Below are 70,810 nucleotides of genomic sequence, written 5' to 3' on the forward strand. Positions count from 1 at the left end.
TGTACCGTAGGCCTGATCATTTCTACAGTAAGATGTACCGTAGGCCTGATCATTTCTACAGTAAGATGTACCGTAGGCCTGATCATTTCTACAGTAAGATGTACCGTAGGCCTGATCATTTCTACAGTAAGATGTACCGTAGGCCTGATCATTTCTACAGTAAGATGTACCGTAGGCCTGATCATTTTTACAGTAAGATGTACCGTAGGCCTGATCCTTTTTCGTCTTCATCTGTACTGTTACTTAGGGTTGCACGATCAAAAAGTGTGTCTGTTCTGCATCTGTGTGATGTGATCAATCAGTTTGTTCCAGTTCAGTATTTATTGAATTTTAACAGCAACAGTTCCAACCTAGACAGATATGTGTTTTAATGGTGTTTGTCTATATTGCATTTGTTTTAGGTATAATGGCAATGAAATGTACCGATATGTATAGTTGCGTATTTTCCTAAGCTTGGGTCCCAAGAAAACAGAATTTAGTGGGTTATTAATGTCCATTAACTATCTGGCCTGGTTGAGAGCAGAGAGCAACAGGCCCTGCTGTGCCTCATGCACCAGTGTGATGATGACTCAGGGAGTTTTACTCCAGTAGTTGAACATGACCCTGCCTGCCTCACGTCCTCCCTAACACACACACACACACACACTGAAACAAAGAGCAACCACACTATAATACTGTTTCCACAGCAGTAGAGAGAAGACTGTGACTCAACACTGTAATCACAGGTTGACTACAACACACACATCACCAACCTGATTCCAGTTCTTATGTAGGCCTGGATCTTATCACTATTAAATACAAAATAAAGGCAAGGGACAATGTTTCAAATGTCAATGAACCTGTGACCTTTGACCTGTGACCTGGCCCGTGAATAGCAGCACAGCACACAAACTTTCCACAAAACAGTAGAAAGAAAATCCAAACCACAACTACATTAGGCCTATAGTTTATAGTCGGTTGACTTGACAGTGCTGTGACAACACATCTGTGTGTTCGTGTCACTCAGTATGAGCGGCCAGCTAATGGTCGGTCATAGAGGCTCCAGTGTTTCAACACACAAAAGCACCTCTACGGTCACGTGAAGCGTTCCCGGAACAATGGGTTGACAGAGAGACAGATGCGCTGTTGATTTTAGGAAAACAAACTGCCCGTTTGTCTGTTCCCATTTGATTCCCTTGACCTTCTACTGTCTGTCACACAACATGTCCTGGACATCATGACGAAATCAACATGTTGTGTACAAATACGACAGAGAGAGAGAAAAAAAAACACGTTACACCGAAACGTCCATAGATAAAACGTATATCCAAAAACATAATAAAATAATATGCTTTATGTCATAGGCCCCTATATAATTATTTATGTCTAACTTCCTTATGCCGAATTAACAAATCACCATACTACACGATAATATAACACTAGCGGGGATTATGACGTCGTTTCATTTCCCCCTCCGTCTCAGTAACGGTCCTCGATCGACCACCACTATAATAAAACACTTACCAAGAATCGCAAAGCAGGCGATCCCGACAAGGAATGGACATGTTCGAGTCATGTTTCAAGTCCAGAGTTCAGTTTAATGGATAGCACACACCGCTTGTCCAAAGCAGCTGTGAAGGCAGTGCAACAACAACCCCGAAAAGTAAAGATCGACCTTCCTTTTCCTGTTATTCTGTCCCCTTTTATATGGCGGTTATTTAATATTTTTCCATATTCTTGGTCCTGTTTTCGGAGCAGGTTGCAGAAGTCAGACAGTATCGCTCCCTTTCATGTCCTTAATACCAGGAGGGAACGTCCAGTCACGTGAACCAAGCTTTAGAACCACCCAGCACCGTCACGTGAGGCAGCCAGCGACACCCTCTTATTACAGCCCGATGGCGACCGACACCTCCCCTCCCTGACACAACTCAGTACTGTGCTACTACTGGAAAACCCTGCTCAAATCAGAATCTACTGCAAAATACTGTATCATAGAATGTGTTATTTCGTTTTGGATATTTGAAAACGTCAGCTAAAAACAACAGCTATTTATAGGCCAAATGGAGGCCCCTAGCAACCCTAAAAAGGAAAAAAACATATGTACATAGCAGATAAACAAGTACTAATGATCTAGTAGATGTGTTTTATGTTGCGTTAACTATGAATACTGCTGTCTTGGCTCACTTGGAAAATATGTCAATGTGACCTGTCTGGTTAAATAAAGGATGGTGGCCAATGTTTTATAACTGGTCTGTGATCTATGTGGAGAGATATAAAACCCGGTGTCTTATAGTAGAGAGGAAAGGCAGACAGCAGTAGTCAGTCTTATAGTAAAGAGGAAAGGCAGACAGCAGTAGTCAGAGTCTTATAGTAGAGAGGAAAGGCAGACAGCAGTAGTCAGAGTCTTATAGTAAAGAGGAAAGGCAGACAGCAGTAGTCAGAGTCTTATAGTAGAGAGGAAAGGCAGACAGCAGTAGTCAGTGTCTTATAGTAAAGAGGAAAGGCAGACAGTAGTAGTCAGTGTCTTATAGTAAAGAGGAAAGGCAGACAGCAGTAGTCAGTGTCTTATAGTAAAGACGAAAGGCAGACAGCAGTAGTCAGAGTCTTATAGTAAAGAGGAACGGCAGACAGCAGTAGTCAGTGTCTTATAGTAGAGAGGAAAGGCAGACAGCAGTAGTCAGTGTCTTATAGTAGAGAGGAAAGGCAGACAGCAGTAGTCAGAGTCTTATAGTAAAGAGGAACGGCAGTGAGACTGAGCCATGTGAGGAGCCAGGTCAGGGAAGAGTACCGCCCTGGGCAGTCAGCTGACTATTTCGGTGTTTCAGATGGCACCCTATTCCCTATATTGTGCACTACTTTTGACCAGAGCACTATGGATCCTATGGACTCTGTTCAAACGTAGTGCACTATATATGGTGTCATTTGGGGTGTATACCAACTTTCTCTCTCTCTCTAGCAATTGAGGGGGGGGTGCCGGAACCTGGGAAGGAATGAGTGAAGCCATGAATGCCTGGACTTCCAGTCGTACTGTTACTCTGACCTTCATCACTACATAGTTTTATGTTGACCTCCTATCACAGCACCCTATTCCCTATAGGGGCTCTGGTGAAAAGTAGTGCACTAAATAGGGACTAAGGTGCCGTTTGGGATATAAGCAATATCAAGGCGAGATTTGAGACAACTGGTGCCTCGCCTTCAGTTAGTTTGACTTTATCTCGTCTTCATCCGTCTATTCCAGGGATCATCAACTAGATTCAGATGCGGGCTGATAATACAAATATTTGTAGACTGCAATTTGACAGTAAGAATCCCAAACATATATATTTCAAATCAAATCAAATTTTATTTGCCACCTGCGCCGAATACAACTGGTGTAGACTTCCCTGTGAAATGCTTGATTACAAGCCCCTAACCAACAACGCAGTTTAAAAATAATGGTAACAAGAGGAATGAAATACACAATGGAGCTATATACAGGAAGTACCAGATCAATGTGGAGCTCCATACAGGAAGTACCAGATCAACGTGGAGCTATATACAGGAAGTACCAGATCAACGTGGAGCTATATTCAGGAAGTACCAGATCAATGTGGAGCTCCATACAGGAAGTACCAGATAAACGTGGAGCTATATACAGGAAGTACCAGATAAACGTGGAGCTATATACAGGAAGTACCAGATCAACATGGAGCTTTATACAGGAAGTACCAGATCAATGTGGAGCTCCATACAGGAAGTACCAGATCAATGTGGAGCTCCATACAGGAAGTACCAGATCAATGTGGAGCTCCATACAGGAAGTACCAGATCAATGTGGAGCTACATACAGGAAGTACCAGATCAATGTGGAGCTCCATACAGGAAGTACCAGATCAATGTGGAGCTCCATACAGGAAGTACCAGATCAATGTGGAGCTCCATACAGGAAGTACCAGATCAATGTAGAGCTACATAAAGGAAGTACCAGATCAATGTGGAGCTCCATACAGGAAGTACCAGATCAATGTGGAGCTATATACAGGAAGTACCAGATCAACGTGGAGCTATATACAGGAAGTACCAGATCAAAGTGGAGCTATATACAGGAAGTACCAGATCAATGTGGAGCTATATACAGGAAGTACCAGATCAATGTGGAGCAATATACAGGAGTACCAGATCAATGTGGCGCTATATACAGGAAGTACCAGATCAATGTGCAGAGGTACGAGCTATTTGAGGTAGATATGTACATGAAGGCAGGTTAAGTGACAAGGCATCATAGATAATAAGATTGAAATGTGTAAAAGTGTGTTCTGTGTGTGCGGGTTTTATTTGACCAAAACAACATGGTTGATTTCTTCAGGGGTCCTGGCCAGTAAGGTTGATTTCTTCAGGGGTCCTGGCCAGTAAGGTTGATTTCTTTAGGGGTCCTGGCCAGTAAGGTTGATTTCTTCAGGGGTCCTGGCCAGTAAGGTTGATTTCTTCAGGGGTCCTGGCCAGTAAGGTTGATTTCTTCAGGGGTCCTGGCCAGTAAGGTTGATTTCTTCAGGGGTCCTGGCCAGTAAGGTTGATTTCTTCAGGGGTCCTGGCAAGTAAGGTTGATTTCTTCAGGGGTCCTGGCCAGTAAGGTTGATTTCTTCAGGGGTCCTGGCCAGTAAAGTTGATTTCTTCAGGGGTCCTGGCCAGTAAGGTTGATTTCTTCAGGGGTCCTGGCCAGTAAGGTTGATTTCTTCAGGGGTCCTGGCCAGTAAGGTTGATTTCTTGAGGGGTCCTGGCCAGTAAGGTTGATTTCTTTAGGGGTCCTGGCCAGTAAGGTTGATTTCTTCAGGGGTCCTGGCCAGTAAGGTTGATTTCTTCAGGGGTCCTGGCCAGTAAGGTTGATTTCTTTAGGGGTCCTGGCCAGTAAGGTTGATTTCTTCAGGGGTCCTGGCCAGTAAGGTTGATTTCTTCAGGGGTCCTGGCCAGTAAGGTTGATTTCTTTAGGTGTCCTGGCCAGTAAGGTTGATTTCTTCAGGGGTCCTGGCCAGTAAGGTTGATTTCTTCAGGGGTCCTGGCCAGTAAGTTTGTTGAGAATGTAGGGGTGGTGGTGTGATAAGAGGACTACTCTAAACGCAACACTTACAAGCAGCAGCAGCTCCTCTGACTCATCACTAAGCCACATACATCCTGTTCTGTTGGGAGGAGTGGAGGGGCAGCCTCACTGAAGATGAGAACCGCAATAGTTTAAAATACTTAGCTTTTCTGTACTTGTGAAATAATTTAATTATTCAAATAGCAAACTGCTGGTAAACAGACTTAGTTTTAGTTGAGATGGAGAGGAGACAAGAGGAAGCCACTTCAGACACACCCAGGGATGAAGAGAGTTGGGGGGGGGGGGGGGGGGGGGGGGTGATGCCACAACAGCGCACCAAAAGGAGATAAGCTGGGACCAGAACCTCTGACATCACAGGTCAATCACACTCCTCCTACTACAGTAAGGATAATTTGTTTCTGAGGAATGACTTCACAGGCAGAATTACTCAGCTTCAGAGGCATGCCCTGTCATCCTGTAGCCTGGCCTAGAGCCATGCCCTGTCAGCCTGGCCTGGAGCCATGCCCTGTCAGCCTGGCCTGGACCCATGCCCTGTCAGCCTGGCCTGGAGCCATGCCCTGTCAGCCTGGCCTAGAGCCATGCCCTGTCAGCCTGGCCTAGAGCCATGCACTGTCAGCCTGTAGCCTGGCCTAGAGCCATGCACTGTCAGCCTGTAGCCTGGCCTAGAGCCATGCACTGTCAGCCTGTAGCCTGGCCTAGAGCCATGCAGTGTCAGCCTGTAGCCTGGCCTAGAGCCATGCCCCGTCAGCCTGGCCTAGAGCCATGCACTGTCAGCCTGTAGCCTGGCCTAGAGCCGTGCACTGTCAGCCTGTAGCCTGGCCTAGAGCCGTGCACTGTCAGCCTGTAGCCTGGCCTAGAGCCGTGCACTGTCAGCCTATAGCCTGGCCTAGAGCCATGCACTGTCAGCCTGGCCTAGAGCCATGCACTGTCAGCCTGTAGCCTGGCCTAGAGCCGTGCACTGCCAGCCTGTAGCCTGGCCTAGCGCCGTGCACTGCCAGCCTGTAGCCTGGCCTAGCGCCGTGCACTGCCAGCCTGTAGCCTGGCCTAGCGCCGTGCACTGCCAGCCTGTAGCCTGGCCTAGAGCCATGCACTGCCAGCCTGTAGCCTGGCCTAGAGCCATGCACTGCCAGCCTGTAGCCTGGCCTAGAGCCATGCACTGCCAGCCTGTAGCCTGGCCTAGAGCCATGTACTGTCAGCCTGTAGCCTGGCCTAGAGCCATGCACTGTCAGCCTGTAGCCTGGCCTAGAGCCGTGCACTGTCAGCCTGTAGCCTGGCCTAGAGCCGTGCACTGTCAGCCTGTAGCCTGGCCTAGAGCCATGCACTGTCAGCCTGTAGCCTGGCCTAGAGCCATGCACTGTCAGCCTGTAGCTCCCTCCATAGACACACAGAAACATCATGTTGGTGAACACAGTTGAAAGGATTAACAGAGAACACTTGAGATTCAGTCGAGGATTTCTTCTCACAAGGTCAACCAACTACTCAGTCACACCACTATGTTACACACAACTCCTCAATCCATTTGATGTTCACACCATGAATTAACTCTTCATTAAATATCAATTTATTCATGTTTCCTTTCTCTCTCTTACAAAGAATACAATCTGGTCTACAAAATTCAGAGCGTGGAAAGTGTTGGTCAAAATACAGGAGAGTGTCCCCCGACCCAAAAGCATCCCTCCCCTCGTCACTCCTTGTAATCGGTATCCATGTGAACCCCCCCCAACATGTTCCTGTACCCTGTCTGACAACACTGCCACAGTGTTACCCCAGGCCGGTACATGTTATGTTACCTCACAGAAAAAACCTGAATAATCAACAGGAGCTAAACTACAGTGGAACTGAGACTGAGACAGATAGACGTGGACAGACCCCCCCCCCCCCCCCCCCCCACCCGACCCAAAACAACACATTTGAGAAAGTGCTACGTTGTTCTCGTTGTTAGCGTCGTCAGCGGATGATGTGTGCCGGCCGGCCTTCCACCCACCAGACAGACTCCTCCAGCCCCAGGACCCAGCCTGCTCTGAGTCCCCCAATGAGGGTGGTGTTGGCTGGGCTGGTGTTGGACCAGGTTGGGCTCTGGCCTCAGAAGCAGGGGGGGGAGGGGTGGTGAGGGGGTGGGGCAGTTCAAGGAGAGATGGGGCTATATCAGGGCCAGCTGATGCTGACTCGCTGAGCCCACTGGCAGGGCACCGGAGGGGTGGAGGATGGAGGTCGTGCCCCCCTCAGGCCACATAGTGGTACTGGTTGGGACTCTCCTTGTCTCTCTCCATGTAGTCTCTGTCAATCAGCGACTCAATCCGCTTCTTCAGGTCTCCAGGCTGAGGAGAGAGAACACACAGAGGAATGACAGAGGAGAGAGAACACACAGAGGAATGAACACAGAGGAATGACAGAGGAGAGAGAACACACAGAGGAGAGAGAACACAGAGAGGAATGACAGAGAGAGAACACACACAGGAGAGAGAACACAGAGAGGAATGACAGAGAGATAACACACACAGGAGAGAGAACACACAGAGGAATGACAGAGGAGAGAGAACACACAGAAGAGAGAGAGAACACACAGAAGAGAGAGAGAACACAGAGGAGAGAGAAGAGAACACACAGAGGAATGACAGAGGAATGAGAGGAATGAACACACAGAGAGAGGAATGAACACACAGAGGAGAGAGAAGAGAACACACAGAGGAGAGAGAAGAGAACACACAGAGGAGAGAGAAGAGAACACACAGAGGAGAGAGAAGAGAACAAACAGAGGAGAGAGAAGACACAGAGGAGAGAGAAGACACAGAGGAGAGAGAAGACACAGAGGAGAGAGAAGACACAGAGGAGAGAGAAGACACAGAGGAGAGAGAAGACACAGAGGAGAGAGAACACACAGAGGAATGACAGAGGAGAGAGAACACACAGAGGAGAGAGAACACAGAGGAGAGAGAACACAGAGGAGAGAGAACACAGAGGAATGACAGAGGAGAGAGAACACAGAGGAGAGAGAACACAGAGGAGAGAGAACACAGAGGAGAGAGAACACACAGGAATGACACTGAAGGGTATGCAGCTTAGAGCTGAGGGTGTGCAGTGCAGTTTACTTGATGTGAATGACTGTTTGATGTGACTATATTTCAGGGTAGGAAAAAAGAACAAAAGCAATGAGAGAGAGAGAGTGAAAATGAAAGAGTACCTTGACGGGGAACTTGAGCTGGTTGTATAGTTCTGACACCAACAGGTTGTGGCCCAGGGTTTTCCTCATCTTCATGATGCGGACAACGGCCGCGTCGATCTGGTACTGTCTGTCCTGAAACACACGCTCTGTGGTGCTCACCTGCTCCTCTACCTGGACACACACACACAGACACACAGAAACATCAACACACGCTCTGTCTGTGGTGGTCACCTGCTCCCCTACCTGGACACACACACCAACACAACTGTAATTCACCATTTATTTTCTGTGAACGTTTCACTTCCTGAATAAAATGACTCTGACTGTGTGAATGCATGATGGCCACACTTCCTCCAATGATGGGAAAGGGAGGAACTCAAAACTTAGGCAATAAGATTTAACTGATGGGAACCTGGAGTGTCAACCCTCAGTGGAAAGCACCATTATATGGATGAATTAGTCTGATATAACAGACACAATGATTAGAGTCAGCACTCCTTTCTGTTCAACAGGCAGGCACAGACTTGACAATGTACCGTTTCCTTCACAGAGACAGAGAGGTGTTAACCCTACCGTTTCCTTCAGAGAGCGAGACAGGTGTTAACCCTACCGTTTCCTTCACAGAGACATGTGTTAACCCTACCATTTCCTTCACAGAGCTAGAGAGGTGTTAACCCTACCGTTTCCTTCACAGAGACAGAGAGGTGTTAACCCTACCGTTTCCTTCACAGAGAGCGAGACAGGTGTTAACCCTACCGTTTCCTTCACAGAGACATGTGTTAACCCTACCATTTCCTTCACAGAGCTAGAGAGGTGTTAACCCTACCGTTTCCTTCACAGAGACAGAGAGGTGTTAACCCTACCGTTTCCTTCATCTGAATCTGGTTGATCTTGATGCGGAACAGTTTGTGTCTGAAGTCGTTGTTGAAGTTGAAGCGGTCTCCGTCTTCTATGTCCTTCCCCCGGGGACTCTTATTGAGGACGCGCGCCTTCCCACAGGCCAGAGACTGCAGGGTACGCCTCAACTCACCCTCCTCTGGGGACGGAACGGGGACACAGATCACGGTTACACTACTTCCATATACATCAAGTTCAATTGGAGAAATGACGTGCATTTCATGAATGAGCCAAAATGTTATTTACCCCAAATACGCAATGAGATTAATGTAGAAGAGAGATAGAGGTGATTAGAAGGGCACTCAACATGGACGGACGGCACCGACACGAAATCACTGATGACTGCTTAAAAGAAATGGATAAGACTGCAGGAGCTGTACTGTTAGAATTCAGTGCAGCCTTTGATATTATTGACCCTAACCTGTTGTTGAGAAATACCTATGATATGGCAATCTAATAGAACCTTCTCTAATGCCAAACATGTAAAGTGTGGTGTACCGCAGGGCCGCTCTCGAAGTCCTCTACTTTTTTTTCCAATACTGAACAAAGAATAAAACGCAACAAGTGTTGGTTCCATGTTTCATGAGCAGAAATAAGAGCCCAGAAATGTTTCATAACCACAAAAGAGCGTATTGCTCTAGGTCACATGGGGAGGTGCCGTTGATTAATTTGTTGGGTTTGCTGTCCACTTGCTCTCCAAAAGACAGAAGAGTTCCATGCAGTCATGGCTCTGTATAAATTCTGTACTTTTCATTTGTTCTGGACCTGGGGACTCTGAAAATACCCCTGGTGGCATCTCTGGTGTAAGTTGACAAAGCAAACAATTTGGAATTTCCAACACAATGTGTTTTTATAAAAACAAGAAGTGATGCAGTCAGTGTTTCCTCGACTCTCAGCCAAGAGAGACTGGCATGCATAGAATTAATATTAGCCCTCTGGTTACAATGAAGAGCAAGACTACATGTTAATGTTTAAAATGTTGGTACATTGTAAAAATCAGTCTGTAATGTCTTTTTCATTGTGTCGGAGCCCAGTAACACTAGCTGCCGCCATTGGCATCGGCTGAAGGGGATCAGAATCAATCTAAACTAGAGATAAATAAGGAGAGTAGTTAGATTAATCTAAGGAAAGGACCAGAGAAAATTAATGTACACCTTTTTGTACCTATGAAGACAGACAGTCAGATAGAGGGAGAAGCTGTACCTATGAAGACAGTCAGACAGACAGAGGGAGAAGCTGTACCTATGAAGACAGTCAGACAGAGGGAGAAGCTGTACTTATGAAGACAGATAGACAGAGGGAGAAGCTGTACCTATGAAGACAGTCAGACAGAGGGAGAAGCTGTACTTATGAAGACAGTCAGACAGAGGGAGAAGCTGTACTTATGAAGACAGATAGACAGAGGGAGAAGCTGTACCTATGCCAGTGGCTGATTTGATCTCCTCCACACTGAACTCCTCCCCCTCGTTGAACATCAATAGCACCAACGTCTGGAACAGAGACACCTGCAGCTCCTTCTTACCCTGTAGACAGACACAGTTAGAGACACGTCTGGAACAGACACCTGCAGCTCCTTGGTAAAAGACGCATTAGAAATTTGACATTTCAAAGAACGCCGCCCATCTTCTAGGACAGTGTTGCTCTGGTCCTCACCTACCATTTCTATTGTATCCCAGCATATTTAACTTTGCGGGTATTTGAGGACCGGAGAAGCACTGTTCTGGGGAAACCTTTCAGGCTCACCTCTTTAAACTCAGTCTTCAGAACAGCGTGGCCCAGGGTGGGCTGCCACTGGAGCTTCCTGCCACTGTGTTTCCCCAGATAGAACAGCTTGAATACCTCCTGGAGCTTCACCATCTGGGAAGAGCGAGGGGGAAGAGCGAGGGGCGAGGGGGAAGAGCGAGGGGCGAGGGGGAAGAGCGAGGGGCGAGGGGGAAGAGCGAGGGGCGAGGGGGAAGAGCGAGGGGGAAGAGGGAAGGGGAAGAGCGAGGGGGAAGAGCGAGGGGGAAGAGCGAGGAGCGAGGGGGAAGAGGGAAGGGGAAGAGCGAGGAGGAAGAGCGAGGAGGGGGGGGGAAGAGCGAGGAGGGAGGGGGAAGAGCGAGGAGGGAGGGGGAAGAGCGAGGAGGGAGGGGGGTGAGAGAAACTTTATTCAGGCTTCATAAAGCCTAGCATACACACCACCCAACCACACACAGACAGACATACCTCAGGGGGCAGGTGGACCTCCATAGGAGTGTAGGAGGGCCAGTAGCCCATGGTGAGGATGTTGACCGTCAGCTCCAGCTGGCTGGGCTCACTCTGGTTCTGGGTGTACTGGGGGAGACAGACAACCTGATTCAATACATTCATGTACTGGTGGACACAACCTTGTTCAATACTGGAATAGAATACATTAATGTCCTGTTGTGAGACAATCAAATCCTTTATTACTTGGAAAATGGTGTAAATTGAGAATTCCTTAATTCAAGAAATCATTTGAATCCATCTGGGAACAAATGTAAACATCATTGGACTACCCCAATTGGTAGAGATGTTATAAATGATTCTCTGTGGTAAATCGATATATTACAGTAGTAATATTGCTCAGTGTTTGTTGCCTTTATCTTCCCATATTGGTATGAACCCGTTTCAACGATTGATTGCTATCTTTTGTCATCGCATTCTCTTACATCCGATAGAGCGTTGTTTGTGACTGCACAGATCTGTCTCTTATCTCGCAAAAGGCTAATGAGATAGCTCCAAAGCAGTTTAGCTACAATAAGCTAAATGGGATAGCTCCAAAGCAGTTTAGCTACAATAAGCTAAATGGGATAGCTCCAAAGCAGTTTAGCTACAATAAGCTAAATGGGATAGCTCCAAAGCAGTTTAGCTACAATAAGCTAAATGGGATAGCTCCAAAGCAGTTTAGCTACAATAAGCTAAATGGGATAGCTCCAATCCAGTTTAGCTACAATAAGCTAAATGGGATAGCTCCAAAGCAGTTTAGCTACAATAAGCTAAATGGGATAGCTCCAAAGCAGTTTAGCTACAATAAGCTAAATGGGATAGCTCCAAAGCAGTTTAGCTACAATAAGCTAAATGGGATAGCTCCAAAGCAGTTTAGCTACAATAAGCTAAATGGGATAGCTCCAAAGCAGTTTAGCTACAATAAGCTAAATGGGATAGCTCCAAAGCAGTTTAGCTACAATAAGCTAAATGGGATAGCTCCAAAGCAGTTTAGCTACAATAAGCTAAATGGGATAGCTCCAAAGCAGTTTAGCTACAATAAGCTAAATGGGATAGCTACAAAGCAGTTTAGCTACAATAAGCTAAATGGGATAGCTCCAAAGCAGTTTAGCTACAATAAGCTGTCTAACATGAGAAAATATTACCAAGGTGACATCTGCTGAATCCCACTTCTGCCACAAAACTGTCCGAATTAATCTAAACTAACAAAATGACGATTGACGTTGATGTCGATTAAGGCAGCCCCCCCCCCCCCCCTCTCTGATTCAGAGGGGTTGGGTTAAATGTAGAAGACACATTTCAGTTGAATGCATTCAGTTGTACAGCTGACACACACACACAGTTGAATTCATGAACTTCTTTGAGGAAAAGATGATGATTATTAGAAAGCAAATTTCGGACTCCTCCTTAAATCTGCGTATTCCTTCAAAGCTCAGTTGTCCTGAGTCTGCACAACTCTGCCAGGACCTAGGATCAAGAGAGACGCTCAAGTGTTTTAGTACTATATCTCTTGACACAATGATTAAAATAATCATGGCCTCTAAACCTTCAAGCTGCATACTGGACCCTATTCCAACTAAACTACTGAAAGAGCTGCTTCCTGTGCTTGGCCCTCCTATGTTGAACATAATAAACGGCTCTCTATCCACCGGATGTGTACCAAACTCACTAAAAGTGGCAGTAATAAAGCCTCTCTTGAAAAAGCCAAACCATGACCCAGAAAATATAAAAAACTATCGGCCTATATCGAATCTTCCATTCCTCTCAAAAATTTTAGAAAAGGCTGTTGCGCAACAACTCACTGCCTTTCTGAAGACAAACAATGTATACGAAATGCTTCAGTCTGGTTTTAGACCCCATCATAGCACTGAGACGGCACTTGTGAAGGTGGTAAATGACATTTTAAATGGCATCGGACCGAGGCTCTGCATCTGTCCTCGTGCTCCTAGACCTTAGTGCTGCTTTTGATACCATCGATCACCACATTCTTTTGGAGAGATTGGAAACCCAAATTGGTCTACATGGACAAGTTCTGGCCTGGTTTAGATCTTATCTGTTGGAAAGATATCAGTTTGTCTCTGTGAATGGTTTGTCCTCTGACAAATCAACTGTAAATTTCGGTGTTCCTCAAGGTTCCGTTTTAGGACCACTATTGTTTTCACTATATAATTTTACCTCTTGGGGATGTTATTCGAAAACATAATGTTAACTTTCACTGCTATGCGGATGACACACAGCTGTACATTTCAATGAAACATGGTGAAGCCCCAAAACTGCCCTTGCTAGAAGAATGTGTTTCAGACATAAGGAAGTGGATGGCTGCAAACTTTCTACTTTTAAACTCGGACAAAACAGAGATGCTTGTTCCAGGTCCCAAGAAACAGAGATCTTCTGTTGAATCTGACAATTAATCTTAATGGTTGTACAGTCGTCTCAAATAAAACTGTGAAGGACCTCAGCGTTACTCTGGACCCTGATCTCTCTTTTGAAGAACATATCAAGACCATTTCAAGGACAGCTTTTTTCCATCTACGTAACATTGCAAAAATCAGAAACTTTCTGTCCAAAAATTATGCAGAAAAATTAATCCATGCTTTTGTCACTTTTAGGTTAGACTACTGCAATGCTCTACTTTCCGGCTACCCGGATAAAGCACTAAATAAACTTCAGTTAGTGCTAAATACGGCTGCTAGAATCCTGACTAGAACCAAAAAATGTGATCATATTACTCCAGTGCTAGCCTCTCTACACTGGCTTCCTGTCAAAGCAAGGGCTGATTTCAAGGTTTTACTGCTAACCTACAAAGCATTACATGGGCTTGCTCCTACCTATCTCTCTGATTTGGTCCTGCCGTACATACCTACACGTACGCTACGGTCACAAGACGCAGGCCTCCTAATTGTCCCTAGAATTTCTAAGCAAACAGCTGGAGGCAGGGCTTTCTCCTATAGAGCTCCATTTTTATGGAACTGTCTGCCTACCCATGTCAGAGACGCAAACTCGGTCTCAACCTTTAAGTCTCTACTGAAGACTCATCTCTTCAGTGGGTCATATGATTGAGTGTAGTCTGGCCCAGGAGTGGGAGGGTGAACGGAAAGGCTCTGGAGCAACGAACCGCCCTTGCTGTCTCTGCCTGGCCGGTTCCCCTCTTTCCACGGGGATTCTCTGCCTCTAACCCTATTACGGGGGCTGAGTCACTGGCTTACTGGGGCTCTCTCATGCCGTCCCTGGAGGGGGTGCGTCACCTGAGTGGGTTGAGTCACTGATGTGGTCATCCTGTCTGGGTTGGCTCCCCCCCCCCCCCCCCTTGGGTTGTGCCGTGGCGGAGGTCTTTGTGGGCTATACTCAGCCTTGTCTCAGGATGGTAAGTTGGTGGTTGAAGATATCCCTCTAGTGGTGTGGGGGCTGTGCTTTGGCAAAGTGGGTGGGGTTATATCCTTCCTGTTTGGCCCTGTCCGGGGGTGTCCTCGGATGGGGCCACAGTGTCTCCTGACCCCTCCTGTCTCAGCCTCCAGTATTTATGCTGCAGTAGTTTATGTGTCGGGGGGCTAGGGTCAGTTTGTTATATCTGGAGTACTTCTCCTGTCCTATTCGGTGTCCTGTGTGAATCTAAGTGTGCGTTCTCTAATTCTCTCTTTCTCTCTCTCGGAGGACCTGAGCCCTAGGACCATGCCCCAGGAATACCTGACATGATGACTCCTTGCTGTCCCCAGTCCACCTGACTGTGCTGCTGCTCCAGTTTCAACTGTTCTGCCTTATTATTATTCGACCATGCTGGTCATTTATGAACATTTGAACATCTTGACCATGTTTTGTTATAATCTCCACCCGGCACAGCCAGAAGAGGACTGGCCACCCCACATAGCCTGGTTCCTCTCTAGGTTTCTTCCTAGGTTTTGGCCTTTCTAGGGAGTTTTTCCTAGCCACCGTGCTTCTACACCTGCATTGCTTGCTGTTTGGGGTTTTAGGCTGGGTTTCTGTACAGCACTTTGAGATATCAGCTGATGTACGAAGGGCTATATAAATACATTTGATTTGAAGTCGGAAGTTTACACGACACCATAGCCAAATACATTTAAATTTGTTTTTTCACAATTCCTGACATTTAATCCCAGTAAAAATTCCCTGTCTTAGGTCAGTTAGGATCACCACTTTATTTTAAGAATGTGAAATGTCAGAATAATAGTAGAGAGAGTGATTTAGTTCAGCTTTTATTTCTTTCATCACATTCCCAGTGGGTCAGAAGTTTACATACACTCAATTAGTATTTGGTAGCATTGCTTTTAAATTGTTTAACTTGGGTCAAATGTTTTGGGTAGCCTTCCACAAGCTTCCCACAATAAGTTGGGTGAATTTTGGCCCATTCCTCCTGACAGAGCTGGTGTAACTGAGTCAGGTTTGTAGGCCTCCTTGCTCGCACATGCTTTTTCAGTTCTGCCCACAAATGTTCTATAGGATTGAGATCAGGGCTTTGTGACGGCCACTCCAATACCTTGACTTTGTTGTCCTTAAGCCATTTTGCCACAACTTTGGAAGTATGCTTGGGGTCATTGTCCATTTGGAAGACCCATTTGCGACCAAGCTTTAACTTCCTGACTGATGTCTTGATGTTACTTCAATATATCCACATCATTTTCCTCCCTCGTGATGCCATCTATTTTGTGAAGCGAACCAGTCCCTCCTGCAGCAAAACACCCCCACAACATGATGCTGCCACCCCTGTGCTTTACAGTTAGGATGGTGTTCTTCGGCTTGCAAGCATCCCTATTTTTCCTCCAAACATAACGATGGTCATTGTGGCCAAACAGTTCGATTTGTGTTTCATAAGAACAGAGGACATTTTTCCAAAAAGTACAATCTTTGTCCCCATGTGCAGTTGCAAACCGTAGTCTGGCTTTTTTATGGCGGTTTTGGAGCAGTGGCTTCTTCCTTGCTGAGCGGCCTTTCAGGTTGTCGATATAGGACTTGTTTTACTGTGGATATAGATACTTTTGTACCTGTTTCCTCCAGCATTTTCACAAGGTCTTTTGCTGTTGTTGTGGGATTGAGTTGCACTTTTCACACAAAAGTGCGTTCATCTCTAGGAGACAGAATGCATCTCCTTCCTGAGCGGTATGACGGCTGCGTGGTCCCATGGTGTTAATACTTGCTTACTATTGTTTGTACAGATGAACGTGGTACCTTCAGGTGTTTGGAAATTGCTCCCAAGGATAAACCAGACTTGTGGAGGTCTACAATTTTTTTTCCCCCGAGGTCTTGGCTGATTTCTTTTGATTTTCTCATGTCGTCAAGCAAAGAGGCACTGAGTTTGAAGGTAGACCTTGAAATACATCCACAGGTACCCCTACAATTGACTCAAAGGATGTCAATTAGCCTATCAGAAGCTTCTAAAGCCATGACATCATTTTCTGGAATTTTCCAAGCTGTTTAAAGGCAGTCAACTTAGTGTATGTAAACTTCTGAACCACTGGAATTGTGATACATTGAATTACAAGTTAAATAATCTGTCTGTAAACAATTGTTAGAAAAATAACTTGTGTGATGCACAAAGTAGATGTCCTAACCAACTTGCCAAAGCTATAGTTGGTTAACAAGAAATGTGTTAACCAACTATAGTTAACCAACCTCCGTGTATGTAAACTTCTCGACTTCACCTGTAGCCATGCCAGTAAGCTAGCTAGCGACAACAGCTACACAGCTGAAAGTCACGGCACTAGTGACCAACGTCCTGACACACAACTTGTCCAGGAGACGGCGACCCGTTTCCTTTCCTTCTGTTATGTTTTTGAAAAATAACAGACACTAAATATTCAAATACGAGTTCCACAAGACAGATTGGTTGAGGGACGAGCGTCACGGAGGAGGGACGAGCGTCACGGAGGAGGGACGAGTGTTACAGAGGGGTGACGACAACATGGCCTCAAGTCAGATGATTCACTGGTGATAAATGTATACTACAGTAAGTGGTGGTATATTACAATAAGTACTTCAGTGACGTCGAGGAGTCTGTGTTCACCTGCTTGAACTGGATCATAACGTCTTTGGAGAGCTCCATGTCCTTAAACATCCCCTCCAGCTTACTGGTGAAGGCCGCTCCACACTCTGCAGGGACAGGAAGCAGGAAGTCACAAACCATCACACCCACTCTCTGTTAACAAGTTTTTATAGAGTATTATAAGCTGGGTGGTTCGAGCGCTGAATGCTGATTGGCTGACAGACAGGGTATATCAGATCATATAACACGGGTATGATAAAACATGCATTTTTTACTGCTCTAATTACGTTTGTTACCAGTTTATAATAGCATTAAGGAACCTCGGGGGTTTGGGGTATATGGCCAATATACCACGGCTAAGGGCTGTATGCAGGCACTCCGTGTTGCGTCGTGATTAAGAACAGCCCTTAGCCTTGGTGTATTGGCCATATACCACACCTCCTACGGGCCTTACTGCTTAAACACATTGCATGACCTGGTAACTGTGGTGGTGTTTCTACAGTCACACACCAGAGGTAGTGACAAACCACCGATGGGCCAACTTCACTGCTGAGGCAACAATCAGCATCTGCCGGAGGACATTTGACAATATCCCACGAACACAGGGCCTAAAATAACACTCGCCAAATGCGGGTAGATTTTGACATTGGTGGGTAGAGAGGACTATATCACCAGCCATGTTGGTGGGTAGAGAGGACTATTACACCAGCCATGTTGGTGGGTAGAGAGGACTATATCACCAGCCATGTTGGTGGGTAGAGAGGACTATTACACCAGCCATGTTGGTGGGTAGAGAGGTCTATTTCACCAGCCATGTTGGTGGGTAGAGAGGACTATTACACCAGCCATGTTGGTGGGTAGAGAGGACTATTTCACCAGCCATGTTGGTGGGTAGAGAGGACTATATCACCAGCCATGTTGGTGGGTAGAGAGGTCTATATCACCAGCCATGTTGGTGGGTAGAGGACTATATCACCAGCCATGTTGGTGGGTAGAGAGGTCTATTTCACCAGCCATGTTGGTGGGTAGAGAGGTCTATTACACCAGCCATGTTGGTGGGTAGAGAGGTCTATTTCACCAGCCATGTTGGTGGGTAGAGAGGTCTATTTCACCAGCCATGTTGGTGGGTAGAGAGGACTATTTCACCAGCCATGTTGGTGGGTAGAGAGGTCTATTACACCAGCCATGTTGGTGGGTAGAGAGGACTATTACACCAGCCATGTTGGTGGGTAGAGAGGACTATTACACCAGCCATGTTGGTGGGTAGAGAGGACTATTTCACCAGCCATGTTGGTGGGTAGAGAGGTCTATTACACCAGCCATGTTGGTGGGTAGAGAGGACTATTACACCAGCCATGTTGGTGGGTAGAGAGGACTATTTCACCAGCCATGTTGGTGGGTAGAGAGGTCTATTACACCAGCCATGTTGGTGGGTAGAGAGGTCTATTACACCAGCCATGTTGGTGGGTAGAGAGGACTATATCACCAGCCATGTTGGTGGGTGGTCAGGGCAACAGAGCGTTTCACTCACATTGACAAATAAACATGTCGTGAGGAAGTCAAGCAGGAAAACATTTACAACTAAATAATTGCTGTAGTAACTGTTTTCTTCATTTTGTATCATAGATGGTAGATAATCACCAAGAACTAGGTATCCTCTCAAATATATCCTGTGAGGCGCTGCAACAATGCCTGGCTGGGGAGCTGTGAACACTGGGATTTGAAAGTGCTCAAGATGCACAGGCGTAGAAGTCAGTCTAATTTACTGGAACGTCCACTGAAGTGAGACCTTGTGTTTCTTGGCTATTTACAATGTTTTGTTAACAAGCTGTGTTTTGAGTTTCAATGTTTGACTCTGCTTCAACTGCCAATGAAAACGTCAGCTACCAGTCAGACCATCTACTCTAATACCTCACAGGCACACCGTCACTGACCACTCCTCCAGCGGCTGGAGTACCACCGTTGCCACGGTAACCGCCCGCCCTTAAAGGGGCAGCTGAACATGTCTCATCTGTGATGTTTTGGTTTTTAAAAAAAAGTTAGTTAAAAATGATTAGCCCTATACCACATCACTTCTTACTAGTAATACGTTTGTTTCTGAAACATTACAAAGCATGTTCATTCATTTTGTCTGGTAATAAAACTGCTAGACCAAAAAGTCCCTACCCACAGACGAAGCCCGCTACAACACAGATACCATAACATGTGATGGTGACAAAGTTGTGATTTTGGAGATCACTGCATTGTATCTCCTGTCATCATACCGTGTTTGAGTTTGGACAGCTTACCGTGTTTGGACAGCTTACCGTGTTTGGACAGCTTACCGTGTTTGAGTTTGGACAGCATGGACTTCTCAGCGTCCACGGAGGCACTCTTCCCCACCAGCAGCCGTTTGGCCAGGTCCTTCTTATAAAAGGCCTCGAACACATCCTTCCCGTGGATGAAGCGGAAGATGATCATGATCTTGTCTAGAATTCTCTCCATCTCCTCCTCGGTAGCTTCCTTGTTGCCCGCCCTCAATTTACAGTCCACGTACTTCGCTGTGCAGAGATAGGACACCGCCAGTTAGATAAAACAACCAGGAAACACTCATATTAGTTATATTAGTTATATTAGTTAGTTATAGTTATATTAGTTAGTTATAGTTATATTAGTTATGGTTATATTAGTTAGTTATGGTTATATTAGTTATATTAGTTGGTTATATTAGTTATATTAGTTAGTTATAGTTATATTAGTTAGTTTTTTTTATTTATTTTTATTTTACCTTTATTTAACCAGGCAAGTCAGTTAAGAACAAATTCTTATTTTCAATGACGGCCTGGGAACAGTGGGTTAACTGCCTGTTCAGGGGCAGAACGACAGATTTGTACCTTGTCAGCTCGGGGGTTTGAACTCGCAACCTTCCGGTTACTAGTCCAACGCTCTAACCACTAGGCTACCCTGCCGCCCCGAGTTAGAGTTATATTAGTTAGTTATGGTTATATTAGTTATATTAGTTAGTTATGGTTATATTAGTTATATTAGTTGGTTATATTAGTTATATTAGTTAGTTATAGTTATATTAGTTAGTTATAGTTATATTAGTCAGTTATGGTTATATTAGTTATATTAGTTAGTTATAGTTATATTAGTTAGTTATAGTTAGATTAGTTAGTCATAGTTAGATTAGTTAGTCATAGTTAGATTAGTTAGTTATAGTTAGATTAGTTAGTTATAGTTATATTAGTTAGTTATGGTTATATTAGTTATATTAGTTAGTTATAGTTAGTTATAGTTAGATTAGTTAGTTATAGTTAGATTAGTTAGGAAACTCATAACTGCCGTGGAACCTCTGACTGGTATTTTAAGCAATGGCGCATCGTTTTAAGATTCCAGGTGCCTTTAAATATCTCCTGCCCTGACTCTTTGCACACACACACACAGCGGTCTTGTCCTCACCGATGAGTTCAGCAGGTTTGTTGGGTCTGTTGTTGATGAAAGCTTCAAAGGCCTCCTTCATAGCGTTGATGAAGCTCTCGTTTCTGTTGAAACAGCCCTGGGCCACGTTGTCCATCTTATCCTTAAAGTCCAACAGGTCTTGAACCATGTCCTTATCCTTCTCTGGGGTGCCCACAATCTCACCACCAAAACTCTGTTAGGAGACATCTCAGTGAGACTGGAATCAATAGAAGTTTCTGAGTGAGAGAAGAAAAATAGAGAGGCAGAGCGAGAGAGAGGCAGAGCGAGAGAGAGGCAGAGCGAGAGAGAGGCAGAGCGAGAGAGAGGCAGAGCCAGAGAGAGGCAGAGCCAGAGAGAGGCAGAGCCAGAGAGAGGCAGAGCCAGAGAGAGGCAGAGCCAGAGAGAGGCAGAGCCAGAGAGAGGCAGAGCCAGAGAGAGGCAGAGCCAGAGAGAGGCAGAGCCAGAGAGCGAGAGCCAGAGAGCGAGAGCCAGAGAGCGAGAGAGAGAGCCAGAGAGCGAGAGAGCGTACCTTGATGTAGTCTCTCCAGTGTTGCAGCAGAGTGGGGAGTCCTCCCTTCACCTTACTGAAGAGCTGGTAGAGCAGAGCCAGCTCCATCACCCGGTTACCGTCTAACAGAATACTGAGACCTGGAGGAGAGGGTCAATATCACCTGGTTACCGTCTAACAGAATACTGAGACCTGGAGGAGGGGGTCAATATCACCTGGTTACCGTCTAACAGAATACTGAGACCTGGAGGAGGGGGTCAATATCACCTGGTTACCGTCTAACAGAATACTGAGACCTGGAGGAGAGGGTCAGTATCACCTGGTTACCATCTAACAGAATACTGAGACCTGGAGGAGGGGGTCAGTATCACCTGGTTACCGTCTAACAGAATACTGAGACCTGGAGGAGGGGGTCAGTATCACCCGGTTACCGTCTAACAGAATACTGAGACCTGGAGGAGGGTCAGTATCACCTGGTTACCATCTAACATAATACTGAGACCTGGAGGAGAGGGTCAATATCACCTGGTTACCATCTAACAGAATACTGAGACCTGGAGGAGAGGGTCAATATCACCTGGTTACCATCTAACAGAATACTGAGACCTGGAGGAGAGGGTCAATATCACCTGGTTACCATCTAACAGAATACTGAGACCTGGAGGAGAGGGTCAATATCACCTGGTTACCATCTAACAGAATACTGAGGCCTGGAGGAGGGGGTCAGTATCACCTGGTTACCGTCTAAGAGAATACTGAGACCTGGAGGAGGGGGTCAATATCACCTGGTTACCGTCTAACAGAATACTGAGACCTGGAGGAGGGGGTCAGTATCACCTGGTTACCATCTAACAGAATACTGAGACCTGGAGGAGAGGGTCAATATCACCTGGTTACCGTCTAACAGAATACTGAGACCTGGAGGAGAGGGTCAATATCACCTGGTTACCATCTAACAGAATACTGAGACCTGGAGGGGAGGGTCAGTATCACCTGGTTACCATCTAACAGAATACTGAGACCTGGAGGAGGGGGTCAGTATCACCTGGTTACCGTCTAACAGAATACTGAGACCTGGAGGAGGGTCAGTATCTCCCGGTTACCATCTAACAGAATACTGAGACCTGGAGGAGGGGGTCAGTATCACATACTGCTGATAGATACCTTTCTGTAAGATGGCCGTCATGTGTTCTCCAAGCAGCTGCTTCTCTACATTAGAGATAAGTGGCTTCCTGTTGAATACAAACAGAGAGAGAGAGAGATGATCAAGACAGATGGAGGAGGGGGTGAAAGAGAAAGTAAAGTGGTTCAAATCTGTGAGATGATCTAGTGTACTCTGATTGGAGCACAGGCCTGTCAGTCTAAGGTGTGTGGAGGAAGAGGCGGGTCTTACTGAGTGCTCTGGTCGAGGTAGCTGATGACACGATCGTTCTCTTCTTCCAACCGACGAGCCACATGATGCAGGTACTCCGGCACCTGGACACACACACACGTCACTTATGACCATCACTAGGAGAAAGCCAGGTATGCTAGCTATATAGGGGCGTGGTCATAATATTGAATTAAAGCATTTGATTGACGGCTGTCACTCACGTCTCGTTCCTGCATCAGCCTCTGTCCCTCTGCAGCGTACAGTCTGTCAGTCTCCATCAAAAAACGCTCCTCAAACGACTCTTTGTACACCTGAGGAGAGAGACAATAGATGATACCAGATCAGAGAATCTACAGAGACCTGAGGAGAGAGACATTAGATGACACCAGGAGATCAGAGAATCTACAGAGACCTGAGGAGAGAGACAATAGATGACACCAGATCAGAGAATCTACAGAGACCTGAGGAGAGAGACAATAGATGACACCAGATCAGAGAATCTACAGAGACCTGAGGAGAGAGACAATAGATGACACCAGATCAGAGAATCTACAGAGACCTGAGGAGAGAGACAATAGATGACACCAGATCAGAGAATCTACAGAGACCTGAGGAGAGAGACAATAGATGATACCAGATCAGAGAATCTACAGAGACCTGAGGAGAGAGACAATAGATGACATCAGGAGATCAGAGAATCTCCAGAGACCTGAGGAGAGAGACAATAGATGACACCAGGAGATCAGAGAATCTACATACCATCTGCCTATGGAACAATAGTTCTACACTGCTAAGAAAATGCACTCGTATGACTAGCAAATGACTGCCTTGACTTGATTGGTTCATTGGCCAAATGGTAAAGACAAAACTTATGAAGCATTGACCAATCACCTGCAGGTCTGAGAGCATGCCCAGTAGGCTGCGGAGAAGGCTGCGGTCCACCGTCTCTCCGTTGCGTTCGCGTTCGATCTGTTCCAGGATCCCGTCGACCGTGCGCTTCTGGACAGCCCCGTCGCTCACGATGTGGTTCCGGAAGAGTTCCAGCCCGGTATCCCTGTGGAACACACACAGTCACGGTGGACGGTGAACAGTAACGGGCGGCATCCCAAATGACACCCTACTTCCTACATGGGGAACTCTTTTAGCCCAATGAGGACCTAGTCAAAGGTAGTGCACTAAGTAGTGAATAGGGTTCCATTTCTGACACAGTCTCTGTCAGAGGACAGAAAGAAACGATCACCATCTCAGAACAGGAAAAGACCGTTTGCCACAGAGAACGGATGAATGTTTGTGTTGGTCCTAATAGCTACTGGACGGGGCTCTTACCAGATGGAGGGGAGCAGGGAGTTCTGGAGCACGTAGGTACGATCCAGGAACAGAAAGATACTCCGGATCATGATCTGCAGTAACCCAGGTTACACATGACACACTTACGTTAGACTCATTATACAACATACATTTCAGCCAGAATAAATGTCTCATGATAAAGGCTGTCTGACTGACCGTCTGTCTGCAGTGGTCCTGCCAACATCGGTTCATCCTCTTCAGGAAAGACAGGCTGTCCAGGGACTCTGTGAGGCGCTACGGTTAAGGACCGGGCCTCAATTCAATCAAAACACAACAGTCAAACACTCTCTCTTTGGACGGGGCCTCGACTCGCACCAGGTTGTGGTTAATGACAACCTTCTGATGACTACAAACTGTGTAGTTTATAGAGATCCCCATTACAGGGATGTTCATTGTTTTTTTTTTATTTGCCATCAGTCCAAGCAGCGTGTCGCTGTGTGCAGCTAGCTGGCTGAAGAGGTCCAAGGTGCCCCCTGGGTGGCAGGTAGCCTAACGGTTAGGAGAGTGGGGCCAGTAAACATACAAAGAAGACATACAGCTGGTACAGACACACTACTACACAGCTGGTACAGACACACTACTACACAGCTGGTAGAGACACACTACTACACAGCTGGTAGAGACACACTACTACACAGCTGGTACAGAGACACTACTACACAGCTGGTACAGAGACACTACTACACAGCGGTCCGCTGAGAAGACACAGCTGGTACAGAGACACTACTACACAGCTGGTACAGAGACACTACTACACAGCTGGTACAGAGACACTACTACACAGCGGTCCGCTGAGAAGACACAGCTGGTACAGAGACACTACTACACAGCTGGTACAGAGACACTACTACACAGCTGGTACAGAGACACTACTACACAGCGGTCCGCTGAGAAGACACAGCTGGTACAGAGACACTACTACACAGCTGGTACAGAGACACTACTACACAGCTGGTACAGAGACACTACTACACAGCGGCCCGCTGAGAAGACACACAGCAGGTACAGAGACCCTACTACACAGCGGCCCGATGAGAAGACACACAGCTGGTACAGAGACACTACTACACAGCTGGTACAGAGACACTACTACACAGTTGGTACAGAGACACTACTACACAGCTGGTACAGAGACACTACTACACAGCGGCCCGCTGAGAAGACACACAGCTAGTACAGAGACACTACTACACAGCGACCCGCTGAGAACACAGCTGGTACAGAGACCCTACTACACAGCGGCCTGATGAGAAGACACACAGCTGGTACAGAGACTCTACTACACAGCGGGCCAGCTGAGAAGACACACAGCTGGTAGAGACACTACTACACAGCGGCCTGATGAGAAGACACACAGCTGGTACAGAGACACTACTACACAGCGGCCCGCTGAGAAGACACACAGCTGGTACAAAGACACTACTACACAGCTGGTACAGAGACACCACTACACAGCTGGTACAGAGACACCACTACACAACTGGTACAGAGACACCACTACACAGCTGGTACAGAGACACTACTACACAGCGGCCCGCTGAGAAGACACACAGCTAGTACAGAGACCCTACTACACAGCGACCCGCTGAGAAGACACACAGCTGGTACAGAGACCCTACTACACAGCGGCCTGATGAGAAGACACACAGCTGGTACAGAGACACTACTACACAGCGGCCTGATGAGAAGACACACAGCTGGTACAGAGACACTACTACACAGCGGCCTGATGAGAAAAGACACAGCTGGTACAGAGACAACTACTACACAGCTGGTACAGAGACAACTACTACACAGCTGGTACAGAGACACCACTACACAGCTGGTACAGAGACACCACTACACAGCTGGTACAGAGACACTACTACACAGCGGCCCACTGAGAAGACATACAGCTCTTATAACAGGAGGCTGCCAGGTTCCTTTAAACCCCCCAGTCACAACTAACCAGATCAGCTGGTGTTATCAGGGAGACCCAGGCCAAGGTTATTGTGGCAATGATGGTATTCCAGCCACTGGAGTGGTCCGTGACAGTGTGCCTGTGAGGTATTTATGCAATAAGGACTGAGGAGGTGTGGTATATGGCCAATATACCCCGGCTAAGGGCTGTTCTTAAGCAGAACGCAGCGCAGAGTGCCTGGATACAGCCCTTAGCCGTGGTATATTGGCCATATACCCCAAACCCCCCGAGGTGCCTTATTGCTATTATAAACTGGTTACCAACGTAATTAGAGCAGTAAAAAAATGTTTTGAGGTATACGGTCTGATATACCACGGCTGTCAGCCAATCAGCATTCAGGGATGGAACCAGCCAGTTTATAACACAGTAGACTAGTCTGACTAGTAGCGGACGTCTTCACTGGTAGTTGAAGCAAAGTCAAAACATTGAAAAACAACGTAGCTTGTGAACAAAACAATGTAAATAGCCAAGAAACACAAGGTGCAGCAACACAAATCAAATTAATACATTTTTTAACATTGTTATAAAACGAGCTTATCTCCTCAGAGGAGCCACTGTCATGCAGCATCATAAATGACAGATGTTCTCATCAAATCGACTTGAAAACCTGTCAAACAGGCTTTAATAAACATCCACACACATTACGCACTGGCAAACACATAGGAGCACACTTTCACACGCAAAGACACACACAGTGTAAAGGATATTCTCTGAACTGATGTATCTGGGCCTGGACATGGTCCTCACAGACCTGACGGAGCTGCTTGTACAGTGTGGGGGAGACTTTATAGGAACACAGGTTCTCCACCGCCTGAAACAGAGGAGACAGAGGTGAACATACTAAGTATTCCTCAATTCTGTAAGTTATCCCTCCTTGGAAAAGTTACAAGACAGGATTAGCCAAGTCAACAGGCTGGTGAATGGTCAGAGTGATAGGGTTAGCCATGTCAACAGGCTGGTGAATGGTCAGAGTGATAGGGTTAGCCATGTCAACAGGCTGGTGAATGGTCAGAGTGATAGGGTTAGCCATGTCAACAGGCTGGTGAATGGTCAGAGTGATAGGGTTAGCCAAGTCAACAGGCTGGTGAATGGTCAGAGTGATAGGGTTAGCCATGTCAACAGGCTGGTGAATGGTCAGAGTGATAGGGTTAGCCAAGTCAACAGGCCCTATCACTCTGACCATTCACCAGCCTGTCAGAGGCTGTCAGAGACTGGTCAGAGTGATAGGGTTAGCCAAGTCAACAGGCTGGTGACTGGTCAGAGTGATAGGGTTAGCCAAGTCACCGGTGAATGGTCACAGTGATAGGGTTAGCCATGTCAACAGGCTGGTGACAGGTCAGCACAGTGGTTGGGTATACTGACTGCTGATGTGAGCTACAGAACCTGCTGGCTGGCATAGAGCAGCTCTCCTCTCCAATAATTTGAGACTAGAGAGGCATAGTGTCTTAAGACCGATCTCTGCTGCCCGTTGGAATCGGGTAGCGTCCCAAATGGCACCCTATACCCTAAATAGTACACCACATAGGGAATAGGGTGTCAGTTGGCACCACCAACCCAGACTGGCTAGGGCAACCAGCAGGTCACATGACAAGACAGCTGGAGTAATGGTACACAGATAGACAGTAAAGGGCAACCAGCAGGTCACATGACAAGACAGCTGGAGTAATGGTACACAGATACAGACAGTAAAGGACAACCAGCAGGTCACATGATAAGACAGCTGGAGTAATGGTACACAGATACAGACAGTAAAGGACAACCAGCAGGTCACATGATAAGACAGCTGGAGTAATGGTACACAGATACAGACAGTAAAGGGCGAACAGCAGGTCACATGATAAGACAGCTGGAGTAATGGTACACAGATACAGAGAGTAAAGGGCGAACAGCAGGTCACATGATAAGACAGCTGGAGTAATGGTACACAAATACAGAGAGTAAAGGGCAACCAGCAGGTCACATGACAAGACAGCTGGAGTAATGGTGTCATACAGATGAAGACAATAAAAGTGCCCATATCGGTACATATTATTCACATGGAAACACTGGGACTTGGATATAGGCATGTCATCAAGGCCCGTTGAACACATGAACTAGGCCCATGTTTTAGAAAGGTCAATAAGGGCTGTAGCTCTCCACAAACTACGTGTTTCATGTCCTGAAAGTGCAACTGTGTGTTTGATGCTTTAGGCCTGACCTGGTAGAGTTCCTCTAGGTTGTACTTGATGGAGGTGCTGTTCTGGATGGCTCCTACTGCATCCCTCAGCTTCAGCCAGGTGTCCTCAGTGTAGTTGTCCGCTAGCTTTGGCCTGTCTGGGAACACACAACAGAGTCACGCCACACCAAGGCACAGCAAAATGGTTAGACAGACCCAGCCTCTAGCTGGGTACCTCATTTAAATGAGAAATTTAAAGTTAATTTGTAAACAAGGAGAATATTGTTTGTAAACAGTTCACTATTGTTTGCATGTTCAACCATATGTAAACATCTGGCAGGGACAGAGTCAACAAATGTCAAAATTGTAATAGAATGCAAAAAAACATTTATTTATTCTGCCAGAATGTCATTAGCTTGGTAAAGTTAGCTAGATGACGTAACCAGAGTTGAGCAATATTTCCAGGGTCAGGTTGCAACGGGATATTCTGTTGTTTACATGCCATGGCTATCAATTGCTTCAAATATGTCACAAGCTAACTTGGTCTAAAAACTTCCTAGGCTACCCAGCTGGCCATCATGGACAACTTTCAAATATGAACTTTAGCTACGCTGCCAATTATGGGGAGTTACACGTTACATAAGTAGAGTTAACTAGTTAGCGAATTACTAACAGATAGTTGATACTCAGGAAAAACGGCTAAATAACGTGTAGCAAGCTAGCTAACGTTAACTAGCTATTCAGCACGCGTTACCTTTGAAATTTTTAATGACTAATTTCTTGGAGGCGCCAGTTTTGTTGGAGGCCAGGCCAGAAATCTTTGTCACTCCGTTGTTGTTGTGCTCCGTCAGAGCAGAGAAGTTGGCTTTCTTGTCCTGTCGTATGTCTTCTGCCATTATTAGATTAATGCAGAGGGCCGTTGTTGTGAAGAGTTGTTAGCTAACGTTAGCGGCACTTCTACTCGTCCTCTCAAACGAGCCTAAAGTTGGATTATACAACTCTGACCCTGTTTCTTAATTCATTTACGATGCACCACTTAGTCCGATCCCTCACTTGAACAAAAGTAGATACCTAGACCAAAGCCATAAAACTCAGGGAAACTTTTGGATGAACCGAACAACTGAAAAATAGATTTCGTTGAAGTAAGCTAACGCGTTAGCCAGCCTAGTTTAGTTAGCGAAACAAACAATTTAGTATATCCACTGCGTCCCTCCCTGGCCCTTATTAAAATGAGGCAAATATTAAATGTTATATATTTCAGACTTCCATGTGTGAAACAAATTAAAAGCTATATTCAATCTCAAATTATCCATCATTATGCTACCGCTGGAGATGTGGCGCTAGCCACATAGCAAACATAACAAAATGGCTTCCTACACCCCCCTTGACAAGTGCATCTTGGGAGATTCACATTCTACCGGTGTGATGTTTGAAACTTCAACATTATTTGGACTTTTTTTAGCTTTTTACAAGAGTTCATCTTTAAAGGGTCCCAATTACATTTCCTATTCAATTACTTCAGTGAAATTCATCGACTTTTGTCGATTTTGCATGATGTAAAAGGATTTTAGGTACAAGCAATAACACATAAAACTCTTATTCAAATGATGTAGACTCATCGTGGAATATGATCATGGAATAAATTGGTGTATACATTGGTATAATATAAATTGGTGCAGTATTTGTGCATCGTGATTTTATCAAGTTTACCCTGTTCTAAAAGTTACCTAGATTAAAATGTATTCTAAATTTAGTTTCTAATTTTAAACATGTTTAAACTGTTTCATTTTCTTGGACAGACGAGAAAGGTGTAATTGCAGCCCGCAATTCGGGGCATTCCTGCATCTTTATGAACCCCTCTCTATACTTCTATTGGTCAATGTTTAATCGCATAGACAATCAGAGGAAATCTAGAATATCAAAAGTGTCATGCAAACATGAAGATGGCGTGCTTGAGGGGGGGAAGTTCATGCAGTAACCAACGGGATGCTCGAGGGGTGGGGGGCGGAGACCTCCATGCAGTAACCAATGGGATGCTCGAGGGGTGGGGGGGTGTTCATGCAGGTATTAATGGGATGCTCGACCGGGGAAGTTCATGCAGTAACCAATGGGATGCTCGAGGGGTGGGGGGTGTTCATGCAGGTATTAATGGGACGCTCGACAGTTTGGATAACCTGTGAAAACTAGGTCTGTGGTAAAACACAGGCTTATGAGATCTTGTACATTTTGTTCAATTTGATCATTTTCATCAGCTAATGTCACTTTTTGTGAATTTTGAAGCATTTGTGTAATCAAAAGCACGTCAAGGCTTCATAATTCATAAAGGTCATGTTAACTGACTGATATTATCTCACAAAACGAATAAGATCTCCTAAGCCTGTGTTAACCTCAGACCTTATTTTCAACATAGGAATGACTGAAGGAACCACAGGTAACTCATTTCCGTTTGTTAGGACAACAAGCTGGCAGGCTCTTTAGCCCCCAATCTGGTTTTAATGTCTGGGAGAATCTCAATTGCATACTCACGAGGAGGATGGTGGGAGGAGCTATAGGAGGAGGGGCTCATTGTAATGTCTGGAATGGAGCCATAGAACGGGACAAAATACATAGAAACTCCATGTTTGACCCCGTTCCATGAACTCCATTCCAGCCATTACAATGAGCCCATCCTTCTATTGCTCCTCCCACCAACCAGGAAGAAAATCTGTCTCCCTCCAGCAGGTGCCGTTTTTTCGCCCACCAAGCAAGGAGTTTTTGTATGGAGGTCAAGGAGTGTTAGTCAACAAATTGGTCAAAATAAAATGAATGTCTTATTTGCAACGTGAGGTTTATTTGATCGAATATAAGTTCCACTAATCCAAAGAAAGGACAGTTGAAAGCTAAACAGCCCGCACTGCCGCTTTGTGGACAACAACTCCAATTTTTAGGGCGGAAAGACATGTATTTTGTCAATATATGCATATATTGCCCCAATGCATTGTAAACAGGAAGCACAACCTCATCATGACCTTCTTCGATCTGAAAACGTAGCGGCAGCTCTCCCTAGCGGTTAGCAAGCAGTTAGCAGCGAAGGGAGTGGAGAGATTGAGAAGTGAAAAGACAGGAAGGCCGTGGTACATCGGCGTCTCCTATACTAGATCTGCAGTGGCTACGGCTGGTGGTATGACAGCTTCTAGCTATCGGCTTTGTATGGACATGTAAATCGCTGTTTTTGAAAGGTTTGTACAGTAAACAGCAGCACCGATTTGCCAATAATGACAGCCTGAGTCATTGCTTAGTAGCTTGTTACATACAGCCAGTCAGCTAGCTAGCTAGCTGCTAAAACTGGTTAACATTAGCTGGAGAGCTTACTTTACTTCAGTCATTGCTCTACTTCCACAACGGATAGTCAATATTTGCATGATGTTGCTAGGTCATTTAGGTAACCCTAACCCATTTTTGGCTCTGGGTTTGCTAATCAAAGTGCCCCAGAATTTCTCTAGAAATGATGGTATAGAGAAGGTTTGTTGCCAGCTAGGCTAGCTAGCATGATGGCTAACTGTCAAGTGATAATTGCTAGAAGTCTCTAGTTGTACCATTATTGCGGTATCCTCCTAGCTAACTAGTTAGGCCCTATAGTTTTTCCACGTCCGTTCACGTGATCAGGAAACGTTCCTGGTCCTACTGATTCCACACTAGCCTTGGAGTTGGGACTCTCAGTGAGAGTTTGTAAAATATTATTGGAAAGACTGTTTCTTTGCACTTACAGGATCCCAATTATCCACCCTTCTCCCAAAGTGTGCATGGATTTAAAAGCATTGGCTGAAGGGAATTTCCACCATTGTTACAGAAATAACCTGTAAGTGTGCAAGTGCACACTTTGGGAAAAGGGTGGAGAATCGGGACCCATCCACAGTGTGTTGACCTGATCCCCTCTGCTCTTACAGGAGATGTCTGTGTTGACCTGATCTCACCCTCCTGACTCTTGCAGGAGATGTCTGTGTTGACCTGATCCCCTTTTCTCTTGGAGGAGATGTTTGTGTTGACCTGATCTCACCCTCCTGACTCTTGCAGTAGATGTCTGTGTTGACCTGATCTCCTCCTGACTCTTGCAGGAGATGTCTGTGTTGACCTGATCTCCTCCTCTCTTGCAGGAGATGTCTGTGTTGACCTGATCTCCTCCTCTCTTGCAGGAGATGTCTGTGTTGACCTGATCTCCTCCTCTCTTGCAGGAGATGTCTGTGTTGACCTGATCCCCTTTTCTCTTGGAGGAGATGTTTGTGTTGACCTGATCTCACCCTCCTGACTCTTGCAGGAGATGTCTGTGTTGACCTGATCTCACCGTCCTGACTCTTGCAGGAGATGTCTGTGTTGACCTGATCTCCTCCTCTCTTGCAGGAGATGTCTGTGTTGACCTGATCTCCTCCTCTCTTGCAGGAGATGTCTGTGTTGACCTGATCTCCTCCTCTCTTGCAGGAGATGTCTGTGTTGACCTGATCTCCTCCTCTCTTGCAGTAGATGTGTGCTGTGCCTTCAAGATGAGTGTGAAGGCATTTGAGCTGGTCCCTGCCGTGGAGCGGGAGCTCCTGATGGGAGACAAGGCCCGCATCAACATTGAGTGCATCGAGTGCTGCGGCAAGCACCTGTACGTGGGCACCAACGACTGCTTCATACATCACTTCCTGCTAGAGGAGCATGCCACGACCAAGGGGATGCTATCCTACACCGTCCAGAAGCTGCTGTTCAAGTACCTGGGCCTGAAAAAGCCAGTGGAGGCCCTGAAGGCCGCGTCAGCGTTAGAACGCATCATTGTGCTCTGTGATGCTACAGTTAGTGTTATTGACATGATCACCTTAGAACCCGTGCCTTCGGGCGGGGCCAAGATTAAGGGCGTGGCTGCGTTCTGCGTCAACGAGAACCCGGTGAACGGGGACCCGTTCTGCGTGGAGATCGGGGTGCTTTCGGCCCGGCGGCGCACCGTACAGATATACATGGTTTACGAGGACAGGGTGCAGCTGGTGAAAGAGGTCAACACGCCGGAGCAGCCGTGTGCGGTCAGTCTGGACGGTTACTTCCTGTGCCTGGCCCTCTCCACGCAGTACATGATCCTTAACTACAGCACAGGGGCCGCGCAGGACCTGTTCCCCTATGACAGCGAGGAGAGGAAGCCCATAGTCAAGAGGATCGGCAGGGAGGAGTTCCTCTTGGCTGCCCCTGGTGGCCTGGGTGAGTCATTACAACAGCAGCTGTATTGTTTATCAGTAGATCTTATTACTAACATATCACTAGTGACGTATTCTCTCTCTCTCTCTCTCTGTTTCTGTCTCTGTCTCTCTGTCGCTGTCTCTCTCCCTGCCTCTCTCTCTCCCTCTCTCTCTCTCTCTCTCTCCCTGTCTCTCTCTCCGTCTCTCTCTCTCTCTCTCTCTCTCTCTCTCTCCGTCTCTCTCTCTCTCTCTCTCTCCGTCTCTCTCTCTCTCTCTCCGTCTCTCTCTCTCTCTCTCTCCTCTCTCTCTCTCTCTCTCTCTCTCTCTCTCCGTCTCTCTCTCTCTCTCTCTCTCCGTCTCTCTCTCTCTCTCTCTCTCCGTCTCTCTCTCTCTCTCTCTCTCCGTCTCTCTCTCTCTCTCTCTCCCTGTCTCTCTCTCTCTCTCTCTCCCTGTCTCTCTCTCTCTCTCTCTCCCTGTCTCTCTCTCTCTCTCTCTCTCTCTCTCTCTCAGGTATGTTTGCCAATGCAGAGGGTATATCCCAGCGTGCCCCAGTGAACTGGTCAGAGAGTGTGATGGGAGCGGCTGTGTGTTTTCCCTATGTGGTGGCGCTAGACGAGGGCTTCGTCACCATCCACAGTATGCTGGACCAGCAGCTCAAACAGACCCTCTCCTTCAGAGACGGACACATCCTACAGGACTTTGAAGGTGCCAACATGGCTCCCCTACACTAGTCTAAATGTCTTGCCTTGTTGGCTTACCTCAGTAGACCTATGTCTACAGTATCTATGGCTGAAGAGATGGTGACCCTGACCTGTCTGTGTCCCTGACCTGTCTGTGTCCGTCCCTGACCTGTCTGTGTCCGTCCCTGACCTGTCTGTGTCCGTCCCTGACCTGTCTGTGTCCGTCCCTGACCTGTCTGTGTCCGTCCCTGACCTGTCTGTGTCCGTCCCTGACCTGTCTGTGTCCGTCCCTGACCTGTCTGTGTCCCTAACCCTGACCTGTCTGTGTCCCTAACCTGTCTGTGTCCCTGACCTGTCTGTGTCCCTGACCCTGACCTCTCTGTGTCCCTAACCCTGACTTGTCTGTGTCCCTAACCCTGACTTGTCTGTGTCCCCAACTGTGTCCCTGTCCCATGTCTCTGTTCCCAGCTGTGTCCCTGTCCCATGTCTCTGTTCCTAACTGTGTCCCTGTCACCTGTCTCTGTCCCTAACTGTCTCTGTCCCTATAGGTAAGGTGGTTCTGGCCTCCACTAAGGCTGTGTACGTGCTGGTGCCCCTACCCCTGGAGAGACAGATTCAGGAGCTGCTAGCTGGACACAGAGTGGAGGAGGCCCTGTCTCTGACTGAGGGAGCCAGGAGGAACATTCCCAAAGACAAGTTCCAGGTACAGACTGTCTGCCACAAATAGTGTTTCTGCTAGAGAGCTTGTCAATACTCTCCACTAGCTGAGAACAGATGATCAAAAGGCTGATTTCTAGGCCTCCGTAGTGGAGCAGGGGTCTAAGCCAGCGCTAGCTGTGCCACTAGAGGAGCAGGGGTCTAAGCCAGCGCTAGCTGTGCCACTAGAGATCCTGGTTCGAGTCCAGACTGTGTCGCAGCCGACTGCAACCGGGAGACCCATGGGGCGGCGCACAATTGGCCCAGCGTCGTCCGGGTTAGGGGAGGGTTTGGCCGGGCAGGGATGTTCTTGTCCCGTTGTGATTCCTGTGGCAGGCCGGACGCAATGCAAGCTGACAAGGTCGCAAGGTCTACGGCGTTTCCTCCGACACATTGGTGCGGCTGGCTTCCAGGTTAAGTGGGCATTGTGTCAAGAAGCAGTGCGGCTTGGTTGGGTTGTGTTTCGGAGGACGCATGTCTCTCAACCTTCACCTCTCCCGAGTCCGTACGGGAGATGCAGCAATGGGACAAGACTGTAACTACCAATTGGATACCACGAAATTGGGAGAGAAAAAAATGTAATAACAAAAACAAGTTTATTTCTATAGTTTATTTTGGTCTTTTGTGAGTACAGCCCAGGGGGTTATTGTGACAGTGATGCATCATGTGTTCCCAGGTGGCTCATTTAACTGGGGTGATTGTGTCCTAATGAAATGTAAAATATAGAATAAGAGGGATGAGATGTGATGCATCTTTAACTTTCTCTTTCATGACACCCTCACCCCCCACCTACCCCTCCTCAGATATTGCACAAAAGAATCCTCCAGCAAGCAGGATTCATACAGTTTGGACAGCTTCAGTTTCTCGACGCGAAAGAACATTTCAGGACAGGTCAGTTGGACGTCCGGGAGTTGATCTCCCTCTACCCTCTCCTCCTCCCGGCCTCCTCCTCCTTCGCCCGCTGCCACCCGCCGCTCCACGGGTTCGCCGACCTCAACCACCTGGCGCAGGGGGACCAGGACAAGGTCCAGAGGTGCAAGAGGTAAGAGATGTGGTCCTCTGTAGCTCAGTTGGCAGAGTATGATGTTTGCAACCCCCATAATAGTTGGTTTGATTCCCAGGACCATCTGTATGTAAAATACAGAATAAAGTGGCTGCTAAATGGCTATTATTATTATAATAATTATTATTATTATTATAATTTATTATTATTATTATTATAATTTATTATTATTATAAATTATTATTATTATAATAATTATTATTTATTATTATTATTATTATTTATTATAATTTATTATTATTATTTATTATTATTATTATTATTTATTATAATTTATTATTATTATTTATTATTATAATTATTATTATAATTATAATTATTATTATTATTATTATTATTCTAGGTTCCTCATCACGTACCTGGGTGAGGTGCGAAGCACGGAGGGGGCTAACGGCTGCCGGGAGGACGTGGACACGGCTCTGTTGAAGCTGTACGCTGAGCAGGACCACGAGAGTCTTCTGGACCTGCTGGCCTCCCCCAACGCCTGTTTACTGGCAGACAGCGCCCCCTGGCTAGAGAAACACCACAAGTGGGTACTGCAGCTAGCCTAGTGGGTACTGCAGCTAGCCTAGTGGGTACTGCAGCTAGCCTAGTGGGTACTGCAGCTAGCCTAGCGGGTACGGCAGCTAGCCTAGCCTAGCGGGTACGGCAGCTAGCCTAGCGGGTACGGCAGCTAGCCTAGCCTAGCGGGTACGGCAGCTAGCCTAGCCTAGCGGGTACGGCAGCTAGCCTTGCCTAGCGGGTACGGCAGCGAGCCTAGCGGGTACGGCAGCTAGCCTTGCCCAGCCGGTACGACAGCTAGCCCAGTCTAGTGGGCACTACTATAGTTAGCCTAGTGGGCACTAAGATATTGCGTTCAAAGTAGCCTGCTATGCTATTGCCTTTAAAGTGTGTAATGAGTGTGTTTTTTTATGTTGGGTTATCTTTCTCCTGAACATCAGGTATTTTGCACTAGGCCTCCTCTACCATTATAACGGCCAGGATTCAGCTGCTCTACAGGTAAACATGCTACTACTGTACACTACTTTATTTTGAGCACCTAGGATGAAAAGCCCTATAAATCCAATCCATTATCTTGATTATTAATTTAATATGAATTGTAATGAAATGTCTATGGGGTTGTAAGATGCATCTCTTCTCTCCTCCTGTAGTTGTGGGTGCGGATAGTGAATGGGGACCTTCAGGACTCGACCAGGTCTGACCTGTATGAGTACATTGTGGACTTCCTGGGTTTCTGTTCCAACCCGGACCTGGTGTGGAAATATGCGGACTGGGCCCTGCAGAGAGACCAGACGGTACGTTTCTGTCTGCGTTTCCAAATGGCACCTTAATCCCTATATTGTATACTACTTTTGACCAGGCTCTATATTATATACTACCTTTGACCAGGCCCTATATTATATACTACCTTTGACCAGGCCCTATATTATATACTACCTTTGACCAGGCCCTATATTATATACTACTTTTGACCAGGCCCTATATTGTATACTACCTTTGACCAGGGCCCTATATTGTATACTACCTTTGACCAGGCCCTATATTATATACTACCTTTGACCAGGGCCCTATATTGTATACTACCTTTGACCAGGCCCTATATTATATACTACCTTTGACCAGGGCCCTATATTGTATACTACCTTTGACCAGGCCCTATATTATATACTACTTTTGACCAGGCCCTATATTATATACTACCTTTGACCAGGGCCCTATATTGTATACTACCTTTGACCAGGCCCTATATTATATACTACTTTTGACCAGGCCCTATATTATATACTACCTTTGACCAGGGCCCTATATTGTATACTACCTTTGACCAGGCCCTATATTATATACTACCTTTGACCAGGGCCCTATATTGTATACTACCTTTGACCAGGCCCTATATTATATACTACCTTTGACCAGGGCCCTATATTGTATACTACTTTTGACCAGGGCCCTATATTGTATACTACCTTTGACCAGGCCCTATATTCTATACTACCTTTGACCAGGCCCTATATTATATACTACTTTTGACCAGGGCCCTATATTGTATACTACTTCTGACCAGGGCCCTAAGTTCTAGCAGAAACTAAGTAATGATGTCGACTGCCGGCCATTTTGGAAATACCCGCAGGAGTAAAGAAGACTCTCCTCATTGTAATTCTACGGGTGTTTATCTGTGGTCTCTGTAGATAGGGGTGCAGATCTTCACCAGGAGGCCGGTGGGTCAGGACCAGGTTAAGGAGCAGAAGGACCAGGTGAACCCAGACGACGTCATCACGTACCTGGGGAAACACAGCCAGGCTCTGCTGCTCTACCTGGAACACCTGGTGCTGGGCCGACGGATACAGGTCAGAACATACACAGGACTTCAGAACATATTCCATACTCCACGATTTACCTCCTTCAACTATCCCTGGCGCTTGGTCTTTTACTGCTCTCTCTCTCTCGCTCTCTGTCTGTTTGTCTCTGTCTGTTTGTCCCTGTCTGTTTGTCTCTGTCTGTTTGTCTGTCTGTCTCTGTCTCTGTGTCTGTCTGTCTGTCTCTCGCCGTCTCTCTCTCTCGCCGTCTCTCCCTCTCGCTGTCTGTCACTCTCTCTCTCTCGCCGTCTCTCTCTCTCTCTCGCTCTCTGTCTGTTTGTCTCTGTCTGTTTGTCCCTGTCTGTTTGTCTCTGTCTGTTTGTCTGTCTGTCTGTCTCTGTCTCTGTGTCTGTCTGTCTGTCTCTCGCCGTCTCTCTCTCTCGCCGTCTCTCCCTCTCGCTGTCTGTCACTCTCTCTCTCTCGCCGTCTCTCTCTCTCTCTCGCTCTCTGTCTGTTTGTCTCTGTCTGTTTGTCTCTGTCTGTTTGTCTCTGTCTGTTTGTCTCTGTCTGTTTGTCTCTGTCTGTTTGTCTCTGTCTGTTTGTCTCTGTCTGTTTGTCTCTGTCTGTTTGTCTGTCTCTGTCTGTCTGTCTGTCTCTGTCTGTCTGTCTCTGTGTCTGTCTGTCTCTGTGTCTGTCTGTCTCTCGCCGTCTCTCTCTCTCGCCGTCTCTCTCTCTCGCCGTCTCTCTCTCTCGCCGTCTCTCTCTCTCGCCGTCTCTCTCTCTCGCCGTCTCTCTCTCTCGCCGTCTCTCTCTCTCGCCGTCTCTCTCTCTCGCCGTCTCTCTCTCTCGCCGTCTCTCTCTCTCGCCGTCTCTCTCTCTCGCCGTCTCTCCCTCTCGCTGTCTGTCACTCTCTCTCTCTCGCTGTCTCTCTCTCTCTCTCTCGCTGTCTGTCTCTCTCTCTCTCTCTCGCTGTCTGTCTCTCTCTCTCTCTCTCGCTGTCTGTCACTCTCTCTCTCGCTGTCTGTCACTCTCTCTCTCGCTGTCTGTCTCTCTCTCTCTCTCTCTCTCTCTCTCTCTCGCTGTCTGTCACTCTCTCTCTCTCTCGCTGTCTGTCACTCTCTCTCTCTCTCGCTGTCTCACTCTCTCTCTCTCTCTCGCTGTCTGTCACTCTCTCTCTCGCGCTGTCTGTCACTCTCTCTCTCTCGCTGTCTGTCACTCTCTCTCTCTCGCTGTCTGTCACTCTCTCTCTCTCTCTCGCTGTCTGTCACTCTCTCTCTCTCTCTCGCTGTCTGTCACTCTCTCTCTCTCTCTCGCTGTCTGTCACTCTCTCTCTCTCTCTCGCTGTCTGTCACTCTCTCTCTCTCTCTCGCTGTCTGTCACTCTCTCTCTCTCTCTCGCTGTCTGTCACTCTCTCTCTCTCTCTCGCTGTCTGTCACTCTCTCTCTCTCTCTCGCTGTCTGTCACTCTCTCTCTCTCTCTCTCTCTCTCTCTCTCTCTCGCTGTCTGTCACTCTCTCTCTCTCTCTCTCTCGCTGTATGTCACTCTGTCTGTCTACTGTATGTAACTCTGTCTACTGTATGTAACTCTGTCTCTCTGTCTGTCTCTGTCTACTGTATGTAACTCTGTCTCTCTACTGTATGTAACTCTGTCTCTCTGTCTGTCTCTGTCTACTGTATGTAACTCTCTCTCTCTGTCTGTCTCTGTCTACTGTATGTAACTCTGTCTCTCTACTGTATGTAACTCTGTCTCTCTGTAGAAAGAGAAGCTCCACACCCACCTGGCAGTGCAGTACACAGACAGAGTCCTGTCTCTCCTGTCTCAGTCCCCCCCAGTGGACCAACAGGTGTCAGTAGCCCGGGACAAACTCCAGCTCCTCCTCAGGGAGTCCAGCCTGTACCGCGTCCAACTACTACTGGGTGAGCTGTCCATTGTCAATGTGTCCCAAATTACACCCTATTACACCCTATTCCGTATCCAGTGCACAGGGCTCAGGTCAAAAGTAGTGCACTACATCAGGAATGGGGTGTAATTTTGGATGTGGCCAATGTTGTTGATTTCCACGTTTTAAACTATATTTTAGTTTGATCTCGTCCAGTTGAGGTATTGTTCCTGTTTAAACATGAGATAATACCAATACACTACATTTAGTTTCCTGGCAGAATAATGGGGTCCTCTAAAAAGGACAGAATGTCTATAACCTGCTATAACCCTGGTTTTATCCACGATGACATGGTTATAACCTACTATAACCCTGGTTTTATCCACGATGACGTGGTTATAACCTGCTATAACCCTGGTTTTATCCACGATGACGTGATTATAACCTGCTATAACCCTGGTTTTATCCACGATGACGTGGTTATAACCTGCTATAACCCTGGTTTTATCCACGATGACGTGATTATAACCTGCTATAACCCTGGTTTTATCCATGATGACATGGTTATAACCCTGGTTTTATCCATGATGACATGGTTATAACCTACTATAACCCTGGTTTTATCCACGATGACATGGTTATAACCTGCTATAACCCTGGTTTTATCCATGATGACATGGTTATAACCCGCTATAACCCTGGTTTTTCCATGACATGGTTATAACCTGCTATAACCCTGGTTTTATCCACGATGACATGGTTATAACCTACTATAACCCTGGTTTTATCCACGATGACGTGGTTATAACCTGCTATAACCCTGGTTTTATCCACGATGACATGGTTATAACCTGCTATGACCCTGGTTTTATCCATGACATGGTTATAATCTGCTATAACCCTGGTTTTATCCACGATGACATGGTTATAACCTGCTATGACCCTGGTTTTATCCATGACATGGTTATAATCTGCTATAACCCTGGTTTTATCCACGATGACATGGTTATAACCTACTATAACCCTGGTTTTATCCACGATGACATGGTTATAACCTACTATAACCTTGGTTTTATCCACGATGACATGGTTATAACCTGCTATGACCCTGGTTTTATCCATGACATGGTTATAACCTGCTATAACCCTGGTTTTATCCACGATGACATGGTTATAACCTACTATAACCCTGGGTTTATCCATGATGACGTGGTTATAACCTGCTATGACCCTGGTTTTTCCATGACATGGTTATAACCCTGGTTTTATCCACGATGACATGGTTATAACCTACTATAACCCTGGTTTTATCCACGATGACATGGTTATAACCTACTATAACCCTGGTTTTATCCACGATGACGTGATTATAACCTGCTATAACCCTGGTTTTATCCACGATGATGTGGTTATAACCTGCTATAACCCTGGTTTTATCCACGATGACATGGTTATAACCTACTATAACCCTGGTTTTATCCACGATGACATGGTTATAACCTACCATAACCTATGGCTCTGTCTCCCCCTCCCTCAGGTAAGATCCAGGAATGTGACCAGTTGTTTCTGGAGAGAGCCACGCTCCACGGGAAACTAGAGGAGCACGATAAGGCGTTACACATCCTGGTGCACCAGCTCAAAGACTTCCCCGCTGCTGAGGCCTACTGCGTGTGGGGTTCCGCCTCCCGGGACCCGGCCTACCAGCAGAGCCTCTTCCACCTCCTCCTGGGGGTCTATCTGGACCGGGACCTTCCCAGTAGTACGGTCACCGGGGATCTGGAGATGGCAGCGGTGGACCTGTTAAACCGGCACGGGGAGGTGTTCGACGCTGTGCGCGTGCTGGACCTGCTTCCTGAAGGCTGGTCCCTGCAGCTGCTTCGCCCGTTCCTCGGACGCGCCCTGCGGGGGAGTATGCACGCCTGCCGCACCTCCCAGGTTGCATTGGGGCTGGCGAGGTCAGAGAACCTACAGCTGCAGCACGACAGGGTGAGATTGGAACGACGCGACACACACACTGCGCGCGCACACACACACACACACACAAAAAATCAAATCACATTTTTTTTGGTCACATACCACATGTTCAGCAGATGTTATTGCGGGTGTAGCGAAATGCTTGTGTTCCTAGCTCCAACAGTGCAGTAATATCTACCCATTCACAACAACACACACACACACAAACACACAACTCTGCATTATGTGTTTACGCCAAAAGCTCTCCTGATTTTAAATCTTTGTAATTGCTCCTACGTTCTGCTGAGTCGTGATGAAGGTGAGATGTAACTGTGGCCTTGTTGTCGTGTCATCAGTTGAAGCAGAGGAGGAGCCCAGTCCTGGTATCACAGAAGAAGGGGTGTGTTCTGTGTCACAACACCTTCAGCGAGCCGGACTGTGTGTGTCTTCCAGGAGGCGTGCCCGTACACACACACTGTGCCGCCCAGAGGGTGGTACGAGACTCGCCCACCAGGAGACAACTAGCCAATAGCAACAACCACACATGAAGCCCCTTGACCACCATCACCACCCAAGCCTCGCCCAGAGCCAGTGTGACGGGATGAGCCTAGCAGCAGCCCGGGCTGTGATTGGTTGCATCTGGGTGGGGGGGGGGGGTGTCACATCAGATGATGACTATGGGGAATAAAAGCACAGAGGTTACCATGGCTACCGTGGTCCAGCGTAGTGGGAGCAGCCCTGGAGCATACTCAGAAACACAGAGCTGACCACACTTCTCTACTGTGTGTGTGTGTGTGTGTGTGTGTGTGTGCGCTCGTTCATTTGTGAATGAAGGAAGGAAGGTATTTATTCCAGTGCCACCATGCATAAACAACAGGGAGACTGATGACCGACTGAGTTGTGAATGAAGTTCTACAACAAGAACTAAACTCCACATCCATCCATAATGACTTTAACATTGAAGTGAAACCTACAGTCTGTCCTGGTCCTCTGTTATGTCTGTCCTGGTCTAGTGCTGAACCCCTCCTCTGTTATGTCCTGGTCCAGTGCTGAACCCCTCTGTTATGTCCTGGTCTAGTGCTGAACCCCTCCTCTGTTATGTCCTGGTCTAGTGCTGAACCCCTCCTCTGTCCTGGTCTAGTGCTGAACCCCTCCTCTGTCCTGGTCTAGTGCTGAACCCCTCCTCTGTCCTGGTCTAGTGCTGAACCCCTCCTCTGTCCTGGTCTAGTGCTGAACCCCTCCTCTGTCCTGGTCTAGTGCTGAACCCCTCCTCTGTCCTGGTCTAGTGCTGAACCCCTCCTCTGTCCTGGTCTAGTGCTGAACCCCTCCTCTGTCCTGGTCTAGTGCTGAACCCCTCCTCTGTCCTGGTCTAGAGCTGAACCCCTCCTCTGTTATGTCTGTCCTGGTCTAGAGCTGAACCCCTCCTCTGTTATGTCCTGGTCTAGTGCTGAACCCCTCCTCTGTTATGTCCTGGTCTAGTGCTGAACCCCTCCTCTGTCCTGGTCTAGTGCTGAACCCCTCCTCTGTCCTGGTCTAGTGCTGAACCCCTCCTCTGTCCTGGTCTAGTGCTGAACCCCTCCTCTGTCCTGGTCTAGTGCTGAACCCCTCCTCTGTCCTGGTCTAGTGCTGAACCCCTCCTCTGTCCTGGTCTAGTGCTGAACCCCTCCTCTGTCCTGGTCTAGTGCTGAACCCCTCCTCTGTCCTGGTCTAGTGCTGAACCCCTCCTCTGTCCTGGTCTAGAGCTGAACCCCTCCTCTGTTATGTCTGTCCTGGTCTAGAGCTGAACCCCTCCTCTGTTATGTCCTGGTCTAGTGCTGAACCCCTCCTCTGTTATGTCCTGGTCTAGTGCTGAACCCCTCCTCTGTCCTGGTCTAGTGCTGAACCCCTCCTCTGTTATGTCTGTCCTGGTCTAGTGCTGAACCCCTCCTCTGTCCTGGTCTAGTGCTGAACCCCTCCTCTGTTATGTCTGTCCTGGTCCAGTGCTGAACCCCTCCTCTGTCCTGGTCTAGTGCTGAACCCCTCCTCTGTCCTGGTCTAGTGCTGAACCCCTCCTCTGTCCTGGTCTAGAGCTGAACCCCTCCTCTATTATGTCCTGGTCTAGTGCTGAACCCCTCCTCTGTTATGTCCTGGTCTAGTGCTGAACCCCTCTGTTATGTCTGTCCAGGCCCAAACCTGAGATGAGCTTGAGTCTATCCCTGGGGAGGGTCTTACTGCAGAACACAGTACAAGCAGACCAGTTAGACATCTCCTCCTTCACTACAGTGGCTCCTCTCTGCTGCTGGTATCTGAGACTGAACTTGAAGACGATGATTCCCCAGTGAGGCTGTGTTCACAGCCAGGAGAGTTCCTAATTGTTGCTAAATGTTCTGCTGTGTTGTGCACACTCTCTCTCACCCCTCCAACCTGCTCCCCTACCTGAACCTTGTGTCCATACTACTTGTCTCTCTGCCTTCAAGCAAAAAAAAACAATGTTTTGTTTTTCACTTTTCTAACCAAGGTGAGGTTGAAACATCCAGCTAACCTGATGCTCGCTGGTTTCAGCTCAGACCAGGGCCGTATTCATTAGGCACCAAACTGAAGTAAACGTGACAGGGACTAGCTGAGCCATCTCGGAAAACAAACTTGTTTTCCTCTTCCACTGCGAAACATTTTGCTTCGGTGTTCCCGGATGAACATGACCCCAGCTCTATGGGATGTGAAATGCTAAAACACTGAAAACAGAAGAATTGGCTAATGTTTCACTGACCAAAGCAAACGTTTAACCTGATCCCAGATCTGTTCGTGCTCATGCCAACTTCATTGCTATTAGTCAAGCCAATTATTTTTGGCATGACTATGAGTGACAAGGAGTTGTCATGGTGACCCAAAGACTGGCACTCAGGCTAAGCTATGTCCTATTTATAGAGTTCTCGGCTTTGTATCTGTCCCATTATGGCATCAGTGACAGCATGAGCAGCACCATTGAGGCTATCACCATTTTAAAGTAGTACATTTTCTTTTTTTTATGTTTGAAAAAGTGTATCGCTAATATTAGTGATTTACCTCCACCTGCATTGCCCGGGGCCTTGAACCAAATCTTGTCATTCATTTGTTGTGGCCACTACAAGGCTTTGATATAGCTTAAAGCCATTTACAAAACTAAGCAAACCAATTTGAAGAAGACGATGCTCTCTGATCATTGACCGATCGCTCCCATCTCATAGGAATCGCTGTCCAGTTGACTACTTTAAAATGGTGGAAGCGCTCAGTGACAAAGTCCAAGCATATAGTGTTATTTCCAAGTAATGATCTCTCTCCATCTCTATGGTCCTGTCCCAGTTCACGTCGATCAGTGAACAACATGAGTGTGGGTCGAACAAAGCAAGAAATCAGCCTTTGTATTAACACATGGATTTACAGGGAATTATTTATGGGAATCAATTATGCAAATTAGCCGGTAAAATCTAATTTGTTTTTGTGCCGACGCGTTAAAACCAGATGAGCGTTTTGTGAACAAAAGGAAAAGTGAAAACGCATTGCAATGCAGTCTGTCTGTTTAAAGGCTTTAGTTGTTTTGTTCTCACCCTGCTCGCTGCTGGTTTATAGCAAACTGATTTATCGGTCAAAAATACTATTTAGACTTTTTAAAATGTGTGAAATGTCAAACTTTTTGATGGATTTTGCAATAGACCATTTGATGAGCACAGACTAAGTGAAACTCCTCTTTTACACACACACACACACACACACACACACACTTCCTTCTCTGTTCTTCTTCTCTATGATATCCAGTTTGTTTCTCTGTTGGTGAAGGGTGTTGTGTCTGTCTGTTTCTCAGGTGGCACCCTATTCCCTATATAATACACTACATTTGACCAGGACCTCTAGCCGTTTGGGATGCACCCTATTCCCATCCTGATCACACCGTAACTGATCACACCGTGACTGATCACACCCGTCCTGATCACACCGTAACTGATCACACCGTAACTGATCACACCGTGACTGATCACACCCGTCCTGATCACACCGTAACTAATCACACCGTAACTGATCACACCGTGACTGATCACACCCGTCCTGATCACACCGTAACTAATCACACCGTAACTGATCACACCCGTAACTGATCACACCCGTAACTGATCACACCGTGACTGATCACACCGTAACTGATCACACCGTAACTGGAAACAGCCAGATATGTCTCTACATGTTGTAGATGAAGGTGTTGTTGTCTGGCTCTCTATTCCCTCCGTACTGCACTTGAGTTTGAGTTTGAGTTTATTTTATTTTTACAGGGACAGTGCACATTAATCAACGTTTCAGTAAAAGTGCCGGTTTTAGCCAGCCGGCTAATTTTCAACCGCAGTCCCTGGGCAGATTATTAAAAACAATTACAATATAGACAATAGCAGCATAGAACAAGCAAGACATAGCAACATAGGACAAGCAAGACATAGCATACAGACAGAGCAACATAAAACAAAAAGCAGAACTTAATGTTCTGTTATTTGATAAAGGAATGAATCACTGTCCGTTACACGATTTGAAGATCTAAATGATGTTTGTTTTTTTTATCGTTGAAAGAGGGAAGTGTAGAATACCGGACTGAGCAGTCTTCTAGGTTTTGTTAAAACGCCAAAGGTATTGTTCCTCTGATATTTGGGGAAAACAAAAATAAAAAAGAATCATTCCTGTGTAAACAAAGCCAGGAGTGTATTTGTGGGCAGGGCTGACTATTCCAGTGGCTGGTTCCATGCACAGTGATTGGCCAGGATAACTAGGTCAGGTGTACCGATTGGACACATTAATTACAATAACTCCGCCCCCCCAAGAGTGGCACATTTTGGAGGAGATGATGTCAGTAGACAACACCTGTAACACTGTCTGGCACCCTATTTAGTGCACTACTTTGGACCAGAGCACATGGGTCTGGTCTAAAGTAGTGCACTATATAGGGAACGAGGTTCCATTTCAGACAGCTTCAGGGCCATCCATCCTTCTGTATGGTCATCTCTGGAACAGGGTTCCATTTCAGACAGCTTCAGGACCATCAATCCTTCTGTACGGTCATCTCTGGAACGGGGTTCCATTTCACACAGCTTCAGGACCATCCATCCTTCTGTACGGTCATCTCTGGATGGATGTTCAAAATGGACCCATCTTTTCCGTCACTTCTCAGATCATTTCAGTGACGTCTGATTTCAAGATTAACATTTTGAAATTAAAATTGTTACATGTTGAATAACATCTTTAACTTTGGTTCCAGGCTTCCTTCTGTTAGTGCCTGGGCTGTCGACGCTATACACATGGGCTCAGGTCTAAAGTAGTGCACTATATAGGGAATGGGGTGCCATTTGCCCTGGTCTAAAGTAGTGCAATATATAGGGAATGAGGTGTCTTTTGGGATGCAGTGGTTTACTCTGCACAAACAAGTACTTACTGTCTTCTGCCTTCTCCCCTGGCACCAATAACACATCATGTGTCTAAACATGACCTTAAACAAACCTCTCTGGCTCTCTCCCTCTCTATCTCTCTCCCTCTATCTATCTGGCTCTGTCTCTCTGGCTCTTTCCCTATCTCTCTGGCTCTCTCTCTCTGGCTCTGGCTCTCTCCCTATCTGTCTCTCCTGCTCTATCTCTCTGTCTCTCTCCTGATGTATTTTATAAATGTATGTGTATATACTGTATATATATTAGTTTGTTGCTTTGTAAATCAATGTAGGTGGAATGTACAACATGTGAAGATGTTCATTTTAATAAACATGACTACATGCTGACATCAGTTGGTGGTTATATTGTAATGTGATTTAACAATTCGTACTTAATGAAGTACATAAAGAATCCATCCAGGTCATTGGATCTGACTCTATATGTGACAATCATTTGCAAGAGATGTTGTGAAGATTATAGATCCAGATTACATTATAAAATGTAATTTACTGTTGCGTCAACCTCAACCCATGTAAAAGCAATGTGTCCTTTTCTGACTTCTGAAGTGGTGTCTCTTTGTTCTGTGTTACCGTGGAGACGTGAGCGTTCTGTCATCCTTCCCTAGAGGAGATACTTCTCTGTAAAGAAACCCGTACAGGACTGGATTAGAGCCAAGCCAGCAAAGCATGACGGATTTGTGGACACACACACACACACACACACACCTCTGGCTGTGCTGAAGCAGCTTTCACAGTGCACTGTCCCTCTGTGGAGCCACATACTGTCTCCTACATGGAGGTCTCCTAGAGGACAATGGCACACCTCACACTGTCGAGGAGAGGAAGATGGTTACATACAGTTTGGGTTCAGAGACAGATTATTAGAATCACATGAATAACTGCCTACTGATTGACTGAATGCCTACTGACTGACTGACTGCCTACTGATTGACTGACTGCCTGCCTGACTACTGATTAACAACTGACTGCCTGACTGCCTGACTGCCTACTGATTGACTGACTGCCTGCCTGAATGACTGCCTACTGATTGACTGACTGCCTGCCTGTCTGACTGACTGCCTGCCTGTCTGACTGACTGCCTGCCTGACTGCACACATGATACACATCTAGAGGACATATCCAGTTATCACTACAGCACAACTATGTGGAAGATGTGTGACTTCCTGTAGATGTGTGTTGAATAGATAGACGTGTAGATGTGTGTTGAATAGATAGATGTGTAGACGTTCTGTAGATGTGTGTTGAATAGATAGATGTGTAGACGTTCTGTAGATGTGCGTTGAATAGATAGACGTTCTGTAGATGTGTGTTGAATAGATAGACATGTAGACATTCTGTAGATGTGTGTTGAATAGATAAACGTTCTGTAGATGTGTGTTGAATAGATAGACATGTAGACATTCTGTAGATGTGTGTTGAATAGATAGACGTTCTGTAGATGTGTGTTGAATAGATAGACGTGTAGACGTCCTGTAGATGTGTGTTGAATAGATAGACGTGTAGACGTCCTGTAGATGTGTGTTGAATAGCTAGACGTGTAGACGTCCTGTAGATGTGTGTTGAATAGATAGACGTACTGTACGTGTGTGAAAATGCCACACTATTCCCTATATAGTGCACTACTTTTGACCAGAGCTTATGGGATCCATTGGGCCTGGTCTGAAGTAGTGCAGTTTTTAAAGAGCTTAGGAGAGGCAATTGGGACACACATAGATATATGTTGAATAGACGGGTGTGTTGCTTTACCTTGAAGCAGGATGAGTGGCTGTAGATCTGTAGATCCTCCAGGATCATGTTGGCTCCAGCCACCATCGGTTTACAGCAGTACGAACACAGGCCCTTGGTCACACTCCTGTACAGCAGAGGGCAGTAGTGAGTTGGGGATAGAGAGAACACATAGTGACAGCTTTGCTGTGTTCAGAGTCAGCACCTGTGATGTTTAAAGACGATAAGACAAACACAGTCCTGATACAGTGTTCATTTACACATTATAATATTTTTTAACATTTATTTTAACTATTCAGACAGAAAATGTATTTGCTACATGAACACAAAAGACATGGCTGACATGTTGGGTATGGACTAGAGGAGAGTCTGGGTTGGAGTCAGGACTGACCTGTTAGGTATGGACTAGAGAGGAGAGTCTGGGTTGGAGTCAGGACTGACCTGTTAGGTATGGACTAGAGAGGAGAGTCTGGGTTGGAGTCAGGACTGACATGTTGGGTATGGACTAGATGAGAGTCTGGGTTGGAGTCAGGACTGACCTGTTAGGTATGGACTAGAGGAGAGTCTGGGTTGGAGTCAGGACTGACCTGTTAGGTATGGACTAGAGGAGTCTGGGTTGTAGTCAGGACTGACCTGTTAGGTATGGACTAGAGGAGAGTCTGGGTTGGAGTCAGGACTGACCTGTTGGGTATGGACTAGAGGAGAGTCTGGGTTGGAGTCAGGACTGACCTGTTGGGTATGGACTAGAGGAGAGTCTGGGTTGGAGTCAGGACTGACCTGTTAGGTATGGACTAGAGGAGAGTCTGGGTTGGAGTCAGGACTGACCTGTTGGGTATGGAGAGGAGAGTCTGGGTTGGAGTCAGGACTGACCTGTTAGGTATGGACTAGAGGAGAGTCTGGGTTGGAGTCAGGACTGACCTGTTAGGTATGGACTAGAGGAGAGTCTGGGTTGGAGTCAGGACTGACCTGTTGGGTATGGAGAGGAGAGTCTGGGTTGGAGTCAGGACTGACCTGTTGGGTATGGAGAGGAGAGTCTGGGTTGGAGTCAGGACTGACCTGTTAGGTATGGACTAGAGGAGAGTCTGGGTTGGAGTCAGGACTGACCTGTTGGGTATGGACTAGAGAGGAGAGTCTGGGTTGGAGTCAGGACTGACCTGTTGGGTATGGAGAGGAGGGGAGTCTGGGTTGGAGTCAGGACTGACCTGTTAGGTATGGAGAGGAGAGTCTGGGTTGGAGTCAGGACTGACCTGTTAGGTATGGACTAGAGGAGACTCTGGGTTGGAGTCAGGACTGACCTGTTAGGTATGGACTAGAGAGGAGAGTCTGGGTTGGAGTCAGGACTGACCTGTTAGGTATGGACTAGAGAGGAGAGTCTGGGTTGGAGTCAGGACTGACATGTTGGGTATGGACTAGATGAGAGTCTGGGTTGGAGTCAGGACTGACCTGTTAGGTATGGACTAGAGGAGAGTCTGGGTTGGAGTCAGGACTGACCTGTTAGATATGGACTAGAGGAGTCTGGGTTGTAGTCAGGACTGACCTGTTAGGTATGGACTAGAGGAGAGTCTGGGTTGGAGTCAGGACTGACCTGTTGGGTATGGACTAGAGGAGAGTCTGGGTTGGAGTCAGGACTGACCTGTTGGGTATGGACTAGAGGAGAGTCTGGGTTGGAGTCAGGACTGACCTGTTGGGTATTGACTAGAGAGGAGAGTCTGGGTTGGAGTCAGGACTGACATGTTGGGTATGGACTAGAGGAGAGTCTGGGTTGGAGTCAGGACTGACCTGTTGGGTATGGAGAGGAGAGTCTGGGTTGGAGTCAGGACTGACCTGTTAGGTATGGACTAGAGGAGAGTCTGGGTTGGAGTCAGGACTGACCTGTTAGGTATGGACTAGAGAGGAGAGTCTGGGTTGGAGTCAGGACTGACCTGTTGGGTATGGAGAGGAGAGTCTGGGTTGGAGTCAGGACTGACCTGTTGGGTATGGAGAGGAGAGTCTGGGTTGGAGTCAGGACTGACCTGTTAGGTATGGACTAGAGGAGAGTCTGGGTTGGAGTCAGGACTGACCTGTTGGGTATGGACTAGAGAGGAGAGTCTGGGTTGGAGTCAGGACTGACCTGTTGGGTATGGAGAGGAGGGGAGTCTGGGTTGGAGTCAGGACTGACCTGTTGGGTATGGACTAGAGGAGAGTCTGGGTTGGAGTCAGGACTGACCTGTTAGGTATGGAGAGGAGAGTCTGGGTTGGAGTCAGGACTGACCTGTTAGGTATGGACTAGAGGAGACTCTGGGTTGGAGTCAGGACTGACCTGTTAGGTATGGACTAGAGAGGAGAGTCTGGGTTGGAGTCAGGACTGACCTGTTAGGTATGGACTAGAGAGGAGAGTCTGGGTTGGAGTCAGGACTGACCTGTTAGGTATGGACTAGAGGAGAGTCTGGGTTGGAGTCAGGACTGACCTGTTGGGTATGGACTAGATGAGAGTCTGGGTTGGAGTCAGGACTGACCTGTTAGGTATGGACTAGAGGAGAGTCTGGGTTGGAGTCAGGACTGACCTGTTGGGTATGGACTAGAGGAGAGTCTGGGTTGGAGTCAGGACTGACCTGTTAGGTATGGACTAGAGGAGTCTGGGTTGGAGTCAGGACTGACCTGTTAGGTATGGACTAGAGGAGAGTCTGGGTTGGAGTCAGGACTGACCTGTTGGGTATGGACTAGAGGAGAGTCTGGGTTGGAGTCAGGACTGACCTGTTGGGTATGGACTAGAGGAGAGTCTGGGTTGGAGTCAGGACTGACCTGTTGGGTATTGACTAGAGAGGAGAGTCTGGGTTGGAGTCAGGACTGACCTGTTAGGTATGGACTAGAGGAGAGTCTGGGTTGGAGTCAGGACTGACCTGTTAGGTATGGACTAGAGGAGAGTCTGGGTTGGAGTCAGGACTGACCTGTTAGGTATGGACTAGAGGAGAGTCTGGGTTGGAGTCAGGACTGACCTGTTGGGTATGGAGAGGAGAGTCTGGGTTGGAGTCAGGACTGACCTGTTGGGTATGGAGAGGAGAGTCTGGGTTGGAGTCAGGACTGACCTGTTGGGTATGGACTAGAGAGGAGAGTCTGGGTTGGAGTCAGGACTGACCTGTTGGGTATGGACTAGAGGAGAGTCTGAGTTGGAGTCAGGACTGACCTGTTAGGTATGGACTAGAGGAGAGTCTGGGTTGGAGTCAGGACTGACCTGTTAGGTATGGAGAGCAGAGTCTGGGTTGGAGTCAGGACTGACCTGTTAGGTATGGACTAGAGGAGAGTCTGGGTTGGAGTCAGGACTGACCTGTTAGGTATGGACTAGAGAGGAGAGTCTGGGTTGGAGTCAGGACTGACCTGTTGGGTATGGAGAGGAGAGTCTGGGTTGGAGTCAGGACTGACCTGTTGGGTATGGAGAGGAGAGTCTGGGTTGGAGTCAGGACTGACCTGTTAGGTATGGACTAGAGGAGAGTCTGGGTTGGAGTCAGGACTGACCTGTTGGGTATGGACTAGAGAGGAGAGTCTGGGTTGGAGTCAGGACTGACCTGTTGGGTATGGAGAGGAGGGGAGTCTGGGTTGGAGTCAGGACTGACCTGTTGGGTATGGACTAGAGGAGAGTCTGGGTTGGAGTCAGGACTGACCTGTTAGGTATGGACTAGAGGAGACTCTGGGTTGGAGTCAGGACTGACCTGTTAGGTATGGACTAGAGAGGAGAGTCTGGGTTGGAGTCAGGACTGACCTGTTAGGTATGGACTAGAGGAGAGTCTGGGTTGGAGTCAGGACTGACCTGTTAGGTATGGACTAGAGGAGAGTCTGGGTTGGAGTCAGGACTGACCTGTTGGGTATGGACTAGAGAGGAGAGTCTGGGTTGGAGTCAGGACTGACCTGTTAGGTATGGACTATAGAGGAGAGTCTGGGTTGGAGTCAGGACTGACCTGTTAGGTATGGACTAGAGAGGAGAGTCTGGGTTGGAGTCAGGACTGACCTGTTAGGTATGGACTAGAGAGGAGAGTCTGGGTTGGAGTCAGGACTGACCTATTGGGTATGGACTAGAGGAGAGTCTGAGTTGGAGTCAGGACTGACCTGTTAGGTATGGACTAGAGGGGAGAGTCTGGGTTGGAGTCAGGACTGACCTGTTAGGTATGGACTAGAGGAGAGTCTGAGTTGGAGTCAGGACTGACCTGTTAGGTATGGACTAGAGAGGAGAGTCTGGGTTGGAGTCTGGACTGACCTGTTAGGTATGGAGAGTCTGGGTTGGAGTCAGGACTGACCTGTTGGGTATGGACTAGAGAGGAGAGTCTGGGTTGGAGTCAGGACTGACCTGTTGGGTATGGACTAGAGAGGAGAGTCTGGGTTGGAGTCAGGACTGACCTGTTAGGTATGGAGAGGAGAGTCTGGGTTGGAGTCAGGACTGACCTGTTAGGTATGGACTAGAGAGGAGAGTCTGGGTTGGAGGCAGGACTGACCTGTTAGGTATGGACTAGAGAGGAGAGTCTGGGTTGGAGGCAGGACTGACCTGTTCAGTATGGAGAGGAGAGTCTGGGTTGGAGTCAGCGAGGGTATAGAGAGGAGAGTCTGGGTTGGAGTCAGGACTGACCTGTTCGGTATGGAGAGGAGAGTCTGGGTTGGAGTCAGGACTGACCTGTTAGGTATGGACTAGAGGAGAGTCTGGGTTGGAGTCAGGACTGACCTGTTGTGTATGGACTAGAGAGGAGAGTCTGGGTTGGAGTCAGGACTAACCTGTTGGGTATGGAGAGGAGGGGAGTCTGGGTTGGAGTCAGGACTGACCTGTTGGGTATGGACTAGAAGAGAGTCTGGGTTGGAGTCAGGACTGACCTGTTAGGTATGGAGAGGAGAGTCTGGGTTGGAGTCAGGACTGACCTGTTAGGTATGGACTAGAGGAGACTCTGGGTTGGAGTCAGGACTGACCTGTTATGTATGGACTAGAGAGGAGAGTCTGGGTTGGAGTCAGGACTGACCTGTTTGGTATGGACTAGAGGAGAGTCTGGGTTGGAGTCAGGACTGACCTGTTAGGTATGGACTAGAGGAGAGTCTGGGTTGGAGTCAGGACTGACCTGTTGGGTATGGACTAGAGAGGAGAGTCTGGGTTGGAGTCAGGACTGACCTGTTGGGTATGGACTAGAGGAGAGTCTGAGTTGGAGTCAGGACTGACCTGTTAGGTATGGACTAGAGGAGAGTCTGGGTTGGAGTCAGGACTGACCTGTTAGGTATGGAGAGCAGAGTCTGGGTTGGAGTCAGGACCGACCTGTTAGGTATGGAGAGGAGAGTCTGGGTTGGAGTCAGGACTGACCTGTTAGGTATGGACTAGAGGAGAGTCTGGGTTGGAGTCAGGACTGACCTGTTAGGTATGGACTAGAGAGGAGAGTCTGGGTTGGAGTCAGGACTGACCTGTTGGGTATGGAGAGGAGAGTCTGGGTTGGAGTCAGGACTGACCTGTTGGGTATGGAGAGGAGAGTCTGGGTTGGAGTCAGGACTGACCTGTTAGGTATGGACTAGAGGAGACTCTGGGTTGAAGTCAGGACTGACCTGTTAGGTATGGACTAGAGAGGAGAGTCTGGGTTGGAGTCAGGACTGACCTGTTAGGTATGGACTAGAGGAGAGTCTGGGTTGGAGTCAGGACTGACCTGTTAGGTATGGACTAGAGGAGAGTCTGGGTTGGAGTCAGGACTGACCTGTTGGGTATGGACTAGAGAGGAGATTCTGGGTTGGAGTCAGGACTGACCTGTTGGGTATGGACTAGAGGAGAGTCTGAGTTGGAGTCAGGACTGACCTGTTAGGTATGGACTAGAGGAGAGTCTGAGTTGGAGTCAGGACTGACCTGTTAGGTATGGACTAGAGAGGAGAGTCTGGGTTGGAGTCAGGACTGACCTGTTAGGTATGGACTAGAGAGGAGAGTCTGGGTTGGAGTCAGGACTGACCTGTTCAGTATGGAGAGTAGAGTCTGGGTTGGAGTCAGGACTGACCTATTGGGTATGGACTAGAGGAGAGTCTGAGTTGGAGTCAGGACTGACCTGTTAGGTATGGAGAGTCTGGGTTGGAGTCAGGACTGACCTGTTGGGTATGGACTAGAGAGGAGAGTCTGGGTTGGAGTCAGGACTGACCTGTTGGGTATGGACTAGAGAGGAGAGTCTGGGTTGGAGTCAGGACTGACCTGTTAGGTATGGACTAGAGAGGAGAGTCTGGGTTGGAGGCAGGACTGACCTGTTAGGTATGGACTAGAGAGGAGAGTCTGGGTTGGAGGCAGGACTTACCTGTTCAGTATGGAGAGGAGAGTCTGGGTTGGAGTCAGCGAGGGTATAGAGAGGAGAGTCTGGGTTGGAGTCGGGACTGACCTGTTCGGTATGGAGAGTAGAGTCTGGGTTGGAGTCGGGACTGACCTGTTCGGTATGGAGAGTAGAGTCTGGGTTGGAGTCGGGACTGACCTGTTCGGTATGGAGAGTAGAGTCTGGGTTGGAGTCGGGACTGACCTGTTCGGTATGGAGAGTAGCGTCTGGGTTGGAGTCGGGACTGACCTGTTCGGTATGGACTAGAGAAGAGAGTCTGGGTTGGAGTCAGGACTGACCTGTTAGGTATGGACTAGAGAGAAGAGTCTGGGTTGGAGTCAGGACTGACCTGTTAGGTATGGACTAGAGAGGAGAGTCTGGGTTGGAGGCAGGACTGACCTGTTCAGTATGGAGTGTAGAGTCTGGGTTGGAGTCAGGACTGACCTGTTAGGTATGGAGAGTCTGGGTTGGAGTCAGGACTGACCTTTTGGGTATGGACTAGAGAGGAGAGTCTGGGTTGGAGGCAGGACTGACCTGTTCAGTATGGAGAGTAGAGTCTGGTTTGGAGACGGGACTGACCTGTTAGGTATGGAGAGTAGAGTCTGGTTTGGAGACGGGACTGACCTGTTCGGTATGGAGAGTAGAGTCTGGGTTGGAGTCAGGACTGACCTGTTAGGTATGGAGAGTAGAGTCTGGGTTGGAGTCAGGACTGACCTGTTAGGTATGGAGAGTAGAATCTGGTTTGGAGGCAGGACTGACCTGTTCGGTATGGAGAGTAGAGTCTGGGTTGGAGGCAGGACTGACCTGTTCGGTATGGAGAGGAGAGTCTGGGTTGGAGTCAGAGAGGGCGGGTCAGGGAGTCTGTTCTCTAAGCTGAGAGAGGAGAGAATGAAGAAGGGTCGTTATGGTGTCGCTGACCCTGCTCAGTCCTGATTCATTTAGGATTTTAGACAAATCTGACAGTTGACCAAATCTCCGGACACATTTTATCGGAATCACAGTTTTGAGATAAAAGTTATTTAAAGTCATAAAGGGCAAGAAGATACATTAAACCCTTTTTTAGTTCATATTCATTATTATTTTAGAACTCATTATATATTCATTATTATTTTAGAACTCATTATATATTCATTATTATTTTAGAACTCATTATATATTCATTATTATTTTAGAATTCATTATATATTCATTATTATTTTAGAACTCATTATATATTCATTATTATTTTAGAACTCATTATATATTCATTATTATTTTAGAACTCATTATATATTAATTATTATTTTAGAACTCATTATATATTCATTATTATTTTAGAATTCATATATTCATTATTATTTTAGAATTCATATATTCATTATTATTTTAGAATTCATATATTCATTATTATTTTAGAATTCATTATATATTCATTATTATTTTAGAATTCATTATATATTCATTATTATTTTAGAATTCATATACTCATTATTATTTTAGAATTCATTATATATTCATTATTATTTTAGAATTCATTATATATTCATTATTTTAGAATTCATATATTCATTATTATTTTAGAATTCATTATATATTCATTATTATTTTAGAATTCATTATATATTCATTATTTTAGAATTCATTATATATTCATTATTATTTTAGAATTCATCATATATTCATTATTATTTTAGAATTCATATATTCATTATTATTTTAGAATTCATCATATATTCATTATTATTTTAGAATTCATTATATATTCATTATTATTTTAGAATTCATCATATATTCATTATTATTTTAGAATTCATTATATATTCATTATTATTTTAGAATTCATTATATATTCATTATTATTTTAGAATTCATCATATATTCATTATTATTTTAGAACTCATTATATATTCATTATTCTTTGAGAATTCATTATATATTCATTATTATTTTAGAATTCATATATTCATTATTATTTTAGAATTCATCAGATATTCATCATTATTTTAGAATTTTAAACACTTTTTTGGAGAATTTGAAATCCGGAGAACAGCATTTCCTGGCATAGAGCCAAAATGGAAATGAATCGTTTTGGAAATATTTAGAGAATTCCAAAAACAAATCTTCCCCCTTGTGACAGCCTGGTCTCATAGACTAGACGTAACATAGTATAAGTAATTCCAGGACTCTAATCAGTATGATATGTTACCTTGGGTATGGTTACATAAGACAGAAGGTTATTAAGGCAAAACCCCAAATGTTGCGTGTTCTAATCTCATCATGGACAACTTTAGCATTTTAGCCAATTAGCAACATTGCAACTACCCTTTTAATTTAACTCCTAATCTTAACCCTAACCCCTAGCCTAGCTAATGTTATCCACCTAGCTAACATTAGCTTTAGCCACCTAGCTAATGTTATCCACCTAGCTAACATTAGCTTTAGCCACCTAGCTAATGTTATCCACCTAGCTAACATTAGCTTTAGCCACCTAGCCAACGTTAGCCACAACAAATTGGAATTCGTAACATATCATACATCTAGAAAATTCCAGCTGTGCTGGGTGGAGATAAGAGAACATGGCCATTAAGTCCAGATCGTTCCTCAAGATGTTCAAACGTTCATAGATGACCAGCAGGGTCAAATAATAATCACAGTGCAGAGTTAAAAAGTAAGAACATAACAAAGGAAACAGTAACACAATAAAATAACTGTTCATTGTTGTCATGACTTTGAATGCATACTGCCAATCATCAATGTTCATTATGTCAGAAGTACCTGATCTCACTGATTACAACTTGGGGCATTGGAGGTGGTGGTGGTAGAGTTGTTGGAGTTGTTGGAGGTGGTGGAGTTGTTGGAGGTGGTGGTGGTGGAGTTGTTGGAGGTGGTGGTGGAGTTGTTGGAGGTGGTGGTGGTGGAGTTGTTGGAGGTGGTGGAGGTGGAGTTGTTGGTGGTGGTGGAGTTGGTGGAGGTGGAGGAGTTGTTGGAGGTGGTGGAGTTGTTGGAGGTGGTGGTGGTAGAGTTGTTGGAGGAGGTGGTGGTAGAGTTGTTGGAGGTGGTGGTGGTAGAGTTGTTGGAGGTGGTGGTGGTAGAGTTGTTGGAGGAGGTGGTGGTGGAGTTGTTGGAGGTGGTGGTGGTGAGGTTGTTGGAGGAGGTGGTGGTGGAGTTGTTGGAGGAGGTGGTGGTGGAGTTGTTGGAGGAGGTGGTGGTGGTAGAGTTGTTGGAGGAGGTGGTGGTGGTAGAGTTGTTGGAGGAGGTGGTGGAGTTGTTGGGACTGCCGGGGGCTCTTCATCAGTGATGTGGGTAATGGCGTGGGGGAGTACCTCTGGAGGGCTTAGTGGGGAGTAGAATAGTTTTTTGGGGGAGGAAAAGACCCTTGCAGTAAAGAGGGACATGGATGGGCTCTTCAGCGATGAGCTTCTACAAAACCACACGGAAATAAAACAAGAGTTTTAGTCAGTTACTGTAATACAGCATTAAATAAAAGCTCACAAACACAATCAAACTTTAAACTCATGTGAAGTTACTTGTTCTATGTGTCTGACTTACGTGAGGGAGTTTAGGGACTTTGGGGAGGTGCTCCCAGGACTCATGGCTGTCTTGGGATCTTTCATGCTCTTTGAGGTGGTGCTGGGAGGAGAGGGAAGACCGTCACGGTTGAGTACACCATTAGGAGGGTCTGACAGTTTTTGGTACAATTTTAGTCCCCTGTGTTCGAATTTTGACCTCTTTACCTTAAAACGAAGGACACAGTCTTGGTCTTCGGAGGAAGTGGAGGGCTGAGGTAAAACGAAAAACACAAATACAAACCCAAAAATCAGTTTAAGGAAAACACTGTGACTACCAGATAGTAGATATCTAGTTAGAGAAAATCATTTTTTTTGTCCATTTAAAATAACATCAAATTAATCAGAAATACAGTGTAGACATTGTTAATGTTGTAAATGACTATTGTAGGTGGAAAAGGCAGATTTTTTGATGGAATATCCACATAGGCGTACAGAGGCCCACTATCAGCACCACTCCTGTAAGGGGTGTGTAATCGGTGGCAGGGAAGTCAGACGCAGGAGAGCAGAACTATAGCCGGAGCAGTTTAATAGCAAAACCTACGGCATAAAAATAACAAGAATAATTGGGTACAAAAACCCCTCGCCCACCAAACAACACGTGCACAAGCACTTACAGTAAACAATCCCACACAAAGACATGGGGGGGACAGAGGGTTAAATACACAACAAGTGATTGAGGGAATTGAAACCAGGTGTGAGGAAAAAACAAGACAAAACACCTGGAAAATGAAAAGTGGATCGATGATGGCGAGAAGACCGGCGACGCCGAGCGCCGTCCGTACTTAGGAGGGGACCCGACGCCGAGCGCCGTCCGTACATAGGAGGGGACCCGACGCCGAGCGCCACCCGTACATAGGAGAGGACCCGACGCCGTCCGTACATAGGAGAGGACCCGACGCCGAGCGCCGCCCGTACATAGGAGAGGACCCGACGCCGAGCGCCGCCCGTACATAGGAGAGGACCCGACATCAGCGGAAGTCGTGACAACTCCTGTGTTCCAAGGGCACGTTGTGTTTGCTCATCCAAGTTTATAATTTTAAAAGGCTAATTGATCATTAGAAAATCCTTTTGCAATTATGTTAGCACAGATGAAAACTGTTGTTCTGATTAAAGATGCAATAAAACTGACCTTTTTAAACTGGTTGAGTATCTGGAGCATCAGCATTCGTGGGTTCGATTACAGGCTCAAAATGGCCAGAAACAAATAACTTTCTTCTGAAACTCATCAGTCTATTCTTGTTCTGAGAAATTAAGGATATTCAATGCGAGAAATTGCCAAGAAACTGAAGATCGCGTACAATGCTGTGTACTACTCCCTTCACAGAACAACGCAAACTGGCGTTGGGAGTGGGAGGCCCCGGTGCACAACTGAGCAAGAGGACAAGTACATTAGAGTGTCTAGTTGTAGAAACAGACACCTCACAAGTCCTCAACTGGCAGCATCATTAAATAGTACCCGCAAAACACCAGTCTCAACGTCAACAGTGAAGAGGCGACTCCGAGATGCTGGCCTTCTAGGCAGGGACGCTGCTAAGATAAACACAATGCAAATGTACCTCTTGGTCAAATGGTTGACTGGAGTGCTGGGGCTAGCAGGGACGGGCTGGCCCACCTCCGGCTGCAGGCTGTGGTTAGCATTAAACAGACAGAGGGAGATGGATGTTAGGGAGAGAGAGAATTCTGCCAAATTTGATATTGTCCAATCATTTAGATGTTTGACATTGGTAAACTTCTTACCATGGTGACAGTGTCAGTCGATTTGAGACAGCTCAGAACCTCTCCACACAGTGTGTGTGTGTGTGTGTGTGTGTGTGTGTGTCCCACTTACTCCACTAGCTCCTCCTCCTCCTCCATGCTGCGTCTGATCCAGCTGTTGTCTTTCAGCAGACTGGTCTTCTTCCTGCTGCTGTCAACTATGTTCTGACTGGCACTCATCTCCTGACTCCTTCTGACAGGCTTCGACTTCTGACTGAAAACAGACATTGCAGAAAGCAGGCGAGGATGGTCCAGTCTGTGCTAGAAGAAACATGAAATGAAACAGAGATATTGGTGTGATGAACACTCACAACCTGGGTCACCTGCTACGTTTTAACATTCCAATGACCTGTCCTGAGGACATATCTGAATGTGGATGTATCTGTTTTATGACGAACGCTTCCTGATGTGGTTAAGAATGGCATGCCAGATGGTATGTTTGATTACGCAAGAATGTTCAACACAATCACAATGATTGAACAATCACAAACTTAAATGGTTGAGAACAGCAGACTTTGTTTCACTGTGGCTTAATAGTGTTGTTATGGCTTAATTGTGTTGTTATGGCTTAATTGTGTTGTTATGGCTTAATAGTGTTGTCATAGCTTAATAGTGTTGCTATGGCTTAATTGTGTTGTTATGGCTTAATAGTGTTGTCATAGCTTAATAGTGTCGTCATGGCTTAATAGTGTTGTTATGGCTTAATTGTGTTGTTATGGCTTAATTGTGTTGTTATGGCTTAATTGTGTTGTTATGGCTTAATAGTGTTGTCATAGCTTAATAGTGTTGCTATGGCTTAATTGTGTTGTTATGGCTTAATTAATAGTGTTGTCATAGCTTAATAGTGTCGTCATGGCTTAATAGTGTTGTTATGGCTTAATAGTGTTGTCATAGCTTAATAGTGTTGCTATGGCTTAATTGTGTTGTTATGGCTTAATAGTGTTGTCATAGCTTAATAGTGTCGTCATGGCTTAATAGTGTTGTTATGGCTTAATTGTGTTGTTATGGCTTAATTGTGTTGTTATGGCTTAATAGTGTTGTCATAGCTTAATAGTGTTGTCATGGCTTAATAGTGTTGTCAGGGCTTAATAGTGTTGTTATGGCTTAATAGTGTTGTTATGGCTTAATAGTGTTGTTATGGCTTAATAGTGTTGATTAATAGTGTTGATTAATAGTGTTGATTAATAGTGTTGTCAGGGCTTAATAGTGTTGATTAATAGTGTTGCTATGGCTTAATAGTGTTGCTATGGCTTAATAGTGTTGTTATGTCTTAATAGTGTTGCTATGGCTTAATAGTGTTGTTATGTCTTAATAGTGTTGCTATGGCTTAATAGTGTTGCTATGGCTTAATAGTGTTGTTAGGGCTTAATAGTGTTGCTATGGCTTAATAGTGTTATGTCTTAATAGTGTTGCTATGGCTTAATAGTGTTGCTATGGCTTAATAGTGTTGTTATGGCTTAATAGTGTTGCTATGGCTTAATAGTGTTGCTATGGCATAATTGTGTTGCTATGGCTTAATAGTGTTGCTATGGCATAATTGTGTTGCTATGGCTTAATAGTGTTGTTATGGCTTAATAGTGTTGCTATGGCTTAATAGTGTTGCTATGGCATAATTGTGTTGCTATGGCTTAATAGTGTTGCTATGGCTTAATAGTGTTGCTATGGCATAATTGTGTTGCTATGGCATAATAATGTTGCTATGTTATAATAGTGTTGTGGCTTGCACCTTTTGAGAACTGTGATAACAGAACACTAACCATGCCATAACCTTTCCTTAACAAACAAAGTTAAACATCTCAGAAAAACACACAGGGATACGGAAATCCCAGCTACCAACTGCTCTTAATGATGCATCTCTCAATCAATATCATGTAGGATCATTTCAAACTGTGAAACTCAGCAACGATAAGAGACCACTACCAAAGAGACCACTACCAAAGATGTACCCTCTTTATAGAAAACGATAGATGTATCTGTTTAACTCACCGTGAAGAAGACCAGTGTTCACAATAGTGGCTGATGGACGTGGAATAGAGGATTTTCTCTCTCTCTCTCTCTCTCTCTCTCTCTCTCTCTTTCTCTCTCTCTCTGTCTTTCTCTCTCTCTCTCTATCTTTCTGTAACTCTGTCTGTCTCTGTCTCTCTCTCTCTCTCTCTGTCTCTCTCTGTCTCTATCTTTCTGTAACTCACTCTCTCTCTCTGTCTGTCTCTGTCTCTCTCTCTATGTCTCTCTGTCTCTCTCTCTCTGACGCTACCCTTTCTGTCCTGAAGGGTAAGGATAGGGGTCAGGGAGGGAGGTGTGTCATGCTCTGAGCCAGAACAGTACACACATGTAAACCTGAAAGGCGAGTTACCTGAGTTGACTGTTATCAGTGAGACTAGAAAACCACTGGAGGATGATCATAAAGAACTCATCAGGACTAAACTCAACGAGCTGCTCCACAAAGCAACCACAGTGGTGATCATGGATGTGTGGCTGCCATTATTAAGGGATGTAGTAATGGCTACATGTTGCTGTTTTGAATCCTGTGTATTATGGCATTGCGACTGACCTGAGGCAACCTTGGCCTTTTCAGTATTTGTCAAGTGTGTGACACTTAATATGCATTAAACAAAGAGAGTGACGTCATCTTTGAATGAAGTCATTACACTATTAATGAAAAAAAAGTTACACACTTTATGTCATAATCAACACATAATGTAATAACTAACTGTAGTAACTATTACATTATGCTCAAAAATGTTATTACGTTATGCGTTCAGCATATTTATTACACATTATTGGACATTTATTACATTATCAGCATTTATAAAATGTTAAATGTAAAAGTTATCACATTATTAGCAGATATTTCATTATTGTCAGTTATTACATTATCTGTCGCTACTGACCTTTATAGTTTTCAAGGAAACAGGATGACGTATCCACCCTGATTATGCATGCAAGTGTTGTTGATGAGCACTTGCACTGTGTCTATCACACTCCAGCCCGCAACGGCGCTGTAATGCTTCTTGACGTTGGTTTGCACACCGCCATTCAAATGAAGAAGAAAAAGAAGATGGCCTTAAAAAGTTTTACACAGAGTTGGAAAATATTATATTATGACATTTTTAATTATCTATCATAAAATTCCCCCTAAATTGTTTTTAAAATACACACATTTCATTGATATATGTATAAAAAAGCACACAAAGTATCTGGTAACTTTCACAATAGAATATGAATCAGATATGATCCGTCACAAGAAACCCCGGGAATGTTTTTATCTTCCCTCCCTCCCACGTGTGTACATCGGTCTCGGGTGGAATGTTTGTTGATGTACACCTATGAGTAGAAACTTATCAAAATTACTGTTGTAATCTATATTTATCGGAGTAATGTTGAAATCAAAAACTTTCGTAAAGAAAACCCGATCAGGCGGGATCATGAAAATAGTCCGCGAGCACTACCTGCGAGACGATATTTGGTGCGGAAGTGAAGTTTGTACAGAATGCAAGCAAGAAGAGACTGTGTTGCAGAAAGACGCTTGCATTGAAAGCAACTTGTGTTCTTTCCCACACTATTTACTCCCAGACACAAATATTGTGTTGAGCCAGGTAAGTTACTGTGCAATAATGTCTAACGTAAACGTTGTTATTATTAACAACAAATCAATACAAAAAAAAGTACATGTCTAAAGTAATCGCTAGATTTTCCCACCGCATCACTACAGTTTTAGATGTCTGACACGCCTCTCGTGAAAGTGTGAACCCCACTTATCGAGCTCAGGGTTTCGCAAATTCGGTCCTGCCCCCGTCCCCCGGTGGCATTCGGTCATGCCCCCGTCCCCCGGTGGCACGTTTTGCCCTACACAGCTGATGAAAATAATCAAAGCTTGATAATGAGTTGGATATTTGAGTCCGCTATGTAGTGCTAGGGCAAAACCCCTGATCTAGCTAACACTAGTTTGACTAACTTTCAGGTGTGACATTCTACCACGCTGAGTCAGTATCCCTTTTAATGTCTGTAGATTGATATCCTGGAGGATCCCTTGATCAAGAACGTGATCATTCTGCAGACTGTACTCCAAGAGGTCCGCCACAGGAGCGCTCCCATCTACAAGCGATTGAAAGACATCCTTCACGACAAGGAAAAACACTTTTACACTTTCACTAACGAACATCACAGGTAGAAAATAGATCTGCTGATTGCCTTAGATAACTGACTGTTTTGTAGTGATTTAAGGGGGTGCAGCCTAACTTGGTTTTGAATCAGTGAGTGACCCTTGGGGTTATCCCACCACTGACGCCAATGTAGCAATTGACTGAAATAAGTTGGAGCAAGACTGAAGTCAGCATGTTTCCCGACCAAAACAGTTTGGGAGAGTTTGCGTGTATATTATGATGCCATTTTGTTTGTTTTTTGGACTTTGGCACGGGTTTTTTAAGCTGTTCTTATTCACGTTTTCTCTTGAGAAATACTGCACCTAACATCCTAATCAGATGAAAAATTGCGTGACTAAGATCTACTAGACAAAAAAGTAAATTTATAACATATTTATTGAGTTATATATCTTTGTTCTGACTATTTTGGGGAAGTGTATACTGGCTACGGCGTCTCAAAAAGGATAAACAGTACTATTGCCGTTTTTTTTTCTTGTTTTTCAACCCAAGGTCTTTTTAAGTATGAGAGCACACTCGTTCAGCTAACCGAGCTCAGGCTAGTCGCCAGCCGAACTGAAGCATGCTGACTCCTTAACTGTCCATCCGATTTGTGATCAATGCTTTTCAAAGCCACGTATGGCTGTATTCTTCTGTTCCAGAGAAACGTATATAGAGAGAGAGCAGGGGGAAAGCGCCAACGATCGGAATGACAGAGCCATCCGCATATCTACCAAGTGGTACAGTGATCACCTGAACAACACCCCCACGGACAAGAAGCTAAAGGTTGTTTTGCTGACCAACGACCGGGGCAACAAGGAGAAAGCAGAGGAGTCCGGCCTGCTCACATACAGATGTAAGAAACAAGACACCTCCGTTACCTCAGTACCCCAAGATGAGACCGCTGTTCTTGTCTTTAATATCACAATATCTGTTACCTCAGTACCCCAAGATGAGACCGCTGTTCTTACCTCAGTACCCCAAGATGAGACCGCTGTTCTTGTCTTTAATATCACAATATCTGTTACCTCAGTACCCCAAGATGAGACCGCTGTTCTTGTCTTTAATATCACGATATCTGTTACCTCAGTACCCCAAGATGAGACCGCTGTTCTTACCTCAGTACCCCAAGATGAGACCGCTGTTCTTGTCTTTAATATCACAATATCTGTTACCTCAGTACCCCAAGATGAGACCGTTGTTCTTGTCTTTAATATCACGATATCTGTTACCTCAGTACCCCAAGATGAGACCGTTGTTCTTGTCTTTAATATCACAATATCTGTTACCTCAGTACCCCAAGATGAGACCGCTGTTCTTACCTCAGTACCCCAAGATGAGACTGCTGTTCTTGTCTTTAATATCACGATATCTGTTACCTCAGTACCCCAAGATGAGACCGTTGTTCTTGTCTTTAATATCACAATATCTGTTACCTCAGTACCCCAAGATGAGACCGCTGTTCTTGTCTTTAACCTTAAACACAAGGTCACAATACTAGGTGTGTTCAACATGTCGACTACGTGTTTACTCTAGTAGATGTGGACTACGTGTTTACTCTAGTAGATGTGGACTACGTGTTTACTTTAGTAGATGTGGACTACGTGTTTACTTTAGTAGATGTGGACTACATGTTTACTCTAGATGTGGACTACATGTTTATTCTAGATGTGGACTACATGTTTACTTTAGTAGATGTGGACTACGTGTTTACTTTAGTAGATGTGGACTACATGTTTACTTTAGTAGATGTGGACTACATGTTTACTTTAGTAGATGTGGACTACATGTTTACTTTAGAAGATGTCGACTACATGTTTACTTTAGTAGATGTGGACTACATGTTTACTTTAGTAGATGTGGACTACATGTTTACTTTAGTAGATGTGGACTACATGTTTACTTTAGTAGATGTGGACTACATGTTTACTTTAGTAGATGTGGACTACATGTTTACTTTAGAAGATGTCGACTACATGTTTACTCTAGAAGATGCCATCTTCATCCGTCTTCTGTTCCACACAGGTGAGGAGTACGTCAAGAGTCTGATAGCCAACCCTGAGCTGGTGGATCGACTGGCTTTGACCAACGATGACAAGGTAACTAATATCTACACAATATCGCATTTACACATATGTACTTTCTACAGCAGCTATTTTAGATCCATAGAGAACGTTATATCTGCATATTCATAGAGAAAGTTAGATCTGCATATTCATAGAGAGAGTTAGATCTGCATATTCATAGAGAAAGTTGGACTGCATATTCATAGAGAAAGTTAGATCTGCATATTCATAGAGAAAGTTAGATCTGCATATTCATAGAGAGAGTTAGATCTGCATATTCATAGAGAAAGTTGGACTGCATATTCATAGAGAAAGTTAGATCTGCATATTCATAGAGAAAGTTAGATCTGCATATTCATAGAGAAAGTTAGATCTGCATATTCATAGAGAAAGTTAGATCTGCATATTCATAGAGAAAGTTAGATCTGCATATTCATAGAGAAAGTTAGATCTGCATATTCATAGAGAAAGTTAGATCTGCATATTCATAGAGAAAGTTAGATCTGCATATTCAAGGTTATTCGTTTAATTTAGCACTTTAATTTCTCTCTCCCTCCCCCAGAATGAGATCACCAGCAGTAAGGTGTTGTTCCCGGAGCACCTGCCCCTGTCTAGGATCCAGTCTGGGATTAAGAGTGGGACCTTCCAACAGGGAACGTTCCGGGCTAGCAGAGACAACTACCTGGAGGCTACTGTGTTTGTCCACGGAGAAGGAGATGACAGTACAGAGGTGAGTGCTGCTGAAGCATAGCTCATGTTCATTAGTGGATTCTGGCCGTGTAACCTGACATAGAAGTATGGAACATTCTTTAAGTCCTCCAACAGTTGCTGAATATTTCCTCATCGTTAACTCCTCTGTTCATGTACCTGGTTAGTTAACTCCTCTGTTCATGTACCTGGTTTGGAAAAGTGAGTCACCAACAGTATAATTCTTCCTTTACCATTGGATGGGAGTGGAGAATCTTTGATGCTGTTCTAAGTGCCAGCTGGCGAGATGGGGATGAGTGAGTGATTGGATGGGAAATGTAAACGAAGCAGCGTTGGTTACCATGGTAACACTTCCTCTTCCTGTCCCGCCCCTCAGGTTCTGATCCAAGGCCTGCAGAACCTGAACAGGGCTGTCCATCAGGACCTGGTTGCTGTGGAGATCCTGCCTCTGAACCAATGGGTGGCTCCGTCCTCTGTGGTGCTGCAGGACGAGGGGCCCAAGGAGGATGATGTCACAGAGGAGGAGGAGGCAGAGTTGAAGAGTGGTCCGTCTGGGGCGGCGTCACGGAAGCCCACAGGCAGGGTGGTGGGCATCATCAAGAGGAACTGGAGACCCTTCTGTGGCATGCTCTTCCTGTCCCAAATCAAAGAGGTAACTAGCATCACCTCGCTCTGCTCTGTCAATCAACACATCAATCAAATCAAGCCCTTCAGAAATCCTACATGAGTATTTATCCATATGGATGCGTATACCACCATGCTTTGGTTTCTCTTGTGATTATTTTGTCGTCTGTCGTACTTGTTTTGTGCTGACGAAGATATCTCATTGTTCCTGGTCTGTTATACCCCGTCCTCCCCTTCCCAGGCGACCCGTCACCTCTTCACCCCAGCCGACCGCCGTATCCCCAGGATCCGTATAGAGACGCGCCAGGCGGCCACGTTGGCAGGACAGAGGATCATGGTGGCCATCGACGGCTGGCCCAAGCACTCCAGATACCCTAATGTATGTGTCTCTCAGGTCCTCTTGATTACAGTTGGGCTGCTCAGATGATCACGTATCATTATGGGACATCGATGCCTGGAGAAGTGTGTGATGTACATGAGATGTGCAGCTCGACTGCAATGAAGAGGACCTGGAACGCACCTCAATCATAACGGCTCATCTCTCCTCTTTCGGTCTTTGAGGAACTAGCAGAGACTAGACACCATTCTCTCCTCACCCACCCCTCTCTCCTCCTCTCCCTCTCTCCTTCTCTCTCCTCACCCACCCCTCTCTCCTCCTCTCCCTCTCTCTCTCCTCCTCTCCCTCTCTCTCTCCTCCTCTCCCTCTCCTCACCCACCCCTCTCTCCTTCTCTCCCTCTCTCCTCCTTCTCTCCCTCTCTCCTCCTCTCCCTCTCTCCTCCTCTCCCTCTCCTCACCCACCCCTCTCTCCTTCTCCCTCTTCTCCTCCTCTCCCTCTCATCCTCCTCTCCCTCTCTCCTCACCCACCCCTCTCTCCTCCTCTCCCTCTCTCCTCTCCTTCTCTCCCTCTCTCCTCCTCTCAGGGCCATTTTGTTCGTAGCCTGGGAAGTGCAGGGGACAAGGAGACGGAGACGGAGGTGCTACTACTGGAGCATGATGTCCCTCACCAGGACTTCTCACAGGCCGTCCTCAGTTTCCTCCCCAAGATGCCCTGGAACATCACAGAGGAGGTAACTGCACCGCACAGGGGGGGTCCTGTTATGGCGGCCATTTTGTGTCAAGACATATATCAATGGTTGTCACCTGGTGGCTACGTTGTTGTAGCTACACCAATCAACAATTTGGTAACACTACTTAAAGCCTGTTGGTATAATTGCATTATGGTGTGGTTATAATACTTTATAAAGGCTCATAACATGCTTATAACAGGTAATAATGCATCACTAAACCTTATTTGATCTTCTATCAGGACATGGCTGTGAGAGAGGACCTGAGGAACCTGACCGTCTGCAGTGTGGATCCTCCTGGCTGTACGGACATAGATGATGCTCTGCACTGTAGAGACCTGCCCAATGGAAACCAAGAGGTAGGACACTGAGGAACTGACACAGTTTACCACAGCATTTTATTGGGACGGGTGAATGTTTGGATGAGGTAACAGAATCTTATTTTAATGGGTAATATGGTGGAACAGAATTGAAAGTTGAGAGGTCATCGTGTGTGTGTGTGTGTGTGTTTCTTTGTGGGTTGAAGGTTGGTGTCCACATTGCTGATGTGAGCCACTTCATCCGGCCAGGCAACGCTATGGACCTGGAGGCTGCTAACAGAGGAACTACAGTCTACCTGACTGGAAGGGTACAGACCATCTGTTTCATCACATAGTAACCTTGATGAACCCTAGCTAGCACTTTTAGTACGTCTTAAATGGCACCCTATTCACTATAAGTACACTACTTTTTAATTTTTTTTTTTACCAGAGCCCGGTTCAAAAGTAGTGCACTATATAGGGAAAAGGGTTCCATTTAAGTGTTGTATTGCTAACACAGATGATTGTCTCCCATCAGAGGATCGACATGGTTCCTGAACTGCTGAGCTCCAACCTGTGTTCTCTACGATCCAGTGTGGAGAGGTGACTTTAATACTTCCTGAAGACATCATATATTTTGTTATTGTTGTTGTCATTTACCGTTAGTGGTGTTCATGGTGTCTCCTCTCGGTAGGCTGGCCTTCTCTTGTATATGGGAGATCAACGACAAGGCTGAGATAGTCAAGACCAGATTCACTAAAAGTGTCATCAACTCCAAGGTAGAGGGAGAGGAAACTCACACATTTGACAATGTAACAGTTGTGATTGAGACAATGTAAGAAATGCCCCTCAGGGATCAATAAAGTTTATTGAATTGAATGATAATTCTTCCTCCAGGCCTCCCTGACGTACGCCGAGGCCCAGATGAGGATTGATGACGCCAACATGAATGATGACACCACCAAGAGCTTACGAGGCCTGAACAGACTAGCCAAGATCCTGAAGAAACGGAGGATAGAGAAAGGGTAAGGTTACGAGACCTGAACAGACTAGCCAGGACCCTGAAGAGACAGGATAGAGGAAGGGTAAGAGGTTACTAGACCTGAACAGACTAGCCAGGATCCCGAAGAGACAGGATAGAGAAAGGGTAACAGGTTACGAGGCCTAAACAGACTAGCCAGGACCCTGAAGAGACCGAGGATAGAGGAAGGGCAAGAGGTTACGAGGCCTGAACAGACTAGCCAGGACCCTGAAGAGACAGGATAGAGGAAGGGTAAGAGGTTACGAGACCTGAACAG

The 70,810-nt window shown here is 46.1% G+C and overlaps 4 protein-coding genes across 5 annotated transcripts in view; 2 read left to right on the forward strand and 2 right to left on the reverse strand.

Annotated features, from left to right (window-relative positions):
* LOC139372870 (lysosome-associated membrane glycoprotein 1-like) overlaps positions 1–1,835 on the reverse strand; it is an 18,075-nt gene extending 16,240 nt beyond the window's left edge. Inside the window, exon 1 of the mRNA XM_071112723.1 lies at positions 1,504–1,835. Within this exon, the coding sequence (XP_070968824.1) occupies positions 1,504–1,555 (52 nt within the window). The 5' untranslated portion in view covers positions 1,556–1,835. The remainder of the gene's footprint in view (positions 1–1,503) is intronic.
* Positions 1,836–6,603: 4,768 nt separating this feature from the next.
* On the reverse strand, positions 6,604–29,475 carry LOC139372826 (cullin-4A-like). The gene is made up of 19 exons (XM_071112645.1): positions 28,872–29,475; positions 28,160–28,275; positions 26,669–26,773; positions 24,159–24,227; positions 23,982–24,055; positions 23,547–23,709; positions 22,877–22,966; positions 22,677–22,759; positions 22,448–22,515; positions 21,305–21,423; positions 20,776–20,968; positions 19,659–19,874; positions 17,356–17,441; positions 11,319–11,426; positions 10,857–10,970; positions 10,531–10,636; positions 9,080–9,252; positions 8,235–8,387; positions 6,604–7,371 (listed from the first exon to the last, which is right to left on the reverse strand). The coding sequence occupies exons 1-19, from the start codon at positions 29,011–29,013 to the stop codon at positions 7,276–7,278; spliced, it is 2,274 nt and encodes a 757-aa protein (XP_070968746.1). The 5' UTR covers positions 29,014–29,475; the 3' UTR covers positions 6,604–7,275.
* A 1,670-nt stretch (positions 29,476–31,145) lies between these two features.
* LOC139372825 (transforming growth factor-beta receptor-associated protein 1 homolog) lies at positions 31,146–42,490 on the forward strand. Of its 2 annotated transcripts, none has more exons than XM_071112644.1 (12): positions 31,146–31,335; positions 32,612–33,322; positions 33,811–34,005; positions 34,529–34,683; positions 35,480–35,718; positions 36,083–36,268; positions 36,681–36,738; positions 36,891–37,034; positions 37,929–38,087; positions 39,793–39,952; positions 41,453–41,901; positions 42,225–42,490. In XM_071112644.1, exons 2-12 carry the CDS (start codon positions 32,635–32,637, stop codon positions 42,414–42,416), a joined length of 2,625 nt encoding a protein of 874 aa, XP_070968745.1. In that variant the 5' UTR covers positions 31,146–31,335; positions 32,612–32,634; the 3' UTR covers positions 42,417–42,490. The 2 variants fall into 2 exon arrangements, with proteins under 2 accessions (XP_070968745.1, XP_070968744.1); XM_071112643.1 differs by having other exon boundaries at positions 31,154–31,335; positions 32,573–33,322.
* A 21,390-nt stretch (positions 42,491–63,880) lies between these two features.
* Positions 63,881–70,810, forward strand: part of LOC139372823 (exosome complex exonuclease RRP44-like) — a 13,970-nt gene continuing 7,040 nt past the window's right edge. Inside the window, exons 1-13 of the mRNA XM_071112639.1 lie at positions 63,881–64,207; positions 64,621–64,778; positions 65,413–65,606; positions 66,776–66,849; positions 67,379–67,546; positions 67,901–68,176; positions 68,390–68,527; positions 69,070–69,216; positions 69,456–69,572; positions 69,740–69,841; positions 70,051–70,115; positions 70,207–70,291; positions 70,410–70,537. Of these exons, the coding sequence (XP_070968740.1) occupies positions 63,989–64,207; positions 64,621–64,778; positions 65,413–65,606; positions 66,776–66,849; positions 67,379–67,546; positions 67,901–68,176; positions 68,390–68,527; positions 69,070–69,216; positions 69,456–69,572; positions 69,740–69,841; positions 70,051–70,115; positions 70,207–70,291; positions 70,410–70,537 (1,871 nt within the window). The 5' untranslated portion in view covers positions 63,881–63,988. The remainder of the gene's footprint in view (positions 64,208–64,620; positions 64,779–65,412; positions 65,607–66,775; positions 66,850–67,378; positions 67,547–67,900; positions 68,177–68,389; positions 68,528–69,069; positions 69,217–69,455; positions 69,573–69,739; positions 69,842–70,050; positions 70,116–70,206; positions 70,292–70,409; positions 70,538–70,810) is intronic.

This window comes from Oncorhynchus clarkii, chromosome 18 (assembly GCF_045791955.1).
Source record: "Oncorhynchus clarkii lewisi isolate Uvic-CL-2024 chromosome 18, UVic_Ocla_1.0, whole genome shotgun sequence".
NCBI lineage: Eukaryota > Metazoa > Chordata > Actinopteri > Salmoniformes > Salmonidae > Oncorhynchus > Oncorhynchus clarkii.

What these genes read in the sequence shown, in the direction of transcription:
- LOC139372826 (XM_071112645.1), bottom strand. Translation starts at nt 29,013, where the DNA reads ATGGCAGAAGACATACGACAGGACAAGAAAGCCAACTTCTCTGCTCTG. An exon ending in AGATACATCAGTTCAGAGAA is followed by an intron (nt 24,228 to 26,668) that starts TATCCTTTACAC and finishes TAGCGCCTCACA; the next exon opens with GAGTCCCTGGACAGCCTGTC. An exon ending in AGCTCAAGTTCCCCGTCAAG is followed by an intron (nt 7,372 to 8,234) that starts GTACTCTTTCAT and finishes CTCTCTCCTCAG; the next exon opens with CCTGGAGACCTGAAGAAGCG.
- LOC139372825 (XM_071112644.1), top strand. Translation starts at nt 32,635, where the DNA reads ATGAGTGTGAAGGCATTTGAGCTGGTCCCTGCCGTGGAGCGGGAGCTC. An exon ending in AAGGTCCAGAGGTGCAAGAG is followed by an intron (nt 35,719 to 36,082) that starts GTAAGAGATGTG and finishes TTATTATTCTAG; the next exon opens with GTTCCTCATCACGTACCTGG. An exon ending in TGGCTAGAGAAACACCACAA is followed by an intron (nt 36,269 to 36,680) that starts GTGGGTACTGCA and finishes CCTGAACATCAG; the next exon opens with GTATTTTGCACTAGGCCTCC.